This window comes from Lissotriton vulgaris, chromosome 8 (assembly GCF_964263255.1).
Source record: "Lissotriton vulgaris chromosome 8, aLisVul1.2, whole genome shotgun sequence".
Classification (NCBI taxonomy): domain Eukaryota; kingdom Metazoa; phylum Chordata; class Amphibia; order Caudata; family Salamandridae; genus Lissotriton; species Lissotriton vulgaris.
The window spans coordinates 841,147,368-841,219,456 of record NC_141696.1 but is presented as its reverse complement, the minus strand read 5'-3'; the positions used below and the strand labels follow the sequence as shown (position 1 = coordinate 841,219,456).

Below are 72,089 nucleotides of genomic sequence, written 5' to 3'. Positions count from 1 at the left end.
GGGGTTTTCTCTGAACTAGGTCTGATGTTGGGAGTAGATATCCCGCCATGTCCGGCCCTGGCCCTGCTAGGCTATTCCAAGACACTACCGGTTGCAGTGAGGCGCCTGGCGGATATTGCACTCCTGACTGCCAAACGCCTGGTTGCTATATGTTGGATGAGAGGGCCGATACCAACTAAGAAAAGGTGGGAGGTGGACTTACTATACTGCTGCACGCAGTCGGAGGCATATAACGAGCTGCTGCCTCCGAAGAGCCGGCCCAAGAACTTCTGGGGGTTATATAGGGCTTATCTGTGTGCCAAAGATAGTGAGGAGTCGGAACCGGACTCGGAGAGGGAGGAGTTGGGTGAGGTACAGGAGGAAGGGGTAGAGGCTTTGGAGCGGGACACACTACACGTTTAGCTATGGCATAGTGGGAGGTAGTGTTCCGGTCCTCCGGGGCAGTCGCCCACGCTGTGAGGGATGGATGGAGGCAGGGGGGGTGACACACGGGGCTGACAGTCGGTGGTCACTACAGAAGAGTCGCTCTCACACAAGTGGGTATGTAGGAACTGTGGCTGTGGGGCGCAGTGTTAGCCATTAGACTTTTAGAGATAACACAGGTGGGTAGGTAGGCACATGCTCGTGCAGGCTGACTGTTGGGGGGGTGGGGGATTTGTTTAGAAGTAGGAATCACTGTACTGTTTCATGGTGAATGCTGATTTTTGACTTAAGGACTTGTTATGCGCAGACGCTCTTGCTGAACTGAAGCTGCACAATATACTGCGGTTCTGGGTGGCATCACGAGGCTAGCTCATTCCATACTTGCTAACTGGCTGTGCTATACAGGCATAATACTCTCTTCGTTTGCGCCGCCAGGCCCCCGGGATGCTGGCACTGAGGCTGTGTACAATGCTTTTGAGACCTAGACCGGATGCTATTTACTGTTGCCGCCGGCCTCCGGGTTGTGGGCGATGTGGGCTGTGTGTTCCTTGAATATGCAATAAAGTACAAATTTAATTTAAAAAAAAGGAGAAAACAGGCATACCGAGTGACATACCGAGACCTTGGTGATACCTGCTCACTCGAGTATCTCATGGATTCATATATATAGTTATATATATATATATATATATATAAAAAGCGATTCTCGAAAGCCAACAGAGTCACTACATTAAAAATTCATTTTTTGTGATGTAACCGTGAAACAATAAAATCGCACAATTCACTGGTACTGTGATACTTGTTGTTAAAAGATAGCCACCAGAAGCATGACATAATGTCCATCATACATACAGGCCAAAAATGCCATAGCCTGACAGGCATACCATATCGCCCATACTATGCCAAAGCCCTCTTATTGGATATTACAATTTGTAATTTTCTCAACCATGCGTGTTCGTACTCTAAAGGAGAAAGCAAGCGCTTGATGTGTCTGACATGCCGCATAGAGCAAGAGGCAGGCTCAGTACTGTTGTGTAGTCAAATCATGACCCACGGAATGTCATCATTCAAGCCTTCAGTGTCACACTTAAGTTTGAAGATCCATTTTTGTTCTTTAAGAAAAAGATAACGTGGGACGTCACTGATGTGCTGTGGAACAAAGCGTTGTTCCAGAACAACCCATTTCATCTCTTCTGCCTTATGTTGCATGCTCAGGAAATGACTAGTTAGGCGTGTCGCTTGTTTGTTACACCTGATGGTGCTCTTATGCTCGCTAATTCTCAATTTGACCTTTCTGGTCGTCATGCCTACATACTTCAATGTATGAAACACAACAAGGGCACCCAAACGAGTCAACATAGGACCTCGGGGAACTTATAAGTGAAAACAACAGTGGTCCTTTGCAAGGAATGATTATACACAAAGGATAAATATAGACACAATGGATACTATATTCTCAGTTGACTTGCCCAGCCGGGCAGAGGTCTAATATTTAATTCTCAACACAGTTTTTGTAAAATACCTTCAACAATTTCTTGGAGGAGGGCACAAGCCTGTACCCAAACGTTTACAGATTGTCATGGTTAGCAGAGTGGATAGAAAGTAGAAAAGAGTTTTTAGGCAAAAAGCTATTATGTTTCTGTGCATATAGCAATAACAGAATTCGCATTCACACCATTACTTAAGTTATAGTGATTAGTACACAAAACAGTATATGGTGTAGCAATTGTCGACGGCGTTTCGATCCCACTACACAGTTACAGGGATCATCATCAGGACTGAATAAAGCCTAATTATTCCTAGCCATGATAGCCGCGATAGGTGGGAGGCACGGAGTGGGTACCGGCCGGTACACGGTGAGGGCTGCAGTGGTGACCCGTGCAACTGTTCTTGCACGGGTCACCACTGCAGCCCTCACCGTGTACCGGCCGGTACCCACTGCGTGCCTCCCACCTATCGAGGGAAAATTCGTCGCAGCGTTTTTATAGTAGCAAAGCTTGATCTTGCTAGTTTATTCACTTGGACATTCATCGACAGCTTGGTGTCCATGGTCATTCCGAGGTTTCTTACTTTCTTCGATACTTTAGGCAGTGATCCCAGTTCATCAGGCCATGGGGCAAGCGGGTTGTAATTTTTCCAATCGCCACACGTGAGTATTTCAGTTTTTGAAGCATTCAATTTGAGATGGCTCCAAGTCATCCACTGATCCACGGATCTGAGACAGCTGAAAATTGGTGGTTTTCCAATGTCTTTGGGGCATTCCAGTTAAATGAGTATTTGCGTGTCATCTGCATAGTTGTAGCAAGTGAGGTTAAATTTATTAATCAGTACTGGTAAAGACTTCATGTAGATGTTGAAAAGCATGGGCGAGATGATAGAACCTTGAGGGACCCCTGCTTTTGTGGAGTACGGTTTGAACGAGAAAGGTGGGGTGTGGATGACATTAGTTCTGTTTCGAAGGTAGGACGCGATCCAGTCTAGAGCAGTTCCCTCTATGCCGGCTTCATAAAGTCTTTGTTTCAGAGTGCCATGGTCAACCGTGTCAAAGGCAGCTGAGAGGTCCAAGAGGGGTAGCGCAGCAACCCCGTTACAGTCAATTGTATTCTTTAGGTCATCCCATTCTCTTCATTGAATTGTGACATCTGGGCGAACGCTGATCTTTCTATCAGTTTGCCCAGGAAAGGTACATTTGTAATGGGTCTGAAGTTGTCGGGGTTCAGCGGGTCCAAGTTGGTTTTCTTCAGTAAAGGGCGTATGTATGACTTTTTGAGTTCTTCTGGAAATATTCCAGTAGTTAAGGAATCGTTGATGATTCTTCTTACTGGAATGGCAGCAGAGGTTGTTAAAAGAATTGTCTTGAAAGTTTGTGACGGACAGGGGTCAGAAGGGCTGCCGGCAGGCATGCTTGCTGTGACCAGGTCCATAAATGTATTGTGTGAGATGTGTTGGAAGGAACAGAGAGGCTTGATTAGAGCATTCTTGGATAGTTGTTTTGTACAAGGGTTAGTGCTGGTGCTTTGTTTCTGTTGTAGGTACGAGTCCAACGTGTCTGCTTTGTCCGTGTAATGATTTGCCAGTTTGTCTGTGAAATCTTGAGTAACAGAATGAGTTCCTTCTAGGCAATTTGGTCTTCGAAATTCATTGAGTATTTTATAGAATGCTTTATTTGCACATTTAGGGTTTTGAATTCTGTCTGAATAGTACCTTTTCTTAGCTTTTTTGATAGCCGACTTATATAATCTGTTACTTTTTTGTAGGTGAAGTTTGACTTGTTTGGCGTTTGTTTTGAGCCAGGTACGTTGCAGCTTTCTAATTTGTTGTTTTATGTCTTTTATTTCTATGTTTCTCCAAGGCGCTTTTTTCCTTTTGTTCTGTTGTGTAGTTTTGAGTGGTATCAGGATGTCAAAAGCTTCCTGTAGCCACTCATATAGATTCTGAACAGAATTTATGGTTTCCAGATTTATACTGGATGTTAGTTGTGTTTCCAAGTGTTCCAAATTTAGTTTGTTCCACTGCCGATAGGTGGATGGATGTAAGGTAGTTTTAGGTGAGTTGCTTAGTGTTGTTTTATATTGGAAAGCAAGCAAGTGGTGGTCTTACCATGTGACTGGAGTTATAGTTTGAAAGGTAACTAGTTCAGTATTAGCAAAAATGACATCTAGGATATGTCCAGCGATGTGTGTCGGATTGGGGACAATCTGATGCAGGTTCAATGAGACTGTTCTACTGTTTTGTATGGGACTGTTGCTAATGATATTGTGCATTATACATGCTTAACTAAAATTTCGATTAAAAAAAAAGAAAAGCTGCAGGAGAAACATTTTGATTTCGTAATGTCAGGGCGCTTAAAGTGTTGATGGCTGGCCCCACGTATATCCTGGCTGGGGTATTTTGATTTCTTGACAGTCATAACCATAAAGTTATTGCTTAGCGTTTTATCGCCCAACGTCTTCAATTTCTGCCAAGTTTTGAGATAAGTTCCCTTCCTTGAAATTGCCTGGTTAATCAGCCTGAACTCTAGCCCAATTTGGGTAGGAGAGTCATTGGTTGGCAGGTTAAAAAGATGCCTATAGTGCTTAAAATAACTGTGTTGAGAACTGATGAATCCCACTGACAAAAGGCTTTGCTGCCATATGTTAAGGTTGGTAATAACTCATTGGCGATAAACATTTAACAGTTGATCAAAACTGGGGCCAACCATTGATCTTTTAAGGTATGGGAAGCAACAGTTAGGGATTACCTTTTCGTTGTAATTCCTTTGTATGGGGTAGAAAGGAGCCCTTATCATGAAATAGACCTGCAACATATAAATATTCACTTGCGTGATGTATCTGTTGGCTATGAGGGTATCCATGAGAATTATTCCCTTTTCTATTTTTGATCACCATTATCTTTTTTTTCTTTTTAATGATTGATATTCATACTGTTCTTTTTTGCTTATCTTGAGATTTGATCAATCAGATGTTGCAGGCAATTTTTTTCCAGCTCGCAGCGTAACTGAAAAGGGTCCTCATTGTTCGTGGGGACAAATCCCAAGCCCTTATTGAGAACCTGTCGTTCAACCTCAGTGAGGGTACGGGAGCTCAGATTTACTATGATATCTTCCCGTCCGAGCTTGTCCCTGCTTGTTGTTGCTGTTGTTGTTTGTTTTCGCCTGCTCCGTGTGTTCGGGAACGTCGGTTCTTCTTCCCAATGTACCTGGGGCTGACCTCGTCTTCTGCCTCTGTTCCGTCCATGGCCTTGCCCTAAAAAAGCCTGGCTATAAAAGAACTGTGGCTGGGGTTGAAAGTGAGGCATGGGATGTGGGAACTGTGGTTGATGATATCCCCATGGTGTAGGAGGCCACCAAGGACCTTGTTGGTAATAGTTACCTTGTGTTGCTCTCCTACGGTTGAACCTATTCTGTTGTTCCCTCCACCTCCCTTGTGGGATACCACTAGTTGTAGTGTCTGAGTCGCTTGAATTCTGGTCAGATGAAGATGTGGAGTAATTGGATCCATATCTTCTACCCTTTCTATTAAATTCGGGAGGTGTATAGGTGTCACTGGTATAGGGGTAGATTTTTTCTAATGAAAAACGGGCCAGGTCTTTCTTGAATTTTTCTGTTTTCGTAAATAGAATGGTGTCCTTATATTTTTTATATATATATATATAACTATATATATGAATCCATGAGATACTCGAGTGAGCAGGTATCACCAACCCTGGTTATTTCTAGGGCCTCGGTATGTCACACACATTAAGTGCCTGTTTTCTCCTTTTTAGCACGAACACGTATGGCTGAGAAGATCACAAATTGTAATATCCAATATTACGGCCCTGGCATAGGATGGGCAACATGTTAGGTCTGTCAAGCTATGGCACTGCTGGCCCATACGTAAGATGAATATTATATAATATGATATTTTGTTATGGTTCACGTTGCTACATCTTAACAATATGTATTATAACACCAGTGTATTCGGCGACTTTATGTTCTCAGGGTCAGATGAAAAGTTTCCAAACATATTCTTATTTCGTGACCCCGCCTTTCTAAAAGATTGCTCTTTATATATATTTCAGATTCTTCATTAACGAGTACTCCAGTCGCAGGTATCATCAACACTGGTCATGTCCAGGGTCCTGTTACATTATACAGCGTCCAGAGTAACGGGGCACACAGCACTCCATGTACGATTATTTTAATCATTATAAATTTGACTGACACCCTTGTTTATAGTACTGTGTATCACTGCGCATGTGAGGCCACCGTTTGCGCATGTGTTAATTGGCGGACAAAACGAAACACAACCCTTCCTGTCGGCATACAGGCAGGAAGTTCTTTTTGTGGTTCTCACTCTGGTCCGACGATTTCTGCGCATGTGCGTTTCGAAAAGGAAATGAATACATAGCATTTCCGTTCTTGGTTCTTAGGCATCAGTTTCCTCTGTGGTCCGCATGGTGACATAATGCTAACGTGTATAAAAACGGCCCTGCCGATCCGCCTGGTTACCTCCCCCTCGGCTCAGTAGCAGCCCGAGGTACCAACGAACAGGTAGGCGGCTTCACTCTGGTGCACCATTTTCCCGCATAAGGCTCCTAACCTGTACACTCAATGGGGGTTTTGGTCTCTGGTTTACAGCAGTGTTGGGCGACAATACGGCGCTTTTAGCCCCAATATTGCTGCAGATGCCTTTGCACGTTTGCTATCGAGCTTTCAGATTAAGCCATTTAATAACTCCCCTTTAGTTAGGTTCTACTGATCACCATGGATGGTTTTTTGGGGTGTAGAAAATAAAAATAATATCAATGAGGACACTACCATTTTCATTAGTGAATAATTATTTTGTGTCAAATGTGACCATTACTCCAGACCATTTAAAGAGTCCCACTATCAATGGCATGTTGCACTTGTTTGAATATTGTGATTTTTGAATCAACTATTGAACAACTCTCCGGTAGTTAGGCGCTATTGATCACCACAGACACCGCCTTGGAGGGTAACGATCAATATCGATGAGGACACTACCATTTCCAATAGTGACTAATTATTGAGTAACAAATTTGACTATGAGTACAGACCATATACAGACCACTTTCTATGGTATGTCTTGACTATATCTTTAAACATATGATTCTCTAAATACAACTTCTTCTAATAGATCTTTGCGAGTGAGGAGTCACTAGCACATTCGTTTAAGAGAGGAGTCTGATTTAAGCTACTATCTATTTTGCCTATATTAGTACCAAGGTTTTTAACTTTTGTAGCCAGTGGAAATTGAGGGAGGGATACTGTAATAGTCCTCTGCTATTTTTATCCACTTACAGAGCGGGGCCTCATTACCTGAGCAGTCACCAGGAGAGGTGAGGTTTACTCCCATGAGAGAATGGGTGAGTTAATGAAAATCTAATTGTTTTGTGACAAGATTTGAGTAAATCCTTATGTGATTACTGTTATGTAAATAAACTATTTGGTGTATGCGACTAATACATGTGAACTGTAGTGTTCAATGTCATCAGTTTTTTCCTGTGTATATTTTTTCTAGGAAAGAATCCAATTTTTGAATACTCATCCTACACATTGGAACAACAAGCATGGTAGGATGTATCGTACTATTTATTAATCTTTCACCACACAGTTTTTTGTTTTCTTTGTAGTAGTGTAGTCCTTGGTCCTGAAGAAAGCCAGTGGTTTATCGTTACCCATAATGGCTGAAACATGTAGACCTGTCTATCCAACTGACGATAGTTATATTGACAAACTATCTGCACTCTGTTTTTAGTTTTGACACTGTGATAAGCTTCTAATAAAAGTATCTCTTGTTATCATGGTAGTCAATTTTAAAATGCACTTATGATTTTTCTTACACTTAGTATCACTGCAAAGTTTGTTTCTCAGCACCACAGATCTTATAATCATGGCCTGATCCATTTATTTATTATTGAAATTTGTAGAGCTCGAACAAATGCCCGTAGGCGTCTCGGCGCTATAGACTCAGTGAGTGACTCTCCAGATGCTAGTTCATGAGAAGGATTACTGGTTGAACAGCCAGGTCTTTAATCTTTTACGAAATAAAAGGAGAGAGTGACTTGACCTAATCGACAGTGGAAGGGCATTCCAAAGACGGGCTGCAGTGACCACAAACCGTCTGTCTCCCCAGGAGACTGTCTTTGTGCGTGGTACTGTTAATTGATGCAGGGTTGTGGATCTCAATTGTCTGGAAGGGCAGTAGAGTGTTAACCGATCTCTAAGAAACTGCGGACCTTGATTGTGTAATGCTTTAAATGCAAGGCAAAGTGTCTTACATTTTATACGATTTTTTTTTTTTTTTTTTAAATTTTTGAAAACCTTTATTGTGCATAAAGAGAAATAACATATACGGGCCTACAACCATCCGGCCGGCCACGAAGAATCATTTAGCACAGCAGCATACGATACGGCGACACAGTACTGCAGCAGTACATCACACATTGGAAGGAAGAAAGGCTGAAGGATATTGCAGCACCATGTCACAGGATAATTGCAGGTTAAATTTTAAATTTTTTTGTATGCGACTATCGGAGACAGGTCGTAGTGTTCCGTACAATGAATAAAATTAAGAACAAAGACCATACAGGTGGGACATGACGGTAACAACTATATCAAGCAAGTCAGTGAATGATAAACAAGTCCCCGCCAGGCAGGATGGTTACGCAATAGATACGCTACAGAGAATTAACTATGACCCAGTCACAGCACCACTGCCACCCTACACCCAGCACTACCAACATGGATAAAAAAATAGAACCACAGAAAAGAACAAAACAGGTCCCATAGAAATTAATAAAAATGAAATATAACCCCCCACCCTACACACATGCAGAGGCTATGGCCTACCCCCCCCCCTAGCAGCGTGTCTGTCGCCCTATAAACCCGAAATTCAGGAAGAAAGAAAAGTCGGAAGAGAGAAGAAAGCACAGCAGGAAGCGCAGAAGAAAGAAAAAAGGAGACAAAAGGAAAAAGAAAAAAGGAAAATAAAAGTTCACTCTTGGATACAGGGAGGGGGAAAAGGACAAGCTAATCCACCACCCCCCAAAGAAAAAGGTGGGGGGAGGAGCCCACTTAACATCAGAGCTCCCGGGACCCCAGCCATCCAATACACCCTACACTGAGACCGCCTAATCTGAAAGCACCAGCGTTACATTAAATTGCTACAATAGGAGGGATGGAAGAGACATTACACGTTATGCGCGCTCAACACTTACAGGAGCAATTCCCAACCCTATTCCGCCCATACCGGGAATCCTAGAATCTAAATCGCGAGTGACCAATACACCACGGCACCCGCCCAATCCTCGCCCCAGCCAGGGAAAAACCAAGATGGCCACTCCAGGAGACTCTGAGACAAAGAGAGTTAAAGTGGACGACATCCCGCACAGGCTACCCCCCGTCCCACTAATCGTTGTTGGCGAGGCAGACACCCCTAAAAATCAAACCGAGCCGACTGCTCATTCAATATCAGGATTGGCAACCGGGGCTCCGACCGTGTCACAAACAGGATTGCAATAAAGGAAAGGAGGCGCTAAGAGCGGGGGCCCAACGATATCAATTAAATCCCAGCCAGCTGAAAAATCACTTGCATCCCGCGCACGGTCCACACCGCTTCCCCACCCAGCATTCGGAGCCCGACCCACATTAGGCAAGAGATCAGCGCAGCAAATATACAATCTAGCCTTGACCCGATTTCGGACATCCTATGATACACAGCCCTCCATGCATGTCGTCCCCCTCATCAACAAAGAAACAAGATGGGAGCAGAAAGGAAGGGGGAGGTGCACTGATGCAAAATGGAAGACACCACCTACTCAACAATGATTCTGTCACGGTACATATAGCCCCAAAGTTGCTCGAAAAAATCAAGTACAATAGGGGGTACAATAGGGGAGAAGGCGAGAGTTCCAATAGGAAAGTTTGCAGGGGGACAAGGAGTAGAATAGTCAGCAGTCCCGCCTCCGGCATGAGCTGCGATTCCAGCGAAACAGTAGCCGAGTGTGGGAACAATGTATCCCCGGCACAGTCGACATGTAACAGTCTACAAACACCAGGCATGGCGGGGCGAATCATAGTCTCTCTTGAAATCCTCGGCAAAACGGTAGCATTGACAGGAGCCCTCAAGGTAGCGACCTGTCCGTGCTGGGAGCAATCTCTCCGAAGCTGTGTCAGGTCCAGGGCGATGTCGTCGAACTTGTTGCAAAGTTCTTGGGCGTCTCGTCGCAGTGTCGCCCTTAGGTCTCGGAGGGCAAGCAGGACATCTCTGCAGGTCGGGGCAGGCATTATGCCCCCTTCGCGCCCCTCGTTGGGAAGTACAGGCAAGTCAATCCCCGGAGCGGCCGTGGCAGCACCGATAAGGGGCAATGGCGGACGGTCTCCTTTGTCCCGCGGGTCAACAGGGACTTCCATTGCGCCCACCAGCCAGGCACCGAAACGGGGGGGGCGAGGTGCAAGCCAGCAATTGTTCCATCCGCCACCACCGCGAGTTGCTACGCAGCGGCGGCCGCGAGGTGCCCTCTGTGAATGAACCAGGCGGTGTGGGTGAATAGCAGGCAGCGATGCGCGGGCGAGTCCCACAATAGATCCGAGTCTTCCTCTCCCGACTCGTAACAACGGAGCAGGAGCGCCGCGCGACGTTTGGCACTGCACGGCGCCCGGGACACTGACTTCACCGTTCCAGGGAGAGCAGCCCCTACCAGGATGCGGGCGCTCCCCAGGCGGGCAGCACGTCATCACTCCATCGAGGTCCGGCGGTAAGCGGCGGGGAGCGCCGGGACAATGGCGTCGGGACCGGCACCGGGATATCTCAGCCCTCCGAACGAGCCGAGAGTCCGGACAAGCATGGGCGAGGTCAGCACGCCGTCTTCTTCCGGGCAGCCGATGAGGCAGGCAGGATAACAGGCAGGATCATTCGAAGGGGCACAAGGACTGGCGGAGCCGGGAGCTCACACGTCCGCTCCGGTCGCCATCTTGGCTCCTCCCCCCCCATTTTTATACGATTTTTAATCGTCAGCCAATGATAGTTCCGAATCGTTTGGGCAATTGGTTTAAATTTGGGAGTCCTGGAGAGCAGTCTTGCCGCAGCATTTTGTATTGTTTGCATTTTGTTGACAACCCGAATTTGTGCATTGGCAAATAGGCCATTGCAGTATCAATCATTCAATCAAGAAATTTGTATAGTGCACTACTCACCCAGAGGGTCTCAAGGCGCTTGGGGGGGGGCGTTATTGCTCGAATAGCCAGGTCTTGAGTTGCTTCCTGAAGGAGAGGTGTTCTTGAGTAAGACTGAGATGGATGGGGAGGGATTCCAGGTCTTGGCTGCCAGGTAGGAGGAGGATCTTCCTCCCATGGTAGCTTTTCGGATGCGTGGCACGGCGGCAAGAGCGTGGCTGGTCGATCGTAGTTGGCGGGTGGGAGTGTAGAAGGTCAGGCGGTCGTTGAGGTACCTGGGGCCTAGGTCGTGGAGGGCTTTGTGTGCGTGGGTGAGGAGGGTGGGTGAAGAGGCGGAACGTGATTCTTTTGCTGACAGGGAGCCAGTGCAGGTCTTTCAGGTGTCCGGAGATGTGGCTGTGGCGGGGGATGTCCATGATGAGTCGTGCGGAGGCGTTCTGGGTGCGTTGGAGTCTTTTCTGCAGTTTGGCGGTGGTTCCGGTGTACAGGGTGTTTCTGTAGTCCAGCCGGCTGGTGACAAGTGCCTGGGTGACCGTCTTCCTGGTTTCGGTGGGGATCCAACAGAAGATCTTTCGGGGCACGCGTAGGATGTTGAAACACGAGGATTGGTCCAGTGAAGATAATAGCAGTGTGCTTACCAAAGTTTTACCGGCACTGTCTGGAAGGAAAGGGATAATTTTTCTTATGAGTCTTAGCTTGTGAAAAGCGGTTGCTGCTATTTGATTGGCGTGGGCGGCAAAATTGAGATGTTCATTAAAAACAACTCCCAAATTCCTAACCTTTTGGACAGGATTAGGCAGAGTTCCAAAAGATGAAGGCCACCAGTCGGGTGAACAGCCTGGGGACAGTTTCCCAAAAATGACAACCTCCGTCTTCTCGGAGTTAAGTTTAAGGCAGTTGGAGGCCATCCAGTCTCCAATTGCCCGCATGCCTTCTTGGAAGAGCTCCGCCACCTCTTCTCCATCATTATTGATGGCGAGGACTAACTGGGTGTCATCGGCGTAGGAAGTAAGGCTCATCCCATATAGTTTGATAACTCTAGCTAGGTCCAACACATAAATGTTAAAAAGTGTCGGACTTAGGGATCAGCCCTGGGGAACCCCGCAGGGTAGAGACAGATCAGCTGACTGGAATGGTCCTAAGGTGACAGCCTGAGTTCTGCCGGATAAAAGGAGGCAAGTAGGTTCTTTCCTCCCAGTTGGATGCCCATTTTTCCAACACGGTCGATCAAAATGGAATGATCGACCGTGTCGAAAGCCGCGGATAGGTCCATCAGTACAAGTACTGCTGTTCCTCCCTGATCTCTGATGACTCTAATATCGTCAGCGGCTTTAATGAGGGCCGTTTCCGTGTCGTGGAATTTGCGGAACCCAAACTGGGTATTGTCCAGCAAGTGGTGTTCCTCGATGTATTCGGACAGCTGGTAATTCATAGCTTTCTCTGCCACCTTTGCCAGGAAAGGCAGGCTAGCTATTGGGCTGTAATTTTTTTATTCGTCTTTTTCCAGATGTGGTTTTTTAGAAGTGGTTTTAAAAGAGTATTTTTCAACATGTTTGGATAAATCCCTGATCTAAACATGGCGTTACATATTTGTGTAATTACATGTGTTAGCAAATCCATAACAGAGGGAAACATTTTTGATGGACAGGGGTCCAGAGCCGATCCAGTTTTTATAAGTTTGATAATATCAGTTATTTGTAACTCTGTAATTTCTTTAAATTGGGTTAGGGAGCAAACAGGGGGTATAGTACAGGTGGAATATGTAATTGCGTTGTTCTTAGATGAGAAAGCTAGATAAATGTCATTAACTTTTGTGTAAAAGAAATTAGCCAAAGCGTCGCAGAGAGATTGAGATGGAGGGGGAACCAGATCGGGGGCTTTCCCTACTAATTGCTTCATTACGTCGTAGAGTTGTTTATTGGAATTCTTTGCTTTTTCTATTTGTTCGCTGAAAAACTTCCTCTTTGCCTCAGTAATCATTTTTTTATATTTAGCAGGTGTCTCCTTGTAACAGGATTTACTTTCTGAATCATAGGCTTTGCGCCAATGTCTCTCAAGATTCCTACAAATTTATTTTTGTTTTCTGAGCTCTTCCAGAAACCAGGGTGCAGAAGGAGCTGTCCTATTTCTTGATATTGTTTTATATGGTACCAGTGCCTTTATGGCATTGCCTAACCATTCCGGACATTGATTCATGGCTATATTCGAGTCTGCGGAGATAGTAGCGCAGGTATTATCCAATAGTGCTCTAAAGTCTGTATTATTTATGTCCTTCCAAACCTTAAAAGGCTCGCAACTAAGATCAGTCGGTCTGATTGTAGGGGCATCGTTCATTGAGATTGCGCAGAAAATGGCATGATGATCAGACCAAGGGAGCGGGAGGATGTCTTGTATATGTATCCCTTTTAAATTAGAAAAGATGCCGTCCAGTGTGTGATCGGCCTCGTGTGTAGGTGAGGTAACCAATTGAGAGAGCCCTAGGGTTTCCATATCGGACAATAAAGCTTGTGTTTCGTTGTTGTCTAGTTTATCTAAATGGAACTTAAGGTCACCTAAGACCGTAAAGGAATCCTCTATTGCTAGTGATTCAAGCATTGTATTCAAATGTGAGAGGAATTCTGCGCGTACTCCTGGCGGTCTATAAAGGAGTGCTCCTTTGAAATTATGTGAGGGGGTGTTAGACCCGTCTGCTTCTGAGAGTCCCCTCACCACTATGATTTCTTTTGTTCCCCTGCACCTCCCAAAATTTGTCGCTTTTCTTTGTCTACCAGGACTTTTGTGTGCTGTTTCATGGGGCTAGATGTTCCTTGACGCCCAGTTGTTCACAAGGTTGTTGGCACCTATTTACAAGACACCTGGCGAAACCTGTGACATTATAGACTGAGATTGGCAACCTGTATGAATGGCCTCAAAATGGTGGCCATCCTTTTTCCTCATGTGAGTGACTCCCCTTGGAGCCTCCATGAACCTTGACCTTTCAAGGTTTTGGCGCCCTTTTACTTGGCGCGCATTCCTGACAGGAATTACTTTATTTTCCTCAGGTACACAAAATGGCTGCTCTAGAACCCCAGTATGGTGGCTGTTAGGGTCCCAAATACCTCTCAGAAGTGCCATGCCATTGGCCTAGCCCAAAGAAGGTTCTAGAACCTACTGGCACGAGCCAGCACCTCAGGGCACTGGCTATATAAGGCCCAGTCCCTGGCAGCCATTTTAGAAGATGACCAGAAGACTAGATAGGATAATGATGTTCCAGATCTAGGTGAAGAAGGAGATTCCGAACTTGACACCAGATTGACACCTGCCCTGTTGACCCCTGAGTTGGCTGGTAGCGCGGGCAGTAGAGCAGCAAGGGTCACTGGCGTGGATCCTGACTGGCGTTCCAGTCAGCTGTGTGTGCGGTGACCTCGCGCCTACAACGCCTGCCCAGCGAGTGCCTCGTCACCCCCAAGAGACTGTGGCCGTGTTCGTGTGCCTCCCCGCCATCCTCCCCCCCCCCCCCCCCCCCCCCGGTGGTGAATCACGACAGACTCGGGTCACGAGAGCAAGTTCGCCGCGACCGAGAGCGTCTTCTGTGCCCCTTTGTGACAGGCGCCTCCAGCGAGGAGCTCGGACGTCTCCGAGCCCCACCGGCGTAGAGTGCTTCCTGTGCAGACTGAGGTGAGGTGGTGCGCCGGGGCGGGGAAAGGCCGGCCTTCGTTGGGCGGTACTACTGTCTCTGCCCTCCCCAGTGAATCGGCAGCTGTAGCTGTGGGCGGGAACCATCCCTGTATGAGGAAGTCTGAGGGAGGTCCGTGGAGCCCCTGAGAACCCGTCGCTGGCGTGAGAAGTGCTGAGCCCTGACTGAATCGCTTTCCGATTGCAGCCGATGTGAGGTGGGCCCGTTTCTTCAGGTGGGAAGCGGCGATATAAAGGAACTGTGAGCCGGAATTTAACTGACTGAGCGCGAAGATTGTGTGACCTCTTCGGCAGCCCCGTTCGTCAGTCTAAAGACTTTGAACTGGTGCCGCCTGAGTGCTAGCAGTGGTGAAGCCCATAGGCGCGCTTAGACCCCACCGGCAAATAGAGATCTCAACCCGGTGGCAGCCGAGTGTAAATGAAGTGTTCACTGTCTTTCCTTGCCTTTTAGATACACGCGCATAACCCCCGTGTGATTCTTAAAAGAGCCCCAACACTCTTTTTGCGCCCAGAGAAGCCTGTATGCATTATCAGTGAAACCGTCATAAACTGTAAGAGTTATCTTTCCAACTTAAAACGTATTGCAAGTGTAATATTCCTGAAGTAATTAATTGGTGGCAGCGATACCAGAATGAACATGTGGTTGTTTATTTAACTGAACCAGTATTTATTCTGCTAAACAGAAAGTGATATTTATTCTATTTATTGAAGATATTTATTCCTGATATTTATTCTATTTATTGATGAAATGTAATCCTGAACTTATTTATTCCAAAATCGAATCCCAGCAAATTGTGGCCAAAAGAAATGTGTATGTGCTTTCCTAATTAATCCCTATTCACAACAGAGAATTTTTACATAAAGGAATCGTATTTTTCTACAATAGTGGTGTGGTGTCCTTCTTTTTGGTGGTTGTACAAGGAGATATTATTGGGTCAAAGCCGGCTTAACACGACAGCCTTCACTTGCCTTGACACTTGAGCCAAACTACCCCCTTTGTGCTGGGCTTGCCCATCGCAGGTCCAACATAAAATTGGTGCTCAGCGGGTGGGATTACGAGCCGTGCTTGTTTTAGACCCCAAAATAATTCCGTGTGCGCCACAGGTACACACCCGGAGTTTTCTCCCAGCGGCCCTCCAATTCAATATTTAGCTTTTTCCAAATTCTCTTCTGGAGGTGGGTGGAGGTGACCCTCAGAGTTCCTATCCTTGTAACCTACTTCGAGGTGGTTGTCCACACTTTTCACTGACAAGATGGAATTCGATATGTCAGAGCTGGAGACCTATACAGTGGCGCAGCTCAAGGAGTTCTGTCAGGAAAGGGGAGTGTTCGTTAGGCGAGGGGCCAAAAGAGAGGAACTCTGTATTAGTCTGCGAGCCTGGGTGGAAGCGCATCCGGAGGGAACGGTAGAGGAGGAGGAGTCAGACAGGGGTACTGTTGTTGAGAGGACTGTGGAATGTCCCCTGGGGGTGGGTGATATGATAATCAGCCCCAAGGTAGCCTAACGGGAGGGCAGCAGTGCATCAACAGGAGGGTTGTCAGAGACCGAGTTAGCTGACAGAAGAGAGGAGAGACAATTGAGGTGGGAGTTAGCCAAGCTGGAGATGGAAGGGAAGAGGATAGAACACGAGCTCAAGCTACGAGAGCTCGACCTCAGGGCCCATAACATCACTCCGGAGGGTGTTGAGTCTAAGGAATTTGCCAGGGAGCTCAGGCCTCACTTACCCAAGGACGTGGTCGCCAGTTATACCGCTGGAGATGACATAGCTAAGTGGCTGGCAGCCTATGAGGTCTCCTTAAGAGCCCATGGGATCCATGAGAAGCATTGGGGTGGTGGATTGTATCGCTACATGCCTCCCACAGGTAGGGATGCCCTATTGGCCCTAGACCGGGAGGATCAGGTAGACTACCCGCCATGAAGGTGGCGCTCATCAGAAAGTTTGGGTTGACCCCCGAGAAATACCGGCAGAGGTTTAGGGGCAGCCACAAACTGAGCTCACAGAATTGGGTTGACTTCCTGGATTATGCCAAGAAAGCCCTGGATTGGTGGGTCCAAGGTAGTGAGGTGGAAGACTATCAAGGTTGTACAATCTCATACTTAAGGAACATCTACTCGAGAAGTGTCTTCCCGAGCTGAGGCAGCACCTGGTAGACAGCAAACTTACTTGCCCCTGCAAGCTTGCTGAGGAGGCGGACATTTGGGTAAGTACCCGAGTGTCCACGAAGGGGACGGGAGGAGATTCTCAGAAGTCCGGACAGGGAGCTCCCCAGAAGAAAGAGGGGGGAGATAATAAGAAACGGGAGTTCTCCAAAGGCCCCCAAAATAACTTTAAGGGGAAAAGTTTTTTCTCCAACTCTAAGGCTAGCCCGCAAAAGAACCCTAATCCTGGCCAGAGTCAGCAGCCAAGGATTGTCCATTGCTTTGAGTGCGGTGGTGTTGGACATTATAAGGGAGACGCGAAATGCCCAAAGAGACCACCCCCTCCCACTGGAGGAAAGGCCCTGGGAGTTGCTAGTGTAGCGCTCGGGGAGGAGATGCCCTTAGTTAAGGGGAGGGAGTGGGCGGGTGTCACCTTAGTGTCCCTGGGTGATCGGGAGATGGTTCCAAAGATCCAGGTGCCCCCAAATACTACCGAGTATGGGCAATGGGTCACCATCAATGGCCATAGAGGGGAAGCTCTGAGAGATACAGGAGCCAGTATGACTATAGTCAGGAGTCATCTGGTGTCCTCAGAGCAGGTGATTCCAGGCGTACTTCAACCAGCCGCGATGGCTGACGGCAGAATGAGCCACTATCCCGTGGCTGAGGTTCCATTTGAGTGGGGAGGGGTTGCAGGTTCACTTCGAGTTGCCGTAAGCCCCGCCGTGCCAGTCGATTGTCTGCTGGGCAATGATATGGAGCACAATACTTGGAAGGAGGTGGAATACCGGACTCATTCTGAGATGCTGGGTACACCTGATTGGGCCTGTGTGAGTACCAGGTCGGCGGCTGCTCGAGAGGAGAAGCCGCGTGGGTTGGAGCCTGGAACAATGGCCCACCCAGCTGCCGATGAGGAAGCATCCCGAGGACAGGAGGAGTCTGCCTCGATGTCCGTGCCCTGTGAGACGGATAGGCCATCGGAGGAGATGGACCCGGAGTCCGCGGAGGAGGACATGGTTACGTTGGAGGATCTGCCTATCCCCGCTGAGTGGCGAGTGGAGGGGGGACCATCCAGGGAGGAACTGAGCAAGGGACAGAGGGAATGTCCCACCCTCGAGGGTCTGAGGCAACAGGCTGAAGCCCAGGCAGCAGGTAACGAGTCTGGGAACTATCGTGTTTACTGGGAGGATGGTCTCCTCTACAGTGAGCCCAGGGTGCCAGTGCACGGACTGTAACGGGCCCTGGTAGTCCCACAGTGTTACCGAGCCTTCCTATTAGAGTTGGCTCACGAGATTCCCTTGGCAGGACACCTGGGTCAGGACAAGACCTTTGCACGGCTTGTCCCCCACTTTTATTGGCCTCGAATGAGGGTGGCGTCCGACACATACTGTCGGTCATGTGTGTCATGCCAAGCCAGTGGGAAAACAGGGATGAAGCTGAAGGCTCCCCTGGAACCACTTCCTGCCGTTGGCAGCCCCTTTAAAAGGGTGGGCATCGACATTGCTGGGCCCCTAGATCCACCATCATCCGGTCACAAGTTCATCCTGGTACTGGTGGATCATGCCACAAGGTATCCGGAGGCAATACCTCTGAGAACCATTACTGCACCGGTAGTGGCGAAGGCCCTGATGGGGATCTTTACCCGAGTGGGATTCCCCAAAGAAGTTGTGTCTGACAGGGGGACCAACTTCATGTCAGCGTACATGCGGGCAATGTGGAAGGAGTGTGGAGTGACCTACAGGTTTACCACTCCTTATCACCCACAGGCCAATGGCCTTGTGGAAAGGTTCAACAAAACCTTGAAGGGTATGATCAGAAGTCTACCCGAAAGCCTGCGGAGGAAAAGGGACGTCCTCCTACCCTGTTTGCTCTTTTCTTACAGGGAAGTGCTGCAGAAGGGAGTGGGCTTTAGCCCCTTTGAGCTTTTGTACGGGCACCTTGTACACGGACCTCTCAGCCTGGTGAGGGACTCCTGGGAAAAGTCTCCCCGGAAAGTTCCCCGGGACGTGGTGAGCTACATGCTGGCCTTGCAGAGCCAAATGGCTAAGTTGTGGAAGCAAGCTTCTGACAACTTGGAAGCCAGCCAGTCCGTGATGAAAGCGTGGTATGACCACAATGCTCACCCAGTGGAGCTGGAGCCTGGACAGAAGGTGTGGGTGATGGAGCCTGGAGAGCTGAGTGCCCTCCAGGACCGTTGGACAGGCCCCTATGAGGTGTTGGAGAAGATGGGCAAGGCTACCTACTTGGTGGACGTGAAGACCCCTCGGCACCCACATCGGGTGTTACATGCCAACCGCCTCAAGCCCCACTATGAGAGGCCCGAAATCATGCTGGTTATGGTGACTGACGGATCAGAGGAAGAGGACACAGAGCCTCTCCCTGACCTTCTTGCGTCTCAAGAAAAGGATGGGTCGGTGGAGGGAGTGAAACTCGCGCCATCCCTGACTCCTGAGCAGCAGGAGGAATGTCGCCAGGTCTTGGGGTCATTCGCTCCTCTGTTCTCCCTTGTCCCGGGTAAGACCCACCTGTGTACCCATGATGTGGACACAGGAGACAGCCCACCTGTGAAGTCCAAGTCTTACCGGCTGTCTGACAAGGTGAAGGCCAGCATTCGAAGTGAAGTAGCTAAGATGCTGGAGCTAGGAGTCATCGAACCTTCAAGTAGCCCTTAGTCTAGCCCGGTGGTTTTGGTGCCCAAAGCTGCTCCACCTGGCGCCACACCAGAATTACGATTCTGTGTGGATTACCGAGGACTAAATTCGGTAACCAAAACGGGTGCTCATCCGATCCCTCGGGCGGATGAACTGGTTGACCGGTTGGGAGCTGCCCAATATCTCAGTACCATTGACCTCACTGCAGGGTACTGGCAGATTCCCATGACTGATGGAGCCAAGGAAAGGTCAGCCTTCTCCACACCTGATGGACACTACCAGTTCTGCGGCATGCCCTTTGGGCTCAAGAACGCTCCTGCCACTTTTCAGCGGTTGGTGAACACGATCCTCACCGGGATGGAATCCTTCTCTGCTGCCTACTTGGATGACATAGCTGTCTTCAGTAGCGGTTGGGAGGATCACTTGCAAGCCGTTCTCCAAGCCCTGGAAAGGGCTGGCTTGACGATCAAGGCCAGCAAATGTCAGATTGGACAGGGGTCGGTAGTGTACTTAGGTCACTTGGTGGGTAGGGGAAAGGTACAGCCCCTTCAGGTGAAGATTGAGGCAATCATGGCCTGGAAACCCCCCAAGACCCAGACTGAGGTCCGAGCCTTCCTGGGCCTCACAGGTTACTACAGACGGTTCGTGAAGGGGTATGGCACTATCGTGGCACCCCTTACTGAACTCACGGCCAAGAAGCAACCCAGGAGAGTCATCTGGACGGAGGCTTGTCAGCGAGCCTTCGACACTCTGAAACAAGCATTGTGTAACGCTCCCATCTTGAAGGCTCCAGACTTCACGAAGGAATTCATTGTCCAGACAGATGCATCCGACATTGGCATTGGGGCGGTGTTATCGCAACTCAATGAAGAGGGTCTGGATCAACCCGTGGTCTTTCTGTCACGGAGACTGCTTCCCCGGGAACGGAGGTGGAGTACCATTGAGCGGGAAGCCTTTGCGGTGGTCTGGGCACTGAAGAAGCTGCGACCATACTTGTTTGGTTCACACTTCCTTGTTCAGACAGACCACCGACCCCTTCGCTGGCTCATGCAGATGAAGGGGGAAAACCCCAAACTGTTGAGGTGGTCTATCTCCCTACAGGGAATGGAATTTCGGGTGGAACACCGACCCGGAGTTGACCACGCCAATGCAGACGGTCTCTCCAGGTATTTCCACCTTTGTGTTGAGAACTCCCAAGGGGTTGGGTAGCTCTCCCCACTTTCAGCTGGGGGGGGACGCGTGTTAGACCCGTCTGCTTCTGAGAGTCCCCTCACCACTATGATTTCTTTTGTTCCCCTGCACCTCCCAAAATTTGTCGCTTTTCTTTGTCTACCAGGACTTTTGTGTGCTGTTTCATGGGGCTAGATGTTCCTTGACGCCCAGTTGTTCACAAGGTTGTTGGCACCTATTTACAAGACACCTGGCGAAACCTGTGACATTATAGACTGAGATTGGCAACCTGTATGAATGGCCTCAAAATGGTGGCCATCCTTTTTCCTCATGTGAGTGACTCCCCTTGGAGCCTCCATGAACCTTGACCTTTCAAGGTTTTGGCGCCCTTTTACTTGGCGCACATTCCTGACAGGAATTACTTTATTTTCCTCAGGTACACAAAATGGCTGCTCTAGAACCCCAGTATGGTGGCTGTTAGGGTCCCAAATACCTCTCAGAAGTGCCATGTCATTGGCCTAGCCCAAAGAAGGTTCTAGAACCTACTGGCACGAGCCAGCACCTCAGGGCACTGGCTATATAAGGTCCAGTCCCTGGCGGCCATTTTAGAAGATGACCAGAAGACTAGATAGGCTAATGATGTTCCAGATCTAGGTGAAGAAGGAGATTCCAGACTTGACACCAGATTGACACCTGCCCTGTTGACCCCTGAGGTGGCTGGTAGCGCGGGCAGTAGAGCAGCAAGGGTCACTGGCGTGGATCCTGACTGGCGTTCCAGTCGGCTGTGTGTGCGGTGACCTCGCGCCTACAGCGCCTGCCCAGCGAGTGCCTCGTCACCCCCAAGAGACTGTGGCCGTGTTCGTGTGCCACCCCGCCCCCCCCCCCCCCGGTGGTGAATCACGACAGACTCGGGTCGCGAGGCGAGTGCAAGTTCGCCGCGACCGCGAGCGTCTTCTGTGCCTCTTTGTGACAGGCGCCTCCAGCGAGGAGCTCGGACGTCTCCGAGCCCCACCGGCGTAGAGTGCTTCCTGCGCAGACTGAGGTGAGGTGGTGTGCCGGGGCGGGGAAAGGCCGGCCTTCGTTGGGCGGTACTACTGTCTCTGCCCTCCCCAGTGAATCGGCAGCTGTAGCTGTGGGCGGGAACCATCCCTGTATGAGGAAGTCTGAGGGAGGTCCGTGGAGCCCCTGAGAACCCGTCGCTGGCGTGAGAAGTGCTGAGCCCTGACTAAATCGCTTTCCGATTGCAGCCGATGTGAGGTGGGCCCGTTTCTTCAGGTGGGAAGTGGCGATATAAAGGAACTGTGAGCCGGACTTTAACTGACTGAGCGCGAAGATTGTGTGACCTCTTCGGCAGCCCTGTTCGTCAGTCTAAAGACTTTGAACTGGTGCCGCCTGAGTGCTAGCAGTGATGAAGCCCATAGGCGCGCTTAGACCCCACCGGCAAATAGAGATCTCAACCCGGTGGCAGCCGAGTGTAAATGAAGTGTTCACTGTCTTTCCTTGCCTTTTAGATACACGCGCATAACCCCCGTGTGATTCTTAAAAGAGCCCCAACACTCTTTTTGCGCCCAGAGAAGCCTGTATGCATTATCAGTGAAACCGTCATAAACTGTAAGAGTTATCTTTCCAACTTAAAACGTATTGCAAGTGTAATATTCCTGAAGTAATTAATTGGTGGCAGCGATACCAGAATGAACATGTGGTTGTTTATTTAACTGAACCAGTATTTATTCTGCTAAACAGAAAGTGATATTTATTCTATTTATTGAAGATATTTATTCCTGATATTTATTCTATTTATTGATGAAATGTAATCCTGAACTTATTTATTCCAAAATCGAATCCCAGCAAATTGTGGCCAAAAGAAATGTGTATGTGCTTTCCTATTTAATCCCTATTCACAACAGAGAATTTTTACATAAAGGAATCGTATTTTTCTACAACAGTGGTGTGGTGTCCTTCTTTTTGGTGGTTGTACAAGGAGATATTATTGGGTCAAAGCCGGCTTAACACGACAGCCTTCACTTGCCTTGACACTTGAGCCAAGCTACCCCCTTTGTGCTGGGCTTGCCCATCGCAGGTCCAACAGGGGGTCAGCATGATGGCGAAATGGATAGCTTCACAAGTTGGTGAGGGTACAGGAGACGTCCTCACCGTAAAGGTGTCACGGGCGATTATTTCCAAACCACCACCCTTCTGTCCCTGTCTGTCCTGTCGGTAGGCGTTATATCCTTGAGGAACTGTAACCACTAAATCTGGGTCTGAAGCACTATCCATCCATGTTTCAGTAACAAATAGTATGTCTATGTTCCTGTCCATAATGAGGTCTGCTATATCCTTTCTGTGCCTACCTAACGAGCGAGCATTGATGAGTGCAATTGATATATTTATGTTATTTTTATTACTCGTATTTCTGGGGTTGACAGGATTCTTGAGGAAAGGTAGCGAGGACTTACAGTGAGGGCAGCTGATGGTAGTGATTAGTGGAATATGCTCCGGATCTTGCTTTGTGCAGTTACTACCTGGATCTGGTCGGAGCTTCATAAGTTTGGCTTTGGAATAGGGGATCTGGAGCTGCGTCCGGCCAGGGCCGGGAATCATGGCCCTAGGCCCGGTCCCGGCGCGGACGGGTGAAGACGGGCTTGCCTTTGGCGTGCCTCCGGCGCGCCCGCTGCGCCCACCCGCTGCGTGGGCGGGATGTCATGGCCCCTATATCCGGTGGAGAGGAGGGCGGGAGGCGGCCAACAACTGGACCGCAACCCTTTCCTCCACTCCCTAATCATCTGCATCGGGAGCAGGGTTCAAGATGTGGCAAGATCAGGAAATGCGGGTATTTAAAAATTCGCAAAATAAAATTCTAAGGCGCAAATTAAGATGTAAATCACAATTTTTAAAACAGCGTGATAGCAAGCTAGACCTCCGGCTTCCGCCTCAGGGGAGAGACACAAACTAAGTCAGCGGGCAGCGCTCTGAGGCTGGTTAAATATCCTGGGAGGGCGGGAGGCGGCCAACAGCTGGACCGCAACCCTTTCCTCCACTCATTATGGCGGCTGCAACCCTTTCTCCCACAGCGTCAACACCTAATCGTCTGCGCCGGGGAGCAGGGTTGAAGATGTGGCAAGATCAGGAAATGCAGGTATTTAAAAATTTGCAAAATAAAATTCTAAGGCGCAAATTAAGATGTAAATCACAATTTTTAAAACAGCGTGATAGCAAGCTAGACCCCCGGCTTCCGCCTCAGGGGAGAGACACAAACTAAGTCCATCACTGGTGGTTTTGATTTAGGGCAGCTCCCGATTGTTTATGGTGAGCTGTGCCATCAAATACCGGTTGCTCAAATCCCAGATGATGAAGTTCTGCCATTTGGTGGGCTGATGGGATTCCTTTCCAGCTTAGTGCAGGTTTGGCTACTACGGTTTCTGTTATTGCAGCATATTACTTGTTTGATAGACCAGTAGTATCCTTTTTTGTTGTGGTATAGTGTAGATGGGGGATAGCATACTACTTGGTCTATAAATATACTTCCCCTTGGACCCCCTACTAATTGTGTGTTTTGTGTTGTGTGAAACCCTTTGTACACACCAACATCTAGTCCCCCTTTATCTCACTGTCTGGGTGCAGTACACAAGGATAAGTTGTCAGCTACCCCTAGTCATGTGACCCAGGATACAGGCTGCATGGACCAAATGGTTGGGGCAAGAAAATGCCAGCTTTCTAAAAGTAAAAAGAACAACTGATAGATGGAATGCTGATAAACGAAAACACTCACCTCCAGTCACAAAGATCTAGGTTTAATCCATTATTTTTTTACTCACCACGTCACCCCAGCCATATGCAAATCAGTCTTGACCATGCTCCTCATGGGAACAGTCCTTGCCGAACTGCCAAGCCAGGTCCTCTCTGTACCGGGAACAAACATCCTGGGACCGGTTTCCCGGTATTCACCCTCATCAGCCAGGCTAGCTTGAATTCAGTGGTGCAGTGAGAATGAGACCCACATTTGGGCATACCCTTCCCACTTAGGCAACAAAACAAAAAGAACAATTGATGGAAGGAATGCTGAGCAATGCAAACATTCACTCCAGTCACAAAGATCTGGGTTTAATCCATCATTTTTTTGCTCTCCACGGCACACCAGTTTGGGGACAGCCATATGCAAATCAGCCTTGACCCTGCTCCTCATGGGAACAGTCCAGCCTGAACTGCCAAGCCAGGTCCTCCCTGGCCCAGAAACAAGCATCCTAGGAGCGGTTTTGGGGTATCACCCCTCATCAGCCAGGCTAGCATGAATCCAGTTTCGCGCAGTGAGCACTGGACCCGCGTCTGGACATACCCTGATTTGCATATGGCTACCTTTTTTCTTGCCTATACTATCCACCCAGTACCAAGACATCTTATTTGGCTGTCAGATTCCTTCTGACAGTGGTATGTTTTGGATACTGAAGTGGTAGCCTCATTACTCCACATTCACTTTGAGTTTTTTAGTCGCAGTTTTGGTTTTCTTATTGATCTGTTACACAGGTAAAGTTGGTTCACACAGTCAATGCTGTGATGGGCCACGGATAGTGGTCAAACGGGTTTGCAGAAATGTTCGCTTGTTTCTTATCAGTGGGTTTTCCTTTTGATCTAATCCTTTGTAGAATTTCTCGTTGAGTTTGCAGAGATGGTCGTGCAACATTTCAACACCTAGATCTCTGTGGAGGTCTGCTGTTCTTGTGAAGCAAGGAGCACCTGCTGCTATCCGTAAGCCCTTGCTCTGTAGTTTCTGCAGGTCTTTCTGATACTTCGGATGACAAACACTCCATACTGCTGAAGCATATGGCATTGCCGGTCAAATAAGTGTGTTGATGGTGCACACCTTGCTCCGCCTAGACATTGACTTGGTCCTCAGAAGTGGATACAATTCAGCCAGTTTGATTGGCAGATTGATTTGCTTTCTGGCAGTTTAGAAGTTTAGTTTGTTGATGTTCAATTAATTAAAATCATTACATCTTAAACGGTGTGAGAAAAGTAAAAACAGAGTAAAAACACACATTTGTGCGGTAGAAAATGAACACTGGTATACAGAATAAAATGAATGGTGGCGTGGTGCTATATGGATGACACTAAAAATAAGGACAAGGCCATTCTTAAAAGGGCGGCCCAGTAAGTGCAATCAGCTATAACCCAAAAACTGCATTGGGCTTTCAATGGTAATTCATAATTTAGACACAGGTTTATAATTCATATCTCTTTAAAATGCATCTACTCTACTCTTATTTTTAAAAATAAAATATCTACCTCAGTGCAGGATCGTAAATGTTGGCATGACATATCAGTCTTTTAAGGGCGTATACTACTTCATAAACCTTTTAAAGGATGTGCATTTCAGTCGCACTTATATGATAACTCTTAATACATAAATTGTTCCTCACGCAGGTCTTATCATTCAGTCATCAGTACCCATCACCTGATCGCCAGTACCCATAATTGATTTTTTGATTTTCCTGGTACTGATTCCATTAATTTTTTAAGGCACCCTGATAACTAACATGATTCTCCCTGATGGCAACTAGAAACAGCGACCCCCACATGTTCTTATGTTTAAAATTCTAAATATATTTATCAGAGCCAGTAGCACCTTAGGGGTTTCAAGATTTCGCAAATGCTGATTTAACGCACCATCTGCATCATGCGTTGCATTCCTGCTCGCTTCGCCCATACCAGTTGCCTCTTAGGGGATCAGCCCGAAACGCATTCTCATGATAGGGGGTGGCGAGCGTAGGTAGTCGGGTAAGGTGCCAAGAGAATAGAATTTTGCGGCCCAGCTGCCATGAGGTTTAGTTTCTAAATCAAGTAAGTCTTGTTCCCATGAGATTATCTTAGCTTGCTTTAATAGCAGTTTTGCAATAGATCTTGATGGTACGCTGCTTTTCAATAAGTCTACTGCGCTTAAGATCTTAATTGAAGTTTCCAAAAGCAAACCCTATGTAGAGCCAGGTGACTGAAATTTCTCCCAAAGCAGATGTTACATTGTGCCCATTGGGCCATTTGTAGTGTTCTGCAGTAAATTATAAATGTTGCCCTTAGGGCTAAATCCTGCTTTGGCAGTTTAAATTCTAGCCTTATTTGTGACTGGCTAGTACCATCTGGATGAGCAAAAATAAGTTGGTAGCAAATGCACTGCTGTTTATCTAGCCACTTTTGAAGATGGTCTTTGAACTTCCTAGCACCATGTCAGGGCTGGCACCTCCTTTGCCGCCATCACCGTTAAAATGGCCACTGTATCTGATCCTGAGGCCTCTGCCTCGGTATCTGACGCACTTGGGAAAAATAATGGGGTTCTGACCTTAATAGCAAAGAAATCTAATATTGACCAACTAAACAGTACTTCTGACACTAAAGGGACATGGATCTCCACAAAGCTATCAAAAGACAAAGAATGTTATGTCACTAACATATATGCCCCTAACAAGGACGAACCGAATTTCTGGAATGAGTTGTGCGAACATATCTGCACGATCCCGGATAATGCAATACACATAATGGCCGGCGATTTCAACTTGACTCTGGACCCGGCGCTATACAGGGACTCCTGCTGTCCTTTCCGCCCCAAAACCTCTCACAAAACCCTTCTCAATCTTTGTTCGTGTTTTAATTTAATAGATTCATGGAGACTACAAAACCACACGGGGAGAGACTACACTTTCTTCTCGACGCCACACAACACCTACTCACGCATCGATTATATACTCATATCTGGGAACGCTTCCAGCAGCATTGAGGAAACCTCGATTAAACCAAGAGTGATCGCAGATCATTCTTGTATCATACTGTCACTAGCCCTGATGAATAACGTTAGGAGAACGAATCTTTGGAGACTTAATAATGCAGTGTTAGAAAAAGACACCCATAGGCAAGTCATCGAAAAAGCAATACAGGATTACCTTGTGTCCAATAAAAAAGGGGGAAACATCTGATCTTACACGTTGGCAAGCTCTTACAAGCACCATTAGAGGCGAGTGTATATAAATAAGAGCGGCAATGAACAGAGACGCTAACAACAACCTTGCACGTTTGGAACGGGACATAGCTTCACTAGAGAATAGACATGTAGCCACTAGAGATTCCCTTGCCCTGAATGAAATAATGAATAAAAAATATGAATACAACAAGATAGTCAGTAAAAGAGCGGGGATATGGCTGGAAACACAAAAGAACACTAGATTATGTGAACCCAATAAAGCGGGCAAGAGACTTTAATTGCAGAAATCCGCGATAAAGAGCTTGACAGATCAGTCCGGGGTGTCTCACTCTGACCCCGTTAATATCACAGATGTCTTTAGGGATTTCTATAACACTTTATACAGCAAGAACAAAGATCTTGACAGCTCTAAAACAGATGACTATCTAAACAATTGCTCGCTTCCCTCGTTATCGGCCAAAGATCAATCAGAACTTAATAATCCGATCACTCGCACAGAGTAGATTGCGAGAAGACCGTAGGAAACAACAGGCAGAGGTGGCGGAACTGGAGGCCACAATATTACAATTAGAAGCGGAATACCAGCTACGCAAAGACGTAGAAGTCTTGCTGCGCTTGCTAGACAAGCAGCGGGAGTATAGAGAGATAGCTTCGAATGAAGCACGGACGCAATCACTGGCAACCCTGGCTATACGATGTGGGCGACAAGTCAGGCAAGCTCCTAGCATGGTTAAGCAGAAAACAAAGGGCAGCGAGATGGGTGGAACGGATTAAACGGTCGGATGACAACCTGGTTTGCACCGAACAGGAGATAGCAGAAGCCTTTGCGTCTCACTATGAAGGCTTCTACGCGGCAAGAGACCTTGGGTCGATGGACGACGCACTGCAATACATGGAGGGAGTGGATCTTCCTGCACTAGCGACTGAATCCAGCTTGGCGCTGGAGGCTGACATCTCACTAGATGAGATCTCTGAGGCCATAAATAAACTTAAACCTGGGAAAACGCCGGGGCCCAACGGATTCCCGGCGGAATTTTTCAAACGGACAGCAGATTTGTTGACACGCCACCTGAAGGCCCTATACACTGAATCTTGCCAGGAAGGACGCCTCCCACCAGACCTCACTCTGGCCACCATTGTCCCGATTCATAAAAAGGGCAAACCTACAGACGATTGTGCTTCGTATCGCCCCATTTCACTCCTTAACATCGAGGTTAAGATATTGGCAACGGTATTGGCGACCCGCTTGAGGTCAGTGATTCCAGACCTCATACACGCAGACCAATCCGGATTCTTGCCAGACAGAGCGACTAAACTGAATCTAAGACGCACACACAACTGGCTGCAAGAAGTCAAAGATAGGGAGGAACCGCACTGGTTCCTATCCTTAGACGCGGAAAAAGCGTTTGACGCGGAAAAAGCGTTTGACGCAGTGCACTGGCCATTTCTTCTGGCGGCGCTACAACGGTTCGGCCTAGGCCCAAAATTCCAGAGATGGGTAAAGTTACTATACACAGCACCGAAAGCCCGTGTTCGGGTGAATGGCGAGCTATCAAGGGCCTTCCGGGTGTCCAGAGGCACGAGGCAGGGGTGCCCACTGTCCCCCCTACTATTCACACTCACGATAGAGGTCCTGGCGGCCAAGATCAGACAAAATCCCGCAATCCATGGCTTCGCGGGGGAGGCGCCGGGGGGCACGCAGGAAAAAATATCGTTGGACGCGGATGATGTGCTGTTGTACATCACCGAACCCGAGGTGTCGGTCCTGGAGTTATTCAGGGAGCTAGAGGGTTTTGGAGCAAGAGCGGGACACACGATCAACTGGAACAAATCAGTACTATACGACCCGCAAGGAACCGACGAGTGGGGAACACTGCCTGAGCAACTTCTCACCACTACCGAGGGGTTTCAGTATTTGGGGGTCTATGTTACACTAGATAGAGCGCTCTCTTTTAACAGAAACGTAGAGCGAGTCATGTCCGAAGCGATAGAGGACATGAATAGATGGAGGCAACTGCCGCTCACCCTGCTGGGAAGGGCAGCAATGTACAAAATGATTACCCTCCCAACATTCCTCTATGCACTCCAAAATGAGTACTACCCACTCCCGGCTACCGCTCTGCCCAAAGTTCACGCGGACCTCCGTGCTTATCTGTGGTTGGGGAAACAGCCACGTATTGCCCTTCAGACACTCCAACGGCATCAGTACAATGGGGGGATTTCCCTACCTAATCTAGAAGCATACTATTGGGCGGAACACCTGACACCCATTAACGACTGGATTCATGCCCCAGCCGATCACCCGACATACGCACTGGAGAGACAGAAGATGTCACCACACAATGTGCATCACTATTTATATGGAGGAAAGATACGCAGATCGCTCCTACCTGCGACATTGATCACGCTACGAGCATGGACGCGAGCGACAAAACGTATGGGATGGAACGGGAGACCAACTAGACAGACGCCGTTGTGGCAGTGCCACTGGCTGACGGAATTGAAAAAATTGAAGGGTTTCCAAAGGTGGGACGACATAGGCATCTCACATATTGGAGATGTCATATATAAGGGGGAACTGAAGTCGTTTCACAGGCTACAAGAGGAATATGGTCTACACCGCTCGCAACTTTTCAAACATACACAATTGACACATGCATGGAGGGCCCAAAATATCACACTCACGGACTTGCCGGGATACGCACCGCTGGAAGGTAGACTCCTGCAGGAACAGTTAACACACCAGGCGGTCTCGCTCGCATACAAGGCACTAACCAATAATATACTGGGGGACCTAACGAAATTAAGAGGGTTGTGGGAGGCGGACGTGGGCGAGATGGAAGATTTAGATTGGGAGATAGTCCTGATGCACCCACGCGAGGTAGCGATTAAATCTCGGTTGAGACTCATTCAACTAAACGTGCTCCACAGGACGTACTTCGATAGGATGCGCCTCCTAAAAACAGGGAAAATAACAGACCCCATGTGTCTCAGATGTAAAACTCAAAGAGGTGACTTTTACCACACCATCTGGTCGTGTGACAATATACAACGATACTGAGCACACATTTTCACAGAACTAGGGGAAGTCCTAGGGATAGAACTAGAGCGAGATCCAAAATTGGCGTTACTGGGCATGACGACCGAAGTAGACATACCACGCAATCAACTCATATTTCTAGTGCTAGCACTGGTAGTGGCAAAGAGGGACATAGCAAAACACTGGGGGGCAGCAGAGACACCGGTCATAGAGGAATGGAGAAGGGGCCTAGATCTCTACATGGTGGCAGAAAGGGTAACATATAAGGCGAAAGGGTGCCCCAAAAAGTTTCGGAGAGTCTGGGCGAAATGGAGGCAATACCATGGTCTGGAGGGAGGGCAGTGAGTTGTGAGGGGCTGAGAACGGAGGGTCAGTCACTGGAGTGTGACCAAATGTGACATGATGAGGTCATGAGGAGATAGATGTACGGCATTAAGGAGAAGCTTCAACGAACAAGACTGGAAAGGCAATGTTCAGTGGGGAGGTGCTGGGAGGGGGGAAGTGGTGGGGGGGGAAATCGACGACCACAGGGGAGATGTCACAAATACAGTGGTGCACAATGGATATGATGTGGCAATGTACATGTTGGGGAATGTTATCTTAGTTACAACGGACACGGTGGGGGGGGAGGGAGGGTGTGGTATAAACAAAAAGCAGGTTACCAATTTGACATGGAAAGCCCTAAAGGACAATAACTCTACAATGTTGGCTGATTAATCGACACAGCGCCACCCGGCCTCAGGGATGTGGGCTGATGGGCCGTGATAATAATTGAGATCTATATCAATGTAAAATCGGCAGTTTGGTAACGCAGCATATGGGCTGGTGAGATCCGTGTACCCTGCAACAAAAATAAAGTTTAAAAAAAAAATAATCCGATCACTCCCCCGGAAATTGAAATTGTAATAAAAGCACTTAAATCTGGGAAAGCTCCCAGCCCAGATGGGTTAAATGCAAGGTTTTACAAATGCTTTACTCCGTTACTAACTACGCCTCTACTCAACCTATATAATGAATTTGCTAATACCGGTCAAGTTAGCGGTACTCCAGCTGAAGACATCATAGCAGTGATTCCCAAGGAAGGGAAAGACCCGTCATTCCCAAAAATTATAGGCCAATATCGCTAATAACTTTGATTGTAAAATTTACGCCATGATTCTCATGAAACAGACTTTCTAGCAACAATACGCGCATCTTAGCTCATACACTAGAAAAGGCTAAATTCACTGACTCCCCAACAGTTGCAATTACCCTAGACGCTGAAAAGACCTTTGATAAAGTAGACTGGTCTTACCTGAAAGCGGCGCTGGATAAATTCAAACTAGGAGAGAATGTCATTCGTATGGTGATGGAACTTACTCTCTCTCTTCCACTTCCTGCTTATGGGTGTTGGAGATCTTTAAGCTTGACGAAGAACTGAATGTCTATCTTCCATGCAGTCAATGAATGGATCTGTATTAAAGGGAGATTGATGTTAAGTGAATACTAAAGATGCACAAAGGAAGGTTGAAGGTAAACCTAATAAAGATTTCCTTACATGAATCGATCAGCAACAGTTCATTAAGGACTGGCGCATGTACGTGGTGTTGTTAAGTTGTTTCCTGCTCAATCTGGGATGAGGGGAAGAATTAAACAAGGGCTAGAGAAATTATTAATGGCATCAAGGTCCAGACTCAATAGTTAAGGGCTACATAACAAGTGTGAGGCGGACCAAATTGCTTACATTTGGATTAGAGCTGCCAAATTCCTTTGCCGCTTATAGTATAATAAATAATGTCTTCACTGTGGCGTCATAGCCCATGAGTAGAGAATGTATAACATTAGTTATATACACACACTAGTAGACACAGGTGAATAATGGGGAACCACAATATAATTACCGATGTGCCAACCGGGGTTCCTCTCGGGAGCTGAGGAGGAATGAGAAAACTTTGTTTAGGGTAATGTGGAGGGGGTGGGGCGGCTGAGCGTTAAGGCCCCTGGCGTGAAGAGCAGTCTGTCACTTACTTAATCTCCGCAATACTGGGCCGGAATAAAGCTACCTCCGTCTTCATTACGCTCGCTTCCTGTCTGACATGAGGAAGCGGTAGATGGAGGCATGAAAACTACTTCCTGGTATGCTCACGCGCATGCGTCCAGTTCGCGCATGCGTGGTAGAGCGGGGAAACAGCGACAGTGTCTGTACTGCGCATGCTCGAGGGTGGGACACTAAATAATGCCCGTGACCCGCAAACATGGATAGTTTTGTGGCGTCGGAATCTGGTTGGCATACGTGTTAGTAAAACCGTATATAAAGTTTGAATCATGCGATCAGAGTGTCTAACTCAAAATAAGGATATGGCTCATTTTAAGCTTTTCATGGGGGAATCTTAGCGCTGCGCCTACTATAGCACTGGCTGGAGGGGGATAGTGGGTGGTAACTGGCAATTGCATCCCTTATCTTTATTGCGAAAAAACATGGCAGTATGCCTAAATATTTAAACAACCAGTTTTGCAGTTGTAATCATACGTTAGTAACCATGGGACATGGCACCTATTGTTCTATTCAGGGGGATTCAATATTGCGAGTGCTGTCAGCCTGGCTGCAGGGGGTTACGTGTGATTAATCCCTCATCTTTGAACATGAAACTTAACATTATGTATAATGCATTCAATAAAAAACGTTCTACAGTTGTCATACAGTATCATATAGTCCGACGGTGTGCATATAGTGATGCACAAAGAAAATTAATACAAAGAGAATTAATACAGGGCAAGGGAGAAAAGTCAGATCCTGGACAACGACATGTTTGTTATAGTCAAATGCAAGTATTCCACTCATCAAGAGTGTTAAGGCCCCTTTCAATTGTTTCACAGTTGTAAATCCACTTGCATTCCAAATGATTCAAGACGGTCTGTTTGTTACCTCCCCTTGTATTTGGCAACAGCTTATCTATCACCTGCCACTTTATGTCATTTTCTGAGTGTCCTTGTGAGAGGTAGTGTTCCACAAGTGGGGCTGTGTTGACCTTGCATCCGATCCTGCTTCTATGTTGGGAGATCCGGGTTTTTATCTGTTGTGTCGTCTGGCCGATGTAGAGTAGTTTGCAGGGGCATTCAATACAGTAAATCACATTTTTGGAATTACAGTTGGTGAAAGATTTCAACATATGTTTACTATTATCGTACTCAAAGACTTTTGTATTGTTAGTGAATTTGCATGCCATGCTGTGATTACATTTGTAGTGTCCTAAGATGGGCGGTATGTTGAGATATGTCTCAATTGTGTTGTTCTTGCTGGTCACAGTGGCTGCCCTCACTAGGTGGTCTTTGAGGTTACGGCCTCTTTTAAAAAGAGAATAAAGGGGGCCCCATATTCAAATCCAGTGGTTCCAGGACTGACCAGTGTTTTCTAACTCGCTTAGATAGTTTGTTACTGACTGTGCTAAATGTGGTCACGCAGGTAATTCTGGATAATGCTTTTTTGGCTTGGGGTTGCAGTAGGTGTTCACGGTGGGCATACCAGGTTCTCTTCATGGCCCTTCTCACTAGTTTCCTGGAATACCCTCTTGCTGTCAGCTTTTTACATAGAACCTCAGCCTCTAGAAAAAAGTCTTCCTTGATTTTACAATTGCGCCTTATTCTGAGGAATTGGCCGTAGGGGAGCCCATCTCTAAGTGCCCTAGGGTGTGCGCTGCGGTATTCAAGCAGGGTGTTCCGCTCGGTTGGTTTTCTGAAGAGGGTTGTGTATAGTTGGTCATCCATACATTTGATTGTGACATCTAGGGAGTCTATTTGGTATCTGTCATAGTTAAATGTAAATTTCAGGGCAGGCTGGCTTGTATTCAGCCAATCTCAGAATGTTTTCAGTGTATCCTCATCACTGCTCCAGATCATCAGGACATCATCGATGTACTTTCGCCATAGACGGATTTTGTCGTTGTATGGGTTTGTGTAGTTCAGGATGATGTTAGTTTCCAGTTCCTCCACAAACAGAATGGCAAAGTTGGGGGCAAAAATTGCCCCCATGGATGTGCACTTACATTGCCTATAGTAAGTATCTTTGAATAGGAAATAGTTTTGGGTAAGGGCGATATCGAGTAGGCTGATTATAAAATCAGTTGGAACTTGGTGGGGGGCTGGTCGATTATTTAGATGCTTCATGATCACATCCATCCCCTTTTGTTGCGGGATATTTGTGCATAGTGACTCTTTGTCAAGAGTGACAAGGAGTTCACTATTGGGATGGTAGGGTTGTGATTCTATCAGAATGATAAGATGTGTTGTGTCCTTAATGTAGGTAGTCGTGTCCTGGACTAGATCTTTTATTAAAAAGTCAATATATTTGCCTAACGGTTCCACGACAGAGCCACAACCAGAGAGGATGGGTCTACCTGGTGGCTCCTCAGCATTTTTGTGCACCTTGGGTAGTGTGTAAAGTCCAGGGGTGCGCAGGTCCTTGCTATTAAGAAACAAAAATGTATTTTATAGAAATAGAAAGGGCGATCATTAATTATATGCCTCTCTTCGCTCTCCTAACAGCTGATGCTTCTGCTTTCCCTCACTCAAAGTACATTCTGCTCAACTCTAAAAGAGCCCTGCTGAGATTAAAACGGGTTTCCAAAGCTAAAATCATAGTTAACAAGTCCAACTTGGCCTCCTTATGGTACAACCCGAGTTTAAAGTAAGATGGCAGGTCACTCTACTGTGATCACTGGTCTAAAAACGGAGTAAATCTAGTCAAAAATCTATTTTCAGGTTCATTACCCCTACCCTTCTCCGACCTACAGATCCGACATGAGTTCAAACCTTTGGAATTTAATAAATTCCTAAAACTCAAATCGCTCATTTGATTACGCTCCATCACACCCTCTGACCCTTCGATAGCTGGCAAGCTTGCCCAACTCGTAAAAGCTGGGCACACTGTCTCCAGGATATATAAACTCCTCACTCTTAACTCACAAATATTGCATAGAAAATGCAAGACGTCATGAGAAAATGAGGTAAACTCCTCTAAGATCCCATTTGATTGGGAAAAGATTCACCTGACCCCTTTCTCTAACAAAATCTTGCCTATACTCTCACAAACCAAGATGTTAATAAATAGATCGCCCTGGACAGGGCTCAAGTCCTAGAAAAAGAAGTGGGGGGACGCTGTCACCGGAAGTGACGTCACGACATGAAGTGACCTCACGAAAGGTTGCTTGCAACATCAGGCTCATTACCTCCCCTCACTCACTCCTTAGAAGCTGCATAATGGGGACAGGGACAGGGACGAGGCGAGCGTGCCTGTGTGACAAATGCAAGGTTCCCTTGCCCCGGTTCAGCTGGAACTGCACGCTTTAATGCAGAAATAAATCACACAGAACTTGCTGTCACTTCTCGGGCTCTACCTTCGCGGCAAAGTATGACTGGCTCGAGCTGCCGTGGCTTTTAAATGAAATCCAGAAGACTGGCATGTAAATTTTTAGCTAATACCTCTGTGTCTTCGACGTTCGCATCTGGCCGGCGCACTCCCGCTGAGCCTGATTATAACAGGGCTGCCGCGCTTTCGCAGTCAAGAAGCAGGACCACCGCCTCTCACAGACTAAACAGGGGGCTGTTCCAAACACAACAGCACATACATCACAGCCAACCGAGGGGTCCACGCGAGCGGGGCTTCTCCCAAGGCAGGGACACAGAAATGTGTTAACAGTGCTAACCGCAGCGGGGCCAAAGAGTGAGTTCCAGCTGTTTGGCAGGGGGGGTGGCGTCCCCCCGGTAAAATAAGTGGGGTGACGCCGTCCACCCGCGCGGTACCCCGACTCGAGCCATTGTCCTAGACTCCGGAGAAAAATGTTAAGCTCAAACTCAGCTATAGCCCCACATGCTGGAACTGTAAATCTCACGTGGATAACTTGGCCCAGATGCTTTTTTATTGCCCTTCCTTACAACCCTACTGGGATTAGATCTATAATTATATACACAAAACCTTTCACTATCGACCTCCAAGAGATTTCTCCTGCATTTTATTGGGAGCTCTAGATCCTCAACTTGTAAACATTCAAGATCGGCACTTGATGGACCTCATGCTTACTCTAGCATGCAAAGTCTTTCTAAGCAAGAGGAAAAGTTCCGGTGAAATTTCCTTTAGAATGTGGCAAGACTGGCTGTTCTCTTTGAGAGGTGCTGATAATGAATCTCTCCATACTTCTCCATGGCGTAAATCGCACAGAACACTGTGGGGCTCCCTTGACTCTTCGTACTCATGCTATGACCCTCCATAAACTCACAATCACTGTGAAGGCCTAGCACGTCTCAAACTCCTCGCAAATTGAGTAATACTTTGCTTTTGCCTAATGTATGAATTGGCTGTACGGACCACTTAAATACTACTAAACTTGCGTTCGATGAAGGAACCTTTTTCTTGGCACTAGAGCACTGTCAATCTTTATTATTATCATTACTATTATTGTCACTGTTATTATTGTTTTTGTTATTATTATTATTATTATTAATATTAATATGATTTTACTCTAACCTTTATCATTCCGAATAATACTAGTATCATTATTGTCATACATCGCTTTATGGGGATTTTCACTATGTTTATTACTGTCATCTTTCTTCTTTTGTTGTTCTGTACTGTTTGTTCTTTTGTTTACCCTCAATAAAAATTATTTAAAATGTAAAAAAAAAAAAAGGCCTCTGTATTTTAGCTTACCACACTTCTTTTAAGCTGGCCCATCTTGCAGGTCAGATGTTTTGCAGTTATTTAAAGGATCCCAGCTGGGCATTCCTGTCCCCTCTTCCATAATGTAACCAGGGCTTGAGTCGGCCATACCACGCGGGTGGACGGCGTCCCCCACTTATTTTACCGGGGGACGCCATTCCCCCTGCCAAACAACTGGACTTCACTCTTTGGCCTCTCTGGGACGAGGAGCTCGGCACCTTTCGTGACGTCACTTCCGGTGACAGCGTCCCCCGCTTCTTTTTTTAAGACTTGTGCCCTGAATGTAACCCTGAGGTACTTGAAACTTGATTTCTGGCAAGTCTTCTCTATGTGGTTTCTCCTGCAGAGTTTGGAGTAAAGTGTCACCCCCTAGGTAGGAGCTGTTGTTTTCTCACTTCATCTTCTATCCATTTAGGAGGATTTATGGAAGCTTTTTGATCGCCCACATTGTGAAAATCCCACTGCTTTATAGTAGCGGCAGACTCAGCAAAAGAATGGCTGTGTAACCCTCCGAAACTCGTCGGAGCACAACAGGATTTGCCTTACACCATATACGAAAAACTTTCAAATATAGTACAGTTATTTAACGATGAAAAATTACCTGTGTTCTTATTAAACAAATGTAAATATAACAATAGTTGGGTTCAACATACAGTATGTAAATCGAAGAGCGTACTGTTGCAGTTTTTACCTACTACGAACTAGCACTCAGGAGAAATTCATCATGAAGAGTCGTGGTCATTCTAAGAAAGGAACACAACAGGAATATTATCCATTGCTGTAAAGAAACACGTACAAAAAACGTAACGCACGCGTAGTTTTTTTCAACTATACCTCTACTTTTTGAAATTCAAATGAGCATTTTCATTCGCTTTTTAAGGAGACTATCAAAATATTTAATATATTTAGTCAATGTATTAATATGTTTTTATTTCCCATGAGTTGTATTAATAAGTGGAGCGATACTGTAGGTTACTGTTATTAAATATAGTAACTGCTTCTTCAACATGGCGTTATCGCTACAAAGTACAGGAAAAGGACTTCCGTATTCATGCTCCCGTCAGCGGTTTCCTGAAAGTTAGTCCGTTGTCCACCTCTAAAGTAGTAGTGGATATACTCCAGTCTAGAGGGAAGGGCGGGGCGCGCTGTGGTCCTGCTATGCAAATCTTTGCTCTGGAGGAGGGACGGGGTGGGACACGCATGCGCCCTGGGTGGCGGGGCTGTGAATGTTTCCCAAGTGTTTGAAACTGGTATTTGGGTTTTCCACGTTGGATCAAGTGCGGCGGAGAAGACAGGAGAACGGTAACGCGCAGCAGCTGCCACCGAGGACGGTGGAAGCAAGGACAGCTAGGCATCGGTGAAGCGATTCAGTCAGAGGAGATCCTTGCGTCCTGTGAGCATTTTTTATGCTGTGTGTCCTGGGGCGGATAGCCTTCCACCCGCCGATGGGCTACCTCACACACCCTTTGCTGCTAGTTGAGTGACCCTGAAGAGAGCAGATGTAGTCGTCCAGGTCAGCAGAGGAGCGTGAAACCAAGCAGACCTTCACATATGTGTATATAAATATTTCCATCCATCGAAGAGAAGTCGAGGGGATTGCAGTCGGAAGACTCGGACTCTGCAGTGCTGAGGAGAGAGAGCAGAGTGAAAATGTTGAGTCCGGCGAATGGCGTGGACCAGCTGCAGATCGTGAACTATGTGGAGGACTATCTGGACTCAGTCGAATCGCTGCCCCTGGATCTGCAGAGAAACGTCTCCCTGATGAGAGAGATCGACTCCAAGTACCAAGGTGAGAGACCGCCCCCTCCTCTCGTATCGCTTGTCTGCTTCTTGTGTCTGTTCGTCGGTTGCCTCAGCGAATCTGATCATTTAAGGCGAAAATATAATTGGAGACTAACGGGGTGTTTCTTCATATTGCGGGGCGGAACAAAAGGTCCTCCGACGACAGACCCAGTCCACCGTGTTTGTTTGTGCTCTTACTCTGGTGTGCCTTTAGAGATTGGTGTTTCGTATGAGAGTTGTGTGCTTCCAGCATAAAGCTTGTGGCGTGTGTTGCAGGGAGAAAGGTGAAGCTGCTGCTGAGAGCGGCTGGCAGATTACAGCGCAACAACGTCCAGGAATGTACAGTCTACGCGGTGCCTGTAGCTGCATGACTAGAAAACACATAATGTGCCCGTGATGCCGTCCGTATTTCTGTTTGATTTATCTGTAGATGAATGTATTGTTCCTCCACCTTTTGGGAAATGCCTTTAGTTTCGAAGCGGATCGAGTTGCCCCTCTTTAAAAGCTTACCGGCAGGCGGTGTCTGCGGTGAGCGTTGCCGTTTCAATGCAGGACTTCCTCAGAGCCCAGCGCCAAAGCGTGGGTTCAACAATCATAATATACGGCTCTAAGGACTTTGACGAGGGTAGCTGTTAGCGTATTTTACTTTCTGTCACCCGATTTCTATTTAAAGGGAACAAGTGTCCGGTGTGTTATGTCTTTCCTGCGGACAAGGATGCAGAGACGCGTTCGTTAGGCTAGCGGGTTGAGAAGCCTTCTTTTAATCTATCGTTACCATCGGTCCCTTATTTAGACTTCAGTAGGTAAACAAATGACATTCGTGTTCATATTTAGAGCACAGACCCTTTCTCTCTCCGCTAGCGCAAGCCGCGCTTTGTAGGCGAGATGGTTTCACAGAGGGTTTTATACCAAGGCCTCTGTCGCGTGCCCCGCCTACACAATCCACCGCGTCCTTCCTTGCTGGCCTGGGCGTTCTTATTGGGCACCGCTGAACATGTTGCTCCGCCTTCCTATGTGTTTCCAACCAACCATTGTCTCTTACTCGATGGTTATTTAAATATCACCTCCCCACAACACGCCTTTTCCCGTGATTGACGTGCCCGTTCATGGAAGAGTTTCGGTGGTGTTTAAGCTCCGAGAACAATGACTGGAATGTTGCTTCCGTGATATCCGGTTGTTCGCTTTACTGTTGCTAAGTGTGCGTTACCGTGGTTTCCTCCTGAGCAGCCTGTTGAAAGCAGGACCGGAGCGCCCAGCCCCCCTACGCACGTGTGCATTGTTAGGTCTTAGTTTGTCTCTAGTCACTTTTAAATGCCACTTCGGACCGTTGTGGCAGTGCCAATAGAGGACGTGGGTTTTGCGACAAGGACTCAGGCGTAGTCTATATTTGGTGCTTTGCTGAGAAAACATGAGCGCGTGGCACGGTTAACTTCCCTCCTCCCCAGACCGACCCGAGTGCAGCTTCCTGTAGACCACTTCAGTCGTACTAGATGGTTCGAATATATCGTTCAACGACTTCATTTAAAACTGGTTTTTTTCCTCTCCTAACATTGCAGATAGGTTTCTGTTTTAACACGTTCACGTGCGTTAACGTCGCACATTGCATGTACTGGCAGACATTTGAAATCAGTTCAGACAACGCACTTTGCTTTATTGGTGTCGGCAGCTGTCTTTACGATGTTAGGAAAAGCCAGCTACATGCTGAGAGGTGCGCTCATTGCACTTCCTTCAAAATGCTGTGTGTGGGCGGGCTGCCAATGGCGTCGTCTTGGTGGGCACTGTCATCTGCAGACTTGGCGGCCAGATTGAAACCGGGCGTTGAAGTACTTGCGCATTGTACTGAAAACAGTACGGTAAGTTCCTTGTGTTCAAGTCGCGATTACGGTAAAGGGTTATTATAGCAATATGTGGGTTTATAACGCTTGCCCCTGCCGCAGTTACTTGTGTGTGGGCTTTACCTACTCATAAGAAAGGGCGGGAGGTGTTCCTGTAATTTCTATTGCTTGTGAAGTAAACAGATGCAACTCCCCTTTGGCTGTGATTACGAAATGAGGCACGCGCGATATGTAGGGGGCAGCCGAATTCAATGGCGAATGGGATGGTTACTTAGAATGCGTACTAAGTTGTATTTTGACGTGTTTTTGTAAGATGTAAGTTTTCATCACCACGGGCAATTTGAATTGTTTGTTTTGTAATTACTTTAAGTAGATCCGCCTCCTTTTAGTTTTTTTTTTAATGTTTTCCCCGTCCTCGGTAGACTGGTGCCCCATTTCAAGATGGCTGCCGGACGCGGGCATCGCTTTTCCTTATGAGTTATCCCCAACATTGTGGATGGGCTGTATTAGACGCAGCTCCATCTGGTGGCGGCTGTTCCGCCAGCCGGACTCAAAATGGAGGCGGTGCCGTCAATGTGGAGTGAATCTGGCTGACAGGCAGCAGGTCTCAGCACAGAGAAGCGTTCCAGCATTTCACTGCGCCGTGCGGTCATGACAGCTGTCAAAAGAAAAGGGCGCGACTTAAAAACAACCCAAAAACTAATTGGTTATTTCATAGCATTCTTGCTTACTTCTCTCACAATATTTCTCGATTCTGTGTAAGTCACTGGGCGCCGCAGTTCTCCCGCCTGTCATTAGTAAATGCCTTTCTTCAGTATTAACAAAGAGTTCTTGCGTTTTCCATTAAATTACAAAAGATAGTAGTTACCGTAAAAAAAATACTTGACCAGCGAGCGGACGCGTCATCGGCTTACTTTATAGTTATGATTCCAGAGATCATCTTGTTTTAGTCCTCGACGTTTCCTGGAAAAATATGCGCATAACGTGAGCTTCAGGCTTTGGCACTTAATTGCCTGTCTGGATTAGAAAATTTCCAGCTATGTATTCTACAGACCCTTTCCCATTTTATATTCCACACATTGAATATATGACAATATTTACTGTGGCAGCTCTACGTGAATCGACTCCAGATCGTTTCCCATAAAGTAAAGATTTTTTTTCTCCTAGAAACGTGTGCTTCGCTGCCCTCTCCACCCCATTTCTTATTTCCTACTGACCATTAATCAAGGCGAGTAATAAGATCAACCATGCTAGCCAAACAGTAGAAGGAAACAAGGTGATGGTTGGGATGCTTAGACTAAGCTCAACCACTAGCGACCGTGGCCCACCCATGCAAGTCAATACTGTCCCTGCTCCTTATGGGGACAGTCCAACCCGAGGCACCCTCCGGAAGGGAACATATGAAACCCAAGACATTTTTCGGCTTCGTTAGTGGAGTGCAGTGTGACTCCTATGGCACAGTGCGACCTACGTCTTGGCGTACCCGTCAGATTTCTGCCACGGATTGCAAAAAAAAGGCGATTTAGAGAATGCCTGACTTAATCTCGGCCACATGTGATTGTTTGAGGCTGCTTTCCAGTTCATAGTTTTTTTTTATCCACTGTACCATTCCACTCTAGACAGTAGTTTGTTCCCAACTACAACATCCTCCCAGAAGGGGACGAAGGGATACCACAGCAGTTTGGGCATATTGCTGACGTGCACTCTTAATCTAACACACAAAATAAAAGACAGTACACCTTTTTTTCTCTATCCCCACCCAATACTTGACTGTCCAAATGCTCACTCTTTGCAATCTTTCAACTAAAATTACATAAAATCAACACATGCATTCTCGTCATCAATTGAAATGTGAATCACCAGGGTTTTTTCTTAAAATTACTCACAGTGGCGACCATGGGCATACCAGATCACCTACATTTTGGGGAATTCGATTATGCGCTGTGCTGCATGATTTCCAAATGCAATACCATTACACCAAGGAAGTAGACAGCTGAATGCCTTATTCTGGATTTCACCAAGAGAAGTAAAAACAAGCATTTACAATGCAACGGTTTCGCTTTTGTAAAAGTTAGAGCTTTATTGTTTTTGACAAATTCTTTTATATATCTTATAGAAATGTATTGAGTAAATGGCACAGCCTTTTCCGGACGTATATTATTCTCTGGCGGACAAAGTAGTATCCAGGCCCCGCCCTTTACGAACTCGCCCCTATCTCCGCGGTGTGTTAAATGTAAGCAGGAAACTGGGGTCACCTAATGTAAGATCACTCTGAATCTGCACTCACAATCTGCACTCTGAATCTGCACTCACAATCTGCACTCTGCACTCACCAAGCACCAGAATGGTTCCATAACACGAGAGAGAATCATGGCCCACCAATTTGGAAATCACTGTAGGGTGAACACAGTTTAGCTGTCTGTCACAGTTCTTTAGGCAGTGTGACTAACTTCGAAGTAGCCCTTTTTCATTAATAAGGATCGTCGCAATCCCAAACATGTCTTCTTGGGCTGTGGGATAAAACACATCGCCTTATACGGATCTCAAAATAGACCATACCTTCTTAGGGACTTAAACTTCTATGCAATTGCTATTCTCAGTAAAACTGGATTTCAGAATCAAATAGTCTCGAAGTTTAACATACGCCTCAAGCATACTCAAGTTTGAAGGTTCGTGGGGAGAGATGACATTGCTTAATTCCGAAGCATTAATAGGGGGCCTTTTATACAGGTAAAGTGCACACTCAAGTATCAACAAGATTTTACCCTCAACCATATGTGGCTTTCATGCCCAGCACCACACTGAAGTTGCACCACTCTTCAGCATCGGTGCACTTTCACCATAGAACATTAGCAATTGCAAAATAATTGTTCCTGTGTATGCAGAAATAGGCTAGACATGCCATGATTTCGACATCTGTGTTGAAGTAAACTCATTCCAAGCTTTTTTAAGCAGCAAGCACACCATTTACCATAATCTGTTGAGAGTCAAAAAAACATGAAGTATGCAGGCACAACAATTCCAATGTTCTCACATTTTTTCTCTCTGTTAAGCTTTTCTTTCAAAAGTCAGAGTAATTGTGTTAAAAGTGATTAGAAGCACATGAACACATTATTTCATACACAGTATTCTTAGATTGAGCATATTACAATAATTATTATAGGAGACCGTGCACGCCTGGGGTTATGTACAGATGAATAAGTAGCTTATCGCGTCAGTATGAGGACTGCACCTTAGTATTTCATCCCAGTGCCACAGTAAATACCCCTCCTACGTCACACTGCCCCGCACTTCCGGTGGGTACCACTGGGACGTCATGCCAGGCCTCTGCCAGCAACAACAATGCAAGATGGCTCCCATGACATCACCGCACTCCTCCGCTTCCAACGGGGTGACCCCACTTCCCCAAGACTCCTTCCTGACATTGTTCCAGGGTGTCGCCGCCTGGCAGAGCGCTTTCATTTCTGCTTTAAAACACACGTTGTTAAGAGAGGTGTGGAGGAACATTGGGTGGTTAGACGAGGATCCGCTGAAAGGCCAGTAGGGCTGGGGCAGATGGGCGAGGGGATAAAGATGGCAGTAACCAGGTTGTCCGGATTATGCCGGTGGATATAACTAGGGAGGTTTTATCACCCAGATCGAGACTGTCAAACAACCTTTTCTGGACTGACTGAGGGAGATCTCTCCGCCTTGTGGACAGTCTTGAATCAGAGGCTTTCTAAGAGATTGAGGAAGCTCCATACACCCTGCAAATTAGAGGGTCTCTACAGCACCAGGAAGGTATAACCACCCGGTAAGCACAAGCCTATCGGAGACCTTCTAATGGGCCAGGGGCCCTTCTGTTCTCAGATCGCTCACCTCTCTCTCCACACCTTGCTCGTCTCCCCCGCCTCTGGGTCCCTTCACCCCAGCCCTCCCTCGCCTATTCCATGCGGTCTCCCAAGGCAGGAAACGTGGTTCTACCTTGCACTAAATTTATCCAAAAATAAATACATCTGTTCCTTTCGCACCCCACAGCGACAAGCCTCCGTCTGTGCCCCCGACGCGCCCACAGGCAGCCCGTGGCCACATGAAAGGACAGACGTCCGGCTGCAGGCCAGCGGGGCGGCCTTTCTTCTCAGGCGAGCCAGAGACGCCCTGTGCGGACAGGTCTCTGGAGCGCACCGGGGGCAGCCCGAGGTCACCCCTCCGGCCAGCGCTCCTCCGCCAGCCTCTCCGTCCCTCGTCACCATGTCCCCAGACCAGCCTCTAGCGTCCACGCTTCGTCTTCCCTCTCCCTGCAGCCCGTCCACCATCCCCGCCTACAGCTTCTCTCCCCTCCAACCTTCGGCGTCTCTGGCCCTCCAGTTGCTCCACCTTCCCGCCTACAGCTTCTCCCCCCTCCAGCCCATCAGACATGAAGACTACAGCCCTCCCCATTCCCTGAAGAAGCTCGCTCAGCCCGTTCCGATGGAGGTGGGGAAGGTGCGTCAAACGTAGAGACACGCAAATACGTAAAACAAACAGGGAGACGACATGAGACACGGGTACACGTACAAAGGGAAAACATACAGTGGAAAGCTAAATATGTAGAACACGGGGCATGTAGAGAACAGCAACGAGACACGCAAAGACGTAAAACAAACAGGGAGACGACATGAGACATGGTACACGTACAAAAGGGAAAAAAATTAAAAACATAATGCTGCTTACCTGATCGCAAATAAAAACAACTTCCTGGCAACTTAAATCTCGCAAACCACTCCGGCTAAAGGCACTTCAAAAAAGACGAAAACATCACGGGGGGGGGGGGACACCCGCCCACCTCCGCATGACGTTCTACAAGGGGCTGAGAGGGAAAAAATCGCCGGAACGCCCACGGATCGCCTCGCACAATGATGGACGCCTCTCTTTTCCAATGGCTAGCCTCCATTTATGGAGCTAGCCAATGGAAGACAGAGGCGGGACAAAGCCCACATACTATTCTCATAAGATTTCGCCTGCGCGAAACGCTGCTGCACAACTTTCGACAGGCGAATCCTAAAAATGAGGATACCGACCAGAATCTATCTGTCTCCCACTCTCTCCAAAATTACACGCATTGTACATTGACAGCCTCATCTCGGTCCAAGTGGACACCATCCACCAAAGTTACTGCACCAAACTTTTGACCCACAAGAATGATACAGCCCAAAGGGTTACATAGTAATCAATGATAAGACTGCAAGAAAAGTAGTTCCCAGGCACAAAGCATGAACAGGGATTTTTGTGTTAGTACATGTGAATAACTGCTACTACTCATGCTAGTTATTACAATTTCTATTGCTAGAAGGACTAGTATATTTTTACTTTTTAATTACATTTTCCTGTACAATAGAGAGCAGGTCGAGTAAAACACATGATATACATTACTAATAACATGAACAGCAGTAACAGTTTTAAATCAATATTACTCAGTTGTTGTTCATAGGGTCCAGATTCCTACATTGGGGAATAAGCACCTAATAAATAAATTCCACTCAATATTTTATGATCTGAGGGGGGAAAAGTTTTAAAGATAGACAATTTTTCTACTTTTCTGTAGACTTATTATTTGTGTTTTTGAAGGTGTGACAAGCTGGTTATACTTTGTATTTGGCATAACCGGTAGTCTAGAAGTTATGTAATTTTTCCATTAATGCAATTAAAAATAGCACTTGTTACATCTACAACACGGTTTTCCTTTGTATCCTTGCAAATAAATTTAAATGTTGAATACTCTGTAAGAGTCCACCTCTTTAGAGAGTCGGCTTTTTAGAGTAGTTAGTATTTTGAATATCTACCTGGTTTAACTACCAAATTGTAGACCTGCTTATTTAGATCTCAAAGCCCCTCTTCATGCTCTCACTTTGTTTGTTATCACTGGCACATACGTTTTCACTTGTACCTATTACAAAGACAGCAGCAGTGGGAAGATGCAACCAGCAATGAAACCTCCCTCCAAGTTGTTTAATAAGTACAATCATTTGTTAAGTGTGCTACAATAGACAGCACTCCTGCTGCAAAGAAGTGCAGGCGTTCCCTGCTTTGTATAGGTTTCCAGAGCATGAATACTGACTTCGGGGATACCGCCCCTTATCAAGGGGGTGAGTTCTTGTTCTTCTCATTGATCGCATTTGAACTGCATATCACTGTGGACCATTGCCTGACTATACACGTTTTGTTAATGGTGTTTGGTACCTTTAGATATTACTTATAATTGAACACAATATATATACTTGATAAAACCTGTGGACAATTTGGCTACATTCTAGTAGCCTTTTGGTGTTCTACGTCAGTAGCCACGAGGAAGTCTTAGTCAAAGATGAAACAAGTGTCGGCTGTCCTTGGATGATTGTACTTTGTGGCTGTATTTTCACATCTTTTGTATTGTCATGGACGTGTCCAATTTGTGCTGGATGTTTGTTCAATACTCGTGTATTGTTCATGTGGATTTATACTGAACACTACTCCACTACAGCTATGTTTTGAAAAAATGTTCGTTTCTGGCCATGTTTACAAAAAAATTGGGACTAATAAGGAGTTCTTTTTTGATCACATTAAGTTGGGAGTTTACTAGTTTGAACTGTGCTGTGCTCCAGATATTTGTTGTAGATTATAACTTTTTTCTATAACCCCAGCTTTTAAGCTTTAAATATGTCGAAGTATGGTTCTTGAGACGTTTATCACTCAAGTAACTATTCCCACCTAAATTATTTGCCAATGTTAGACATGAAGTATCCTTGCCGAAATGGAGTTGTGATTAACATTTTCTCTGTTCATTGATTGTGTGCAAAGCCTACCTGCAAACATTTACTGTTGTGCTTGCTTCTGATCATTTTGCTTGGGTTTCTCATCTGAATTGTATTCTACCATAATCTTCTACATTAGACCCAATATAGTTCTGGCTTTCCTTCTTTCTGATCTTTAAGCTAATGTTTTTTTGTCTCTTGAATCCTAGCAAGCTATATATTTAAAAGATTATTTGTGTAATATGGTTCACATTTGTACATGGACAGTCAATTAATTACATATGCCACTGACCTAAGTGGCTCAGTCACAGTTCGTACATCACATTACCAGATGCCAACTAAATCAACAATTTCAGTGTATTCAAAAAGCACATAGAGGCAACATACATTTTAAAAAAAAATGCTTAAATGCAAAATAGGTAACAGTATCCAATTTCTTCAATGATGTGAAATATGTTCTCTTTAATGAATCCTTGAATCATTCATGGCGTAAGATGGTCAAACACAACAGCCACAATACAGCCAACACGTTTTTACCCCAATGGGGCTTCCTCGTGGCACTGAATTTGATCTACCAATATTGTAGTGATCTCTGATATAACAGGTAGCTGTTTTTTAGACTTTTCGTAGAAAAATGATCTTGCCTCCGTACCAGTAGTAGTTATCCAGAATAGTTGGACGTCGGCAGTGCAACGCCCGCAAAAACCAGTTGAAAATTCACTGGTTTTCGGCTCCTTTTCCTTCCTACCGTGTGGTATTGGCGCCTCACTGGGTAACTGTATGAAGGAAACTGATATGGTGCGTCACATTGGCAAAGTGTGAGTTGTCTGGTCTGCATTACATATTTAAAATAGTGCTCAACTCACAAAGTTTTTAAAATTGCAGTGAACCCCTGACGAAGTGCCAGGAAAGGCACGAAATGCATAGGGTGACGGAAATAATTTAATCGAAGAATACCTATGTAGCATTCCATGCTATAGAATAAGGCTCGTTATGGCATGTCTACAGCATTAAAGAGTTTAAATGTGAACATAGTATGTCCAACATGTGACCAACAAACCATGAATAACGTAACACATGGAATGACTCTAACAGAAATAAACATTTGTGATGAACTTGAGAAATTTTTGGCATCCTCGTTATGCACTTAAATGCTGTGCGTCCGGTGTGGGGTGCAAACCCGCCCTCTTCCTCCAGAAACTTTCACAAAGGTCATGTCGATCACCACATATAAATCTGGAAAGATTATCAAATTCTCCTGATCCTCCGCCCTCTGACAAATTATTTGTCATATATCCAAACAAATGATGTTTAGGACATCCCAGTTAATGAGCCAGTTTGTAGTGCCTGGAGCAAATGCAGCACTGTCTTGATTTTGTGATCTCTTTCCATGTACCTTCATCTTTTAAGATTATAACTAATGCAAACAAGCATTGGCATAGGCAATAGATCTCGCCTTTGGAACCTTATAAGTGTTTTTAGCTTTGCAGCACCATATCCTGTGTCTGTGCCACGAGGGATTGAAGAGATGTGCAATTACTACACACTGCTCATGCAGTATAAATCAGGAATACATGCTTGCCTCCGGTAACATTTATGGACACATTCCAAGGCTTTTTAATGCATAGACAGAAGGACAAGTGCCTCGAAGCAAGTCAACAGCAGTATAACAGTCTGTGTGTGACTGCATCACTAGAGTACTGATCAGCCTATGGAAAAAAGCAGTGAAGTACTTTCCAATCGGAGGGACATCACATCCCTCCTCCCCAGGCCTATATTCACTAAGCACCATTCTCCAGAGTTTTCCATTCAATTCAGTTCCATTGCTCGCACCGTTCGTTTACCAGCAAGCCCCACCCTCTGTCCCAGACCCCTGGGTATAGGAGCACTGTACATAGCAGCAACATTCACCAATGTGAGGTAGAGGGGAAATAATGAGTAAACAGGGATGTCGTCGTCACTTAATCTCCGCACACCTAAAAACCCCAAAATTAACCTGACAATTTGTAATGTAACTGGTGCTTTTGTAAAGTGCTCCAATACTTGTGAATCCGTCGAGTTCGCACTCTATAAAAATGCCCCCTCCAAATGAATCTTGCCTTCTGTAATCTAACCAGCGCTCATATAAAGCACTTCCAACACCGTCAGATTGTTAGACTTCACACTTCACATTATATAATAAAAAATGACTCTCAGTCCCTTCGGAGCGGCTGTGAATGTGTTCTGAAGTTAGAACTCTGAGAGGAGGACAATGACAGGAAGAGGGGCGGGCATGCATTGACATTGGTGGAGGTGGAAGGGACAAATGCAGCTCTCATTTGTCAGGTAGATGGATAATAATGAATAAATAGGTGCCGGCGTAGGCAACACTTAATCTCCATGCAGCTAAAAACAAACATATCAACCTGACCTTGTGTAACCCCTTCGGCGCTGGATGGGAGAATTAATAGGTGGGCTGGATTCTGACGCCCCCAGGCAGTCTTTAGCACACGCCCACCGTGACGTCGGTCTGCTGAGGGCTGTCCTGAGCACCGAAGAGGGTAATGTAACAGGCGCTTTTCTAAAGCACTTTAATGCCTTTGGGGTCGGTGGAGTTCGCTCTATATAAAAACGCCCCCAAAAATTAATTGCATTGTGTAATGTAGCTAGTGCTCGGGTAAAGCACCCCAAAACATTCAGGTCATTCAAGTTCACATTATATAAACAGGCGTCAGAGAAAATGCGTCCGGGATTGCCCATTACCTGCCCTTAACTGTGCTGCAAGGTTAGGCTGTTGAAGGTCCGGTGACCGAGGCTCACTCATGCAACAGGCAGCTAAGAGGGAGAGGTTTGGGGAAAATCCTCACACTTTGAAATCAGAGAAAATTAATAAGGCGATTTCCTAAGCAGCATCTGAAACGTCTGACATTTATCTCAGTATTTGAATGGGACGGAGAGATTAAGTGACAGGTGCCAAAGCTGAACCACTGAAGACGGGCAAACAGTGACACAAGCAGGAATCAAAGAAAAAAACAGTCCCCCACCTCAAATGATGAACACATAAGCACAGAGGCGTAATGTTAACTGTAATTGGGTGGTGCTCTGCGGAAGGAAACAAAACAACAAAAAGGAGGGGCAAAGAGACAGGATTAACCACCAACAAACATGCATTTTTGAATAACAATTAAAGAGGTGAATAAAATGGCAATGGGCGGGCTGTAATCTACCAGAGTGAATACAGCATGTCTAGAAGAGACCGTGCACGTTCTTCCTAGGCTCGACCTAAAAAGACAAAGGGTGGAGAACACATCTATTTTCTCACAGAGACATTCCACTAATGCATTGATTTCATCATAATGTTATACCATAGTTTGTGCAGAAATAGTTTTTCTAAAGGTATACAGTTGCACAATGTGCCTTTTCCCCAGATTCTTTTCCATCCGTAGTGAAGATTGTTTTTAGAATCCGATTTTACTCCAGCAGATCTTAACCTGTGATCTTCCGACCCCTGGGGGAACTGCAACTGTTTAGAAAATTGAGTAGTGTTAGCAGATGAATAACGTATATACACATAAAAAGCAAAACATTAAATTAAAATATTAACATCTTTTGTAAAGGAATTTGAAGTTGGAGGCTAAAAAGCAAGTTGATTTCCTTTGCTGAATGGTATCTATGATTGGTGACCCCAATTGAAGCAATACTATGATCTGACAAAAAAGAGAATGTATTGGGAACAACAAAGACAATGCGATATGCTTGGAGTCTAGCATTTTGCGTTCCCATTTATAAATACAATCAAAATTTCAAAAGCTCCAACCTTCCTGTTTATAATAAAATTTTGATTTTTGTATATATTTTTTACGAATTACTTGAAGATAATTCATAATTTGGTTTGTTGTATACCTGTGTCTGTGGCTTTTAAATTTTTTATTTAATGGTTCAAAATGTAGACATTGCTTAGGTTGGGGACTGAGGATCCCAGTAGTGATTCACTAGGTGTCCGCACAAGCCCATAAGGCTAAGAAACACACCTTTACTCTTCATCATGTTTTTGCATTATAGTTCTATATTGGAATACTATTTTTATGCTTAGTAATCCTTGTTTTTAGTGAACGGCTTGTGTTGACAGCTAATAATTGTAATCTAATCTGTTCTATATGAATTATAGATTATTGCTTGCTATCAGAGTTTGAATATATGGTTTTACATTTTTTTCTTGAGTGGATTGGGAGGGAGGGTACAAGGTGCAGCAGCTTTATCACAGGGCTCTTGTGGTACTGCTGACAAACAAGGTCATGACCTGTACCCTTGTGGGTTCAAGTCCAGTATGGCAACACATTTTTAAAATCCATAGTTTAAAAAAATATATATAAAATCTTTTCTTATCCATGATTCCACAGAGTGTGGGTAGATTGATTAGTTCACTTTATCACTATTTTCCTAATCTTATCTTTTTCTTGTGCTTTTGCAGAAATCTTAAGGGAGCTTGATGAATATTATGATAAGTTCAAGCGGGAGACGGACCCTGTGCAGAAGAGGCGATTTTTGCATTGCATTCAGAGAGCCTTAATACGAAGCCAGGAACTTGGTGATGAAAAAATTCAGATTGTTAGTCAAATGGTGGAACTGGTTGAAAACCGGACAAGACAAGTGGATAGTTATATTGACTTTTTTGAGACTTGTCAAGAAGCAAATGATAGCACAAGCAACAGTGGCAAATCCCACCAGGAGAAGTCCAAAAATGACACAATTGTTCCATCAGAGAAACCAAGCAACAAGCGATCCAGACGGCCGAGGAACAACGAAAACCGAGAAAATACGTCAAACAATCATGACCGGGATGACCTCACGCTGGGCACTCCGAAGGAGAAGAGAGCCAAAATACCAAAGAGGAAAAAGAAGACCAAGACCAAAGCTGCAGAGAGAGAGGCTTCCCCAGCGGATCTTCCCATCGACCCAAATGAACCAACATACTGCCTGTGTAACCAGGTTTCCTATGGAGAAATGATTGGCTGTGATAACGATGAGTGTCCCATTGAGTGGTTTCACTTTTCCTGTGTGTCACTTAATCATAAGCCAAAAGGCAAATGGTACTGTCCAAAATGTCGAGGGGAGAATGAGAAAACAATGGACAAGGCTTTGGAAAAATCTAAAAAAGAGCGAGTATACAGCAGGTAGCCCTTGCCTGTGCTGTGAACAAATGGACAATAACAGATTCAAACCATTGTATTTATTGTTAAGTTCATCCTAGTTTAAAGTGCGGAGAGTGTAAAATTTACGTTTTTTTAAAAGACTTCATTAAAGCCATTCCTTTAAAAGGGAGGGCAATGCATTTTTCCATTTGGTTACTTAGGTTCTTGCCATAAGTAGGTAGTTGATAGGATGGCCTTTTGGAAGGCTCAACTCGGGTTATTTTGCACCATCATAAATGTATCGGACTGAGGAATAGCAATGACATCAAATGCATAATTTAATTTCTTGTATGGCATATATACATTTTTTTCAGCAAATTAACAAAAAAAAAACATGGATGCCCGGTTGTGTTTGTGTGGCGCCAAGTTGTAAATGTGATTTCCTTTGAAAAATGGCCTAATGTAATATATGAGGAACTTAGGAACATAGCTACATTTGAAATGTGTCTATGACCGGTAAAAAGCAAATGAACTGTTTTTTGTGTGTTTATTTTTAAGCAAATGGTTCCACTTTTAAGAGGATGCTATTTTATACATTGGCCAAGTTCCAGAAGGGCCATTTTAAAACAATGGATTTTTTTTACATTTAACCTGAAAGTGGTTGAACGAAGAATTTCACAAATCAAGCTTTATACCGTCACAGATACTGTAGCAATCTTCAACATGTATAAATTGTATAATATGTAAATTATAAGTGGTATTGCACTTACTGTATTATAATTGAAAATACAGCTAGATGCCATAGTGTAACTAGTGGGCATTTCCTTCTGTATGTATGATAATTGTACAGCTGCGATATTCTAAAATAAATGAAAAACATATGTCACTGCTGTTTAATAATGATGTTTTATTACATTACTTGTTTCTTTAATTACATTGCCATCACTAATTGTTTTGGACCTGGCCAGAAAGAAAATTCCAATTGCATCTTTGAAGTATTCTGTAATTGTTTTGAAATGCTTTCTTTTGGATTCATTTAATGCTTTTTAAAACTTAAACTAATGTCCTGCTGCCCCCTGTAATCCATTTCATTATTCTCGTATGGTGAAATTTGATCTTCTAGAATTCTTTCAATAATTTGTCAATAAGAAGATTCCCCAGGGACAGTTCAAATGCATGTCTATAGCCACAACGGTATTTTGATTAAGTGAATACGTACCAGTTGTCCATCTCACTGACTGCACACTAACTTGTAGAGCCGGGGCGATTGAGACTGACCGATAGGCATATATCTTTGTCTTTGAGATGCATCATTGAAAGAGAACTATTCCACATTCATGGGACCCGATGCACTGCAGGCCCCATGAAAGTTCAGCCAAATGTGTCCCAAAGTAGTGTTAAACAAGATAGCTGTAACCACCTGTCTTTATTGATCAGGTGCTCAGACTGCTGTGGATGACTAGAGCCTTAGAAGTCGCCCACAGAGTGGTGAGCAGCAGCATTACGATTACAAAGGCTCAACAGGGGCAACAGCGTTGCGCAGTTTGGTGTAAGCAGATGTTTAGCCTGACAGCCTATTCCATATGGAAAGCCTGGAAGGTAAAAGGAATGGTGAGAATGGTAGTCTCATCTGCCTTGAACACTAACATTTATGTATTTCAGCCACCTCCAGAGTTGCGTTTTAACATGTACTGACTGTACAGGAGGTCCATGATGACTGTAACACAGGAGAAAAATAACTACTAAACTAGAGAAAAAGTGGCGTTCGCTTTTTAACTAGTTTTTGAAAATCCAGGACTTTGCCTTTTTGCAGTCATTTTCACAGTTCTGGTACTTGAGTATTCAACTGAAAGGGTGATTGTTGTTAATTTACAATGTTTTTGTTTTGGAAAAGCATCTAAACTGTTTTCTATTTAGAACAAATAAGATGAAATCTGGATGTTCTGACCATCCTGATCCATTGATGGGGGGGGGGGGGAGACTAAGTCTTCTACCACACCTCTCTGAGACTCACCCTTTGATCCTATCTGTTTCTTTCATTTTGCAGTCCAACTGTTTTTTCTTGAGTCCCCAACCTGATGTGTTACTGTACTCCCACCTGGTCCCTGGCAGACCCTCTCTGTCCCAGTCCACATTGCATACATTTTTCTGCTTTTTAGGTCTCTTCTACAGACAAGACCTGTTGTTTTCAATACATTATTATTACTTACAATTGTCTTTGGGTCATTCCTTTGCTCGTGACTGGATAGCTTTGTTGCTTATTTCTATTCCTTGCTCCTAATTTGATGGTTTTCCTTCCTACTATTGTCCCACCCAGTAGCATTTAAGCCCCAGCCCTCTGATAAGTTGATGTGTTCTTCCATTGCAGACATCCGGAAGTGTTTGCAGTGCCTTTGGGGGCAGGGATATTTTTTCTCTGCTCTCCTTCCACTTCTTTTCCTCCCTTAATCCCAACTGTCCCGCCTGCAACACTATCAACGGTCAGCTACCTTTTAAAAAAAAATTATAGCATAAGGTGGCAACTTGTGCATGTATGGTTGGTAGGCACCTACATTGTGTTCTGTGTTTTGTTTTTTTCCTTTCTACCAAATGCCATTAAAAGATTCATGCTGGCCATATGTGAACACTGTTTATTAAAATAGAGAAAAATGCATTCAAAGAATACTGCCGCAGATGCACATGCATACAAGGACACCCACCGCCTGTGAAAGACACTTGTTAAAAACATTGTAAATTAATGGAAAAATGGCTGCTGTTGATGCACTCTCATCTGCGGCAGCCATCTTTTTGTGCATTCAGTAATACCAAAACCTGTTCCAAGATGGTTCTTGTAGATGCCCACCCATGTAGGCGAAGCCAGTAAATTTCACTGCTGAGACTTTCGTTACCTTTGTCAATCCTTGTTTTCTTAAATGTTTCCTTCTAGTTTTGGTCTTGGCTGCCTCTACAGAATCCTTATGTTTTCTCACTCCATGATTTTTACTTCCATAAATAAGGGAATGTATCTATGTATCTGTATCATTTGTCAAACAAAATTCCCTTTGCTTCGTGAAAAGGATCAAATCGCAATTTGGAACTAGTAGGTTTCTGAGTAGGGTTTACAGTATACAGGAAGAATTGGCGCACTTAACAGGTAGCGGTGGAATAGGTAATTTTTACAGAAATGTTGACGTGCTACCAGGTCAGGGGAAACCCAGACCCCGGAAAAAGGAATCCGCAAGAGCCAATTCCGTAGTAAGCAAACATAAATCCTGTGCACGCGTAGAATAGTCAATCGAAAGTAACGTCTATCAATGGTTCATCTAGCAGCAAAGCATAATAAGAGACTAGGTAGACAAACATCAGTTGATTTTCCTGTTTAATGTACTTTGGATTTTCCTTCCAAGAGGAAAATGCCAAGGAGAAACCAGCTGACACGTGTTTCGTCAATCAGGAGTTAGCCCGTGACTCTTCAGGGTTGAAAAATAATCAAAGAAAACGGGATCGTGGAACCGGTGATAATTCCAAACCTGTTCGAAAATGGGAAATATTGTGCGGAAAAGCCAGTGGGGGCAGGAAAAAGTAAATACACAATGCTCCCATAAAATCTGGACCAGCGATCGACGGGCAGGTCCAGCCGTCTAGAGAGGAAAGAATGGCCGGTGTGTTGGCAAATGAAAAACTCTACTCTGTCCGGGGGCCACTGACTCTCTAATTCGGGCTACTTCAACGAGTAGCTCCTAAGCTACTGGTAGCTTTCCAGCTACCTGTAAGTAGCTCTGCTGTGTGCAGCCCAGCCTACTAAATTAGAAGCTTTTGCTAGGTTGAATTAATATATGTATTCCAAAATTGAAGAGAGTGTATCCGATATTGATAATGTCTGTATTTTCAGAACTCATGAGCTGAAAGTGATGCAACATCAAGGAGGCTTATGACTGATATTATTAACTTAGTGCCTGGGGTATTACAGCTGACTGCTGTGTATTACCCATGTAGAGGCATTCCATATTGATAAAACCTTTTTAACATTGCTGGTGGCAACCTACCATCTCTGTGGCCGAGGTGATCACTGCTGGTTTTCTTGGATAGAGTGGTTACTAATGTACTCGTTTGATATGCTTACTATTACAATAGTAACCACAGTAGCTTGGCATGATAAGCATTGAACATAAGCAGCTCTTATTACTCAAAAGGTTGGAGACCCCTGCTCCAAATGGTCAATCTGAAAGGGTATGTTATGTTGCTGGTATTATTATAGCACTGAACCAATTGCCAAGTTCTTGGCTCCTTATGCGTGCATTGATATGTGATCGGGATTTGTCTTGCAAAAAATACTTTGCTGGGGGAGCTACATTAGTGTGTGTGGTTTCTGGGCATGGGCTATCCATACAGAGCTGTTCGGCAAAGAGAGTGGTTTTTGTGACCTTTGAGCTTAACCATGGCTATATGTGTATATTGATAGTGGTTCAAAGTGAGGTTTTGTGTCTTAAGACCCTCCACCTATATTCTCTTCGTATTGTCACACCGGAAACTTGGGTTTTGTGCCCTTCCAAACAACATATGTTGTGTGTCATGGTCTTTTTTTCAGTTTTTGTTAGAAGTCATTGTTTACTCTGGGAGAAAACATGATATGGATCCTTTACTTATATTGAAAGAGAACAGATGGATTTGGCAAGCGGATGCTGTTAAGCGAGGGCTTAATCAACAAGTTGACTGATATTCCCTATCTACAATGTGAATGGCTTTTTCTGGTTGTCGTGGATGTCATGTTTCTATAGAAGATGGGTGTTTGTATTAAGGCCTGACTTAGGTTGTATTTGCCTGTTCATTGGGCATTTTAGATGCAGTTGTGGTTAGCCTGTTTAGTTGTGACTGATATCGTTTTTATAATTTAGGTTGCAGATTATAGGGTCTGATGTTTCTGTGAGATTGTGCTTTCCGTCTACTGAGGTATTTTAAGATCCTTTATTCCCTACTTGTTGTCAGAAGGTTTCCATTGATACAGTATAAAACAAGTATATGCTTTTTTTTAAATATATTTTTATTGAGCAGGATGCAGAAAAAGCACATTCCGTACAGATATATGATGTTTGCCATCTTCAACTCAAAGTAACATAACATAGCCACAAGATCGGCCATACAGGTGCTGTAGTGCATTACTAATAAAAAAAATACTATTTAATTGTACATAGCAGGAGATGTTAAAGTGCGTCAGTGTATAGTAATGGGTGTGGGGGGAGTGCCTTGTGCAAACCAGTACTATGCAAATCCGACGAATCCAAATCCTATTCCATGTATATAGCAGCAGATATTAAAGTGCATAAATATGTAGCATTAAAGTGCATTGCGTAAATCAATTCCCTGATTGCAACCTAAATCGGCAAATCCGTATACAGGTCATCGTGTATAATAATGAAGGGGAAAAAATGCCTCGTGCAAGCCGCAACTGTGCCAGTTCGGCTAATCCAAATCCTAATGCATGTATATAGCAGCAGCTGTTAAAGTGCATAGGTATTTAGCAGCAAAGTGCCTTGTGCAGAGAGCAATTTCCCTGAACACAACCTGGATTGGCAAATCGTGTACAGGTCATCACGTCACTCACAGTCTAACCTACATAACTACGCTGAGGAAAACAAAGGAGAGCAAATCTTAACATATGAAAACATGAATGCATGAAGCCAATAATAATACATAATAAAATCGTAATCATTAGACCTTGGATATCCATCCTTTGGAATATACTATGCCATAATAAAGCCACCCCATGTTTCATTAAATCTCTGAAGTGCCCCAACCTGCTTAGCACAAGCCTCTTCAAATGATCAGGGTCTGATCATTTTATTATACCATCGAGACTATATTGGGCTACATCTGTTTTCCATAGAAGATGGAGATATTATAGTGTTTAAATATTGACTAATTGTATGAAACGCCTCATCCTACGTATTTTTAGGGGAAGATTTATTAAGAGAAATAAAAATAAAGGGAGAATCAACATTTTAACCAAAGAAACTGCCAACCAGGGACAGTGGCAATAAAGCCCATCTTTCCAGTATCTCTCTTGTTTACGCCATAATTTAAACGAAAAATCGTTAGTAAAAAAAAATCCCTAAATACCTGACAGGATGCTGTAGTAGTGGCTGCAATATGGCTGGGAGCTCAGAACGAGGTGAATTAAACAATAGAAGCTCGGTCTTGGCTTGACTGACCCCGACCCCCCCCCCCCCCCCCCCCTTCCCTTTAGATTACCAATTTTATTCATGGCATTCAGGATGTTAAAACTGTCGTACCATAAATATAAAATAACAAGGGTACCATAAATATAAAATAACAAGGATACGGTATTTTACAAATAAGATCAAAATTCATATATATCATGCTTTTTTTAATAGAAGGAGGCGCCTACATTTATTGCCTGCGTTGCTTGGAAAGAACAAGCATCCCTGGGCCTCTTCTAGCTTCAGCAGCTGAATGTTGAATATTGCATACTATAGTTTGAGAGATCTCTCCGGTTGCACTTGATTCCCAGAGAAGCTGAGTATGTTTGGATCTGCTTTGCCCAGCCACAGATACTGCAGCTCCCCTTCTAAAAGGGAGCGGTGGCACTGTGAGACCTGGGACCTACATTCAACACCTAAGATGTCACAGTGGAGGTGGTCAGGCCCTCAGTGCAATGGACATATAGAAACATATTGCAAAAATCCATCAGTTAACCCGATAGGTCTCAAAAGCGAAGTCTTTTGGCTTTGCAAACAGTGGCGGCTGGCATAGATCAGGGTGGTGAGGGGTGGGGTAGCGGTGTAAATAAGAAAAATTAACTTACTCGCTCGTCTCCTCCTGCCGGAACAGGACACACCCCCAGGCTCCCCTTAGCCAGTCGCAACACTGCAATGCAGCGTTGTGAATGGCCTGCGCACCATGGTTTGGGACTGGGAGCTTGGGCATGTTCTCCACCCAGGCTGTAATGTAGTACTGGTGGAGAACACGCAAAGTGCGCAGGACTGTTTGGCCGGCCAGAGACCTACACGCAAACATTAATGCACACTTACATAGTGTCCAGTAGCAGCCCCACCCTGCAAAGCTGCCACAGCAGGAAAAAAGACAATGATAACGAGTTATCATTTTATTTTTCCTTTATTCACACTGCTGAAACTTAGTGGGGCGACGCAAATCCACCTTAGCTGAGTAGCTGCCAATGTTTGCAAATGCTTGCTACATGTGTTAAAAAGACTGATTTAGTAAAGGTTTCAAATCTTTGATACCAGTTTAGCCCCAATTGTAATTGTATTTATATAGCACTTACCAAATATGGCAATACGCAGCTGAAAGGTGACCACTCAACATGTGTTGGTACTCTTCTAGTAACTTTTGTTCTGTTTGAGCTAGAAATACATTTTTTTTTAAAATCTGCATATTATGAAGCGGGTGATGGATTATGCGGCAAACCCCATAATTATGGAGAAAATCCAGCGGTTGCTGAATTACATATTTCTGGTAGCTTTGGAAATAACATATGATGTGTCATGCACACAGCTATATTTCACAGTAGATTTTATGGTGTCCCAATTCCCTTAAGAGACCAGTTAACTGGTTGATGGAGAATTGCCCATCCGGAAATCTGTCTTGATGTTTCAGGCAGGCCAGTTACTGCTGCTTGTATTGTAGGAAAGGGAATATCTGTCATGAAACATATAGATTTCAGCTGTTTAAACACATAACACATAATACATACAGCATGAAGGCCCAGTACATCATGCACTCCCCCCGAAGGTAGAACCACTGCATCACTAGCCAGGGTGACATTTCCATTACGATTGTAGTGTCTTGTCGGGTCCCCCAGGGATTACCCGACACACAGTCTTCGTTTAGGTACCTTTATTATATCTTCTTGCTACAGCTTGCATATGCGTTCTTCTCCTGTCCCCGCTCCCTGCCATGTGTGTCCTGCCCCCCTGACCGGATGTGGTGTCCGGTGTCCCAACGGCCTGGTCACGACACCTCCCATGACGTAGCCTGCGGTCACTGTTAGTGAGTGCTAATCGAGATAGAGATAACTAGAGAGAGAGTGAGAGACCATGTCACATGACATCTCTTCAATCAGTCTCTGCGGTTTCTTGCACATTCTTCTTGGTCTTGTTGCATTTTTGGTCCCTTGTCCATTGTCTGCTTCCTTCACCGCTGTTGTAGTTGGTGTCAGCGGTTCTTCTTCTTCTTCTGTCTTCAGTTCTTTGAAATGCGAACTGTTCCTTGTAATGTTGTACCGCCCTGCCGCCGCTGTTATCATCGGTCCTTTCACTTCCATCACAGTCAGCGGGTCTTTCGAGAATGTGCTGTCTGATTTCCTCTGCTGTCGTTGCCTCACTACCACTGTGTCGCTTTCCTTTATTTTTGGTTTGGAGGCATGCCTCCGGTGATCAGCATAGGCCTTCATTTTTGCCTTCGCTTCATCTTTGACAGCTATGTCGCTTCGGTCCACACTCATCGTTGCTTCCATTTGTGGCAACCTGGTCTTGCTCGAACGACCTAGAACTAGTTCGGCCGGGCATCGGCCTGTGGAACTGTGAGGGGTGTTCCTATAGTCCCTCAGGATCTGGCATAGTGCCTGTCCTATGGATATTTGTGTTATTTTCGCTCTTTCGACTGCCTTCTTTATGGTCCCCATGAACCGTTCCGCCATTCCATTTGCTTGTGGCCACAGAGGCGTTATCTTCCTGTGTCTAATTCCTAGGTATTCCATACACTTTCGGAATTCTTCTCCTGAGAATGGCGGGCCATTGTCAGTTTTTAGTGTTTGGGGGGAGCCCCATGCTGCAAATACATCATTCATTACTGGTAGGGTCGTGTTTGCTGATGTGGATGCTACTTGTCTGACTATTGGGAAACGGGAGAACTCGTCTATAATGACCAATAGATAGTTTCCTGTCTCTAGTGGTCCATAGAAATCTGCCGCCAATTTGGTCCACACCGCCTTTGGTAGTTCAGACATTTGTAGCGGCTCCGGTTTGGGTGGTGGCCCTGTCACCTGGCAGACATGGCAACGCATGACAATCGCTTCAACCATGCTATCTAGGCCCGGGAACCACACCTTTTCTCTCAGCATTTTCTTAGTTGCCACTATTTCTCGGTGTGACTCGTGTGCCAGTTCTATTGTTTTCTTCCTTGTTCCTCTCATCAGGATGCCATTTTCGGTCTCTGAGAGCTCTTCGTTAATTTTCTTGAATGCTAGCAGTTCCTCCTTTATAACTCCTTCATCCAGAATGCTATTGTTGTTTATGTGTCTCCACCTTTGTTGTCTTGTCACTTTCTGGATGGCTTGCCTGGTGGGGTCTCGTTTTGTCTCCTGTTCCAACTCTGACATTGTTATTGAGGCTGGCGTGTTGTGTTTCGTCGTGGCCTCAGCTTTGTGTGGCAATGGATGCCTGGACATATAGTCAGCTTGGTTATGTTCTTTGCCAGGCTTGTGTGTTATTTTGAAATTATAGTCCATGAGCCTTATTCCCCACCTCTCTATTCGTGGTAGTATCTTAGCGTTTGGATTCTCATAAATTGTAATTAGAGCTTGGTGGTCCGTTACTATCGTGAATGGTTTCCCATATATGAACATGTGATAATGTTCGCAGGCCCACACAACTGCCAGACTCTCTGTCTCCGGTTGAGAGAATGCTCTCTCAATGTCTGATAGGCTTTTGCTCCCATAGGCCACTACGCATCTTGGTGAGGCCTTTCCTGGTCTGTGTTGCGCCAGTATTGCCCCAACCCTACTGGGCTTGCGTCTACTGTTAGTTTGGTGCACAACAGTGGATCCAGTTTGGAGAATCATCTCGTTCCTGTCAGGCAGCTGATCAGGTCGTCAAGGTGAGGTCCAGGGTGTTTTTCTCTTTCAATTGCTGTGTTTGGTACCCTCATGTCGACACAGATCCTAATCCTTGATGTGTTTTTCTTTGGCACGGTCACTATTGGTGACACCCAGGGCGTCGGTCCTTTTGCCGGCTCTATGATGTCCTATTTCAGCAATGGTTCTATTTCTTCATCGACTTGTGGTTGCAGGTGTATTGGTACTCGCCGGTGGTGCTGAACTACCGGTTTTATTGTTTCGTCGATATGTAACGTAATTTGTCGCCCTTTTAGCTTCCCCAGTCCTTTCAGTAGTTTTGGATATTCTTTTAGGATGCTTCCCTTTTCCGACATGTTGTATGTCATCTCGAGCAGGCCCATCACTTGTGCTGTGATATTGCTCAGCAGGCACGGTGCTGGAATATCCTCTCTCAACACATGAATCTCCTTTTGTCGTTTGGCTTTTGTATGTTAAGTTCTCTGTGAATTTTCCTAGGTTGGTTACTAGTATCCTTGAACCCCATGTGAACACTTCAACTCTTGATGGTTGCAGCGCTGGTTTTATTTCCATCTTGTCATATTCCGGTGCACACATGATGTTACATGTGGCACCGCTGTCAAGCACAAACCGTGCTTTGTGTGGTCCTACGTCTATTGTCACAGACTCCGTCTTTTTGATTGTTTTCTTATCTACCAGGCGGATGCTTTCTTCAGTTTTGCCTTCATCTGTGAACATGAGGTAAAGTCGCTCCACCTTTTCTTCTTCTTCCTCGCCTCCTGACTCTAATGATGAGCTTCTGTTTGCTGTTTCAATGTGCCTGACATGCCTGCTCAACGTCATCCGTGGTCTGCCCGGTCTTCCTCTTTCACTTCTAAACTGCATCCCTTGGCACATACTGGCAAAGTAGTTGCTTCGGTTGCATTTTCTGCAAGTTTGACCAAACGCTGGGCATGCACCTCTATGTGGAAATTCCAAGCCGCACCTGTAGCATTGTGATTCTTGTTGTTTCTTTGTTGTTTGTTCGTTTTGTCCCTTTTTCCAGTTGCTGGCGCGACTGTTTTCTGTCATGCAGTGCGCTTGTTCAACTTGTCATTCCATTTGCTTTGCCTGTAGCTTTGCCCTTGCTTCTGCTCTTGCTAGTGACAGGATGTTCTCTAGTGATGTCCGTTCCTTCAGAATTCTTGTGTGGAACTCTGTGTCGCAACACCCTTCGATGATGCACAGGCGAATTTCTTGTTCGTTGTCATATTTATCGAACTCGCAGTGCGTTACCAGCATCCTTAGTCGCGTTGCAAAGTCATCCAACGACTCGTCTGTCTGTTGGAATGCTATGGTGAAGCTGTATCTTTCGAAATCAATGTTTCTTTGAGGGTCAAACTTGTTTGTCAGGCATTTGATGAGGTCTTTATATGTTGATGTCTCACTTGCTGGCAAAGTCACTAATAGATCATCCACTTCATCACCCACTACGTTGAGGAACAGACCTAGTTGCTTGGCCTCTACTACATCAGTGACCTCCATGTATCTTTCAAACCTTGCGATCCATCGCTCCCATCTTATTCCCACTTTTGGCTCTGATATGTTGAATGGGAGGGGTCTGCGATATTGTGCGCTCTGCAATTTCTCCTCTCTTTGTTCTTACGTATTTCTCTCTGTCACTTCCTTTCTTTATTTCCACCTTGTGGTGCTCTTTCTGGCACTTGTTTCCTTTGGGGCTCTTTCAGCCCCTTTTCAGCTTTTTCTGTCTTTTGGGGCTCTTTCTGGCTCTTTATTTTGTTCTTGGCTTTCTTTTGCCACCTTTTTGCTTTCTTTAGGGCTCTTTTTGGCCTTTTTCCAACCTTTTTTCACCTTTGCCTGACTTTAAAATGGCCGCCGGCTCTTTCCGCCTTCCTATTTGCTCCTTCGCCTGACCTCAGAATGGCCGCCGAGATTTCGGGACCAATCGGGTTTTTCCCTGACTTCAAAATGTCCGCCTGTCTTTCCTGCGCTCTGATTGGTTTATTCCGCCTGTCTTTAAGATGGCTGCCAAGACTCTCGCAAGAGCTCGCACCAATTCCTTTACTTTCACGCGCTCACACGGCGCTCACCGGGCACAGGCGATCTTGCTCTCGAAGCGGTCAGGGTGGGCTCCTGCGTCGCTGCGCTTCATGGGGGTGCAAATCTTTTCACTGATTCTTGTCCTCTTGCAGACAACGCGATCCAGGGTGGGCTCCTGGTTTCAAACTTGCGATGCAGGCGATACGACGCAGGAGATACCCGTGACTTCTTTAGACCTTCATCACCAGTTGTAGTGTCTTGGAGGGTCCCCCAGGGATTACACGACACACAGTCTTCGTTCAGGTACCTTTATTGTATCTTGTTGCTACAGCTTGCATATGCGTCCTTCTCCTGTCCCCGCTCCCTGTGATGTGTGTTCTGCCCCCCTGACCGGATGTGGTGTCCGGTGGACTTTCCCCAGTGTCCCTGACCCTGTGGGTCCTAGTGCCCAACTGCCTGGTCACGACAACGATGACATAATCTCACACAATTTCTGTAATTCTTGTTATGCTCCATATGCAAAATCCTAAAATGATGCAATCAATCTACATTGCGCAAATACGTGCGAGCACACAGCAACAACGCACATAACCTGTCTGTTCTTTCCAGCGCCAGTGTTTATTGCGCGATATTTTTTTCCCTTGTGTTCTAAAAGGATTGAAGACACATTTTGAACTAAAGTGTGGTATATACGACGTCTGAGACGGAAGACGCCACCCTTGGAGCTCCTTTAAACAAACATAATCTCATCCATTGAACACATTTCCCAAAAAAACCATAAAAAAATACACAGGCTGTGCATCTGTCGCTAACTGTTCTTACATCCAAGTGTGGTATTTTGCACATTATGAGTAAATTATGCATTTTGTAAACCACTGAATCACCTGAGACGCACAAAAATACAGCTTTCTTGTCAAACACTGGATACTGTATTTTACAAATAAGATAAACATGCATATATTAGAACACTCGATCTATCGAAAATTAAAAACAGGTTTAAAGTAACCCTGAAATGGGAATTCAACAAAAACAAGCAGCAAGTGCTCTGCAATAAACCTTGACCCTTACCTTCCCACCAAAATCAACATTCCAGCAAATATAATCATCTGAAGTGGAAGGTCAGTCGGCGTGATAGCCTAGATATAATGTGGGGGATTTTCTGGCAATTAAGCTGTTTGGATGAATTTCCTGGGGCGCTTTTTCGTACAGAAGCTATAACTGGAAAGAGACCAGTTGTGATCCTGCCCCATAAGACATCGAAACACGAAGTTAATTGTGGAGGAAGTAAGGTTGAAATTTACCACGCGCTATCCTTTCCAATCCAACTAACTGACTAATATCCACCAGTCAAATTACTTTCATATTTCACTATACTAATTCGCCTCTAATCCTTTATGGGTTCGGAAGTAGCGTGCTACTCAAAAAAAGTTTTATGTAAATGTAAACATTTTCCCCTCTTCTATCCCTTCGCTATCCTTCTGAATCCAAATAACTAACATATCCACCACTCAAATTACTTTCATATTTCTCTATACTAATTCACCACTAATCCTTTATGGGTTCCCGAGTAGCGTGCTATCCTCCGAAAAAGCGCTTCAACGCCCCGTCAGGGGTAGTAAGCGCTATATAAATGCAATTACAATATTGTCGGCGAATAGCTTAATTTTCCCCATTCCCTAAATAGGTGGTAAAATGGTTTGTTTTTTTCGGATCCTGGAGGCAAAAGGTTCAATAAAAAAGCATACAAATGATCAGGGAAAGGGGACAACCCTGACGTATGACGCTATTAATCCTCACTGCCCCCGCCTCACAGGAATTGATAAATTTACCCTAGGACAATTGGTAGAACCTCTTAAGCATGTCTAAGATTGACGAAGGAAAGCCAAAGCTATCCAGGATAAAGAAAAGGGCAGACCAGTTGACAAGGTCGAACGCCTTTTCTGCCTCCATCATGAGAAATACTGCTTTCTCCTTACTAACCAAAAATAGCCGATAGCTTTTATCAGTTGATAAGTGTTGGCTGCCATCGACCTTCCGGGCAAAAAACATTTTGATCCAGATGGAATAATGATTGCGCACATAGGACGAACCTATTCACCCAGATCTTATAGTCCACATTCAGTAGACTTATAGGGCGATATGAATCAGGGTTTATGAGATCTTGTTTTTTCTTAATAAAAGTAACGACAACTGATTTTGGGATATTTCTTCTCACTCTTTAATACTATTAAAAATAACTGAAAGGAATGGGAGAAGTTTGTCCAAAATGGCTTAATAAATCCCTGTAGTAATCTCATCAATTCCGCTCTCCTTGGTATGAGCCATATTATGAAAGGCCATGCGAACATCCTGAGATTCTATTTTACTATTTAGTGTACTTTTTGTAATGTCTGCCACTTGCGGGAGCTGCAGCCCATTAAAGTACTGTTCTAAATCATGCTCCATAACCTGCTCTGCGTTTTTATAAATGAGCCTATGATTAAAGAACATCCTGGCTTTTTCTGTATTATCAGTCTTCAATATAACTATAATGAGATTTTTAATTTTATTGATTTTTATTATTTTTATTTCGTGTCTTGATTGTCCAAGCCAGAAATGTCCCTACCTGTTGACTATCCTCATAGAGCTATTGTTGATAGGCTCTGCCGCCTGCCATTTTCTCTATAAGAAAAAAATCCTTAAGTTCTTGTTCTGCCCTTAATAGCTGATCTTGTAGAGGCTGGCGAATCCCTCAGCAATCCCAGTAACTGGCTACGGGCAACCTCTAGAGCTTACTGGAGTTCCTGAATCCTACCGACCTGGGCCTGGCTTAATTTGGCTTAACACAAGATCACCTTCCCCCTAAAAGCGGCTTTAAAAGGTTTCCAGACTACAAAAAGAGGAGCCAAATTTGTGTTTTTTACACAAAATTAACTGATAAATTGTTTAGTACCACTAACCCATCTTTGAGCTGAGAGTAAGGCCATGTCGAACTGCCATCTTGGCCTCTTCCTCCTTAATTGTTTCTAAAATTAAAACCATGGAAACTATTGAGTGGTCTAAAAAGGGATTAGCTTTATCCCAACAATGCCCTTTTTTTTAATGACTGTGGCACAAGAAAAAAGGCTAGACGAGAAGCAGACTGGAATCTTAATGATTAAAAAGTGTATTGGGACAAGATGGGGTAAGCTACCCGCCAGGAATTCACGAAGGCAAGATCTTGCTTGATTATACTAAGAAGTTTGGAGGTTGTTGGTTACGTCTGTCTCTTAACCTTATTTGATGTATTGTAGCTTAAGTCTTGTATAAAGTTAAAATTCCCCGTAATGTTAATGATCCCTCTGTAATGCAAAGTTAGAAATTTGTTCTAGAGCATCAGTGTCGTCCAATATGAGGCCGTAATAATTTTAAAAAATTCAATACCTCGCCTGCAACGCTCGCTTTAACCCAGTTCGACCTACCTTTACGATCCCTTGAGACCGCCTTAATCTTCCAAACTATAGAACTGGAAAGCAATATGGCCACCACGCACATTGCCACGTATGCCGAGGCATACAACACCAAATAGTATTTCCCAGGAATGCATGATCTCTGTGTATTGCTTTTAAAATGCATTTCCTGAGGAAAGACACCAGAGTTAGACGAGGTTAGCCTATTCAACAAGACCCCACTCTTCTGCTTGGTTGATAGCCCATTCACATTACAGGTAATAATTTTAATATGTTGGCTCATTATCAGTCTAAATATTCAACCATAACTTAGCCAGGACTTAACGACCTTGACGTACACATTTCTGATAGCACACTTGCACACACACCTGTGATTTGCTATTTGTCATAACAGTTAAAATAAACAAAACCTAATTCCTACAACATAATCTAATAATTTCAAGATATGTTCATGATTGCGACATTTTAGAACATAGAGCCTCAGCCTCCTCAGCTGCCATAAACACACAAAATTGGTGAGTACCTTCAGTTTTGATTGCTGAACCAAGGATGCTGGTGCCCCTAACAGTTTAAATTCCCTTGAAAGAGTTTACGTCTACAAGCATCCATTATTGATAAATTCGAGAGCACTCTCATCTGCTTTTTGTCTGCCAACGCGAAAGATTTTTACTTGATTGCTGCCGTCAAGATCCGCTCTTTTCTCCTATAATCTGAAAAATGTACTTAGATTTTTCGTGGATATTTCATATCTGTAGGAACCTTATGTGCCCTCCTAATCGTCAAATCATCTGGCGCATCTGGTAGAATATGTTTCCTGATCAGTGAATCCATTAATTGAAAAACATTCTGAGCCTCACTTCCCTCTGGAATACCAGTGAACCTAAGGTTTGAGTGACTGCCATGATTTCCTGTTTCATTAAGTACATTTTCTAATTGCCGTATCTTCCTATTCACGGTGGAGGCATTTTTTACTGACAGACAGCAACTTATCCTCCAAATCTGAGATTTTTTGCTCCGCCACTACCAACCTCTGCAGCATTTGTGACAGATTCTGCTCAATTTTGGAAAGTCTCTGATCTAATATTTCAATCTCATGAGCCTGCTGTTGTTTCAGTTATCGAATTTCTGAATGGCTGCAAACAATGTTTTTAGTGCCTCTGTCTGTAGTATAGAGGCCCAATCATAGCTTTCTGTGCTACCAATGGGGAAGTCTGGTACAAGAGGTGGATCTCCTTGGTGCTTAAAAAGCTGTCTCCTGGGCCTAGAATTTCCGTCCGGCCTACCAGGGCTGGCACTTCCTTGATGGGCTGGCACTGCCTCCATTATCGCACTCTCCTCCAGCTGGCCAGTGGTGTTTTATTAACTTGCACCCCCTTGTTTTGTTTCTGATTGAGGTTTTTTTCTCTCTGTCGAGTTGGCTGGACATCGACATATGAAACACTGGGTATTCTTAATTTTTTTCTAATGTATTCACACTAACGGTGGACATAAGACTGACCCCACTCCCTACATCATTGCTTGGCAAACATTGTCCTGAGGACTTTTCATTGCAGCCAACTACTCATTCAGGATGAATCTGTTTTGCTGGCACTAGGCTAACTACGGGGGAGTCAAATGAAGAGATTCACCTCGGCCAAATCTATTTGCAGTCCTTTTTGATTGGAAGATGGGCTTCCCTCCACCATTTCCACTGCAGTAGTGTTCTGCTCAGTGTTCCTTTGGGCTGTTATGACTCACCAGCCCTGAGCCGCCCGTAGTTTAGATTTCTGGGCTGCCGGCATATTATAGGCTGTTGGTGTTGATTTAATATGGAGTTGCCACATATTAGAGGTAGCTAGCATGCCCCTAGATCCCCGTAATTCCTGTGTAAGGAGCCCCCCGCCACAACTCCTCGAGGCCGATGCTCAAGCTAAGCCACAAGCAGCCGCATGCAGCTTTCTTCCAGTAGGTCACGGTCTGTTCTCCTCTTATCTCTCCGTTCGGATGGCATCCAGAAATCCTCTGTGGAACTGATTTAGTCCTGCGCCATCCAAGAGCCTAATGATGCCCAGGAAAGCGACGGGTGAAATGTTAAAAAAATCAGTATAGACTGATTTTTTTGTTTGATTATTTGTTAATATCTTTAGTTTAATTTGTTTTCTTATTAGATTTGTATATTAAGAAATTCAAAGATTTTTGAAGAAACAGCCCTTTGGCCTCCAAAAATATTGGGCAAGATGGCGGCTGCATGAGCGTTGTGTAAAGCCGCTCTCCCTGCCACGGCAATATTATCATTTGAATGAGAAAAGGCATTCTGTGGTTAACTCGATCGTAACTTACCCATAACTATTCCGGAGGCTCTTTGGGTAAAAGCCTGGCCACGGGACGGAAGCTGATGAGGCTGCTGACTGTGGTTGGACCTCTGATGGCTCGAGCATTGAGGACTTTTCTCTCGGCGGCAACCGGCGTTAAACCCGAGGTGTTCTGGAGGTCCATTGAATCTCGCCGATACATGGTATCTGCGAGAAGACTGCCAGTGTTCAACGCGGTAAAGGGTGAGCGATATATTGTAGCCGCTGAGAAGTGGCTGACGGGTTTGGGACTCTGTGTCATGCCGCCAAAAGCAAAACCGCTCGTGAAAGTCTTCAGCGCGGCCGGAGGAGCCAAAGGGAAATCCTTGAATCGGCATGAGGCTACAGATGGGGAAAGCCTGAATCCGAGCCTGAACCCGAATGACACTCAACAGGCAGATCTGAATAAGTACGGGCAGATCAAGAAGAAACACAACGAGAAATGCACCGGTGGACAGCGAACAGCGATGGTTACTACACCCAAACAGCAAACTGTACATGAGATGTTCGCCGGACTGGGGTCTACAAGAACCTCGGGGGAAAAGAAAACAAATAAAGGTAAAGGCAACCTTTTTTCAAAAATAAATGCAGACAGCTCTAGGGAATTGGCACTGACGGGAATGGTGTTAAATAATATCTCTCATAACACTGGAGAGACTTCCTCAGAGATTGAAGAGCTTGATAAATCTGTTGCTGGGCCTGCCGTTCTACCAGGGAAAAACCCAGAAAGTATTTCACAGGGCACAGATGAGGAACCGGCAAGAGCTGAGAACACTGTACAACAAGGAGATAGTACTGATATCACACAAGTTACAGCCAAAATCCCCCACACACCAGCCCTAAAGGGAAAACATGGAGCTACTACCCAGGTAGATGGCAAATATTTAGTGACACCGGATTGCGAATTTTTTTATTCTTTGACAGACAAATCAGATTTGTCTAATAACAGCGAGAAGGATGGAACAGAAGATGATCTCACAGAGGGGGATAGTGGCAGCCCCCCATGAAGACAGACACAGAAAAAACGCATACCAGTTCGCACCAAGAAGAGGAGCACAAGAGGGTCAGATAAAGACAGGGGTTTTACCTCGGATTACAGCCAGTCAAGCCAGCTAAAATGGGACTACTCTGCCTCCCATTTTGGGAGGGAAATTGAAGATGATATTAGAGCCGAAAGTGCTATAGAAACTAAAGGTACTACGGAGCCCCACGCTCCACACCCACCTATGGAGTTAATATACTCAAAGCTGAAGCAAATGCAGATGGAGGCACGTCATGAACACAAGAGGGCCCACCTGGCTACAAAAAAATTAATAGGAGCTGTACGTAAAGTTAACAAAGCCTGTACAGAAATTTCAGAACGCACCACGGCGTTGGAAGAACGTATTGTACAACTGGAGGCCAGTGCAGAAATTTCTGACCAACAATTTATGTCTAATGAAAGTAGGATGACTGATGTACTGTGGAAGCTGGAGGACTTTGACAGTAGACAGCGACGGAACAATCTCCGACTACTTGGGATTGCAGAAAAAGCAGAGGGTGATGATATTTGTGGCTTTATACTGAGG

The 72,089-nt window shown here is 45.3% G+C and overlaps 1 protein-coding gene across 3 annotated transcripts; it reads left to right on the top strand.

Annotated features, from left to right (window-relative positions):
- The first annotated feature begins 38,646 nt into the window (after positions 1–38,646).
- On the top strand, positions 38,647–53,799 carry ING1 (inhibitor of growth family member 1). Of its 3 annotated transcripts, none has more exons than XM_086934745.1 (2): positions 38,647–39,224; positions 52,252–53,799. In XM_086934745.1, the coding sequence occupies exons 1-2, from the start codon at positions 39,086–39,088 to the stop codon at positions 52,956–52,958; spliced, it is 846 nt and encodes a 281-aa protein (XP_086790871.1). In that variant the 5' UTR covers positions 38,647–39,085; the 3' UTR covers positions 52,959–53,799. The 3 variants fall into 3 exon arrangements, with proteins under 3 accessions (XP_086790871.1, XP_086790872.1, XP_086790873.1); XM_086934746.1 differs by lacking the exon at positions 38,647–39,224 and adding an exon at positions 40,334–40,641; XM_086934747.1 differs by lacking the exon at positions 38,647–39,224 and adding an exon at positions 40,807–41,101 and having other exon boundaries at positions 52,252–53,798.
- The last annotated feature ends 18,290 nt before the right edge of the window (positions 53,800–72,089 follow it).

Coding starts and splice junctions, on each gene's coding strand:
- ING1 (XM_086934747.1), top strand. CDS start 40,822: ATGTACTGGCAGACATTTGAAATCAGTTCAGACAACGCACTTTGCTTT. Junction 41,102..52,251: donor GTGTTCAAGTCGCGATTACG/GTAAAGGGTTAT, acceptor GTGCTTTTGCAG/AAATCTTAAGGGAGCTTGAT.